The sequence below is a fragment of the Camelus bactrianus genome, chromosome 2, assembly GCF_048773025.1.
Source record: "Camelus bactrianus isolate YW-2024 breed Bactrian camel chromosome 2, ASM4877302v1, whole genome shotgun sequence".
NCBI lineage: Eukaryota > Metazoa > Chordata > Mammalia > Artiodactyla > Camelidae > Camelus > Camelus bactrianus.
Window position 1 is genome coordinate 38,820,746 of NC_133540.1, and position 72,089 is coordinate 38,892,834.

The 72,089-nt window shown below is 36.2% G+C and overlaps 1 protein-coding gene across 3 annotated transcripts; it reads left to right on the forward strand.

The window, feature by feature from the left end:
• Positions 1–33,053: 33,053 nt before the first annotated feature.
• PCDH18 (protocadherin 18) lies at positions 33,054–45,601 on the forward strand. Of its 3 annotated transcripts, none has more exons than XM_074378617.1 (4): positions 33,054–36,012; positions 36,796–36,884; positions 36,971–37,134; positions 41,372–41,871. In XM_074378617.1, the coding sequence occupies exons 1-4, from the start codon at positions 33,526–33,528 to the stop codon at positions 41,389–41,391; spliced, it is 2,760 nt and encodes a 919-aa protein (XP_074234718.1). In that variant the 5' UTR covers positions 33,054–33,525; the 3' UTR covers positions 41,392–41,871. The 3 variants fall into 3 exon arrangements, with proteins under 3 accessions (XP_074234718.1, XP_074234708.1, XP_045373966.2); XM_074378607.1 differs by lacking the exon at positions 41,372–41,871 and adding an exon at positions 43,647–45,601 and having other exon boundaries at positions 33,066–36,012; XM_045518010.2 differs by lacking the exon at positions 41,372–41,871 and adding an exon at positions 43,647–45,601 and having other exon boundaries at positions 33,067–36,012; positions 36,799–36,884.
• Positions 45,602–72,089: the final 26,488 nt, after the last annotated feature.

Consider the following 72,089-nt stretch of genomic DNA (forward strand, 5'->3'; position numbering starts at 1 on the left):
CAGGAACACAGTGCCCATGGCCTGTTCTCCCACCTTCTCTATGGAGCCTGTTAAACAGAAAGGCAGCACAGAGAGTCAGAGCATTCAGATGGCTGTTGGGTTGATAATGGCCTTCCTGCAATGTTCGCTGTAGACCCAATGCAAGTTGAAATACTGACACAGCCATCATCCAGTTCACCACTCCTACCTCTCTTACTCCCCTGCACTCCAAGAACCTTCAACCTCAAACACTTATTAGAAGTCCACTGTGCTTCAGGAATGTGGTAGGCGCTACAAACACACTGGTGAATAGGACAGAGCTTACCCTACCCTGAGGAATCCTCTAGCAGTCTACTTTGGGATGAAAAGCATATGCAGCTTATTACAAAATAAAGTGACTTTTAATATGATAATGATATATACAAGTAGATACAAGAATATACATGAAAATGCATTTTGTGCTGGAATTTCTGGGAAGCTTTTCTGGGAAAAAAATGATGTGTAATCAGATTGCTAAGTAATGAGTAAGAATTAGAAAAGTGAACAGGTAACACAAGAAAGAATCAAAAACATGGCTGAAATGCAAATCTGGCATAACCGTTCTGTAACTGTGCAAGGTGAATTTCAATGCTTCTATATTTATTCTGCACAACACTCTCATTAGTAAGAACTCTTAAATCCTGTTTATAGGTTAAAAAAAAAACTAAGGCTCAGAGATATAAGCAGATTATTTATGGTCACACAGCTAAATGGGATGTCCATCTGATGGAAACATTTCTCCCCCATTGGACTGTAATTTCAGGAAAGATAGAACCACCATACACAGTGTGCACCCAACTTTTGATTGTTAAATTAGTCAATGTGTGAATGATTCCAGTGTCATCCACTTATTTCTAAAGTATGTTTTTATTTAACTAGGCAGAGAAAACAGTTTGTATAAAAGCCTGGAGGCTAGGTAAAGCATGACTGATGCTTTTAGAGACCTGGAAGTGCATTAGCTTAACCCAAACTTTTATTTCTTATTTGAAAATTCCCAAACGTAATACAATACTTTTTTTTAATTTTATCGACATTGCATAGTAAGACAGCAGCCTGTTACGTATTATTAGGTGTCTACCTGCAAATGTGATTTAAAAAGCAAAAAGTTAGATTTGAGTTTCAGGGGAGACATTTACTTCATGTGTGATCATGGAGAAATAAAAATATGAAAGTTTTCCCATGTGTAAAATGCCATAAAATGATACCTTTCCACCAGCTTACTGTAAGGTTTGAATTGAACTGCCTATGTATGGCATCCATCACAGTACCTGTGATACTGAGCACTCAGTAAATGTTAGTATCCTGTCTCTTGTCCGATTTTTTAATTGAATGTATTGCTTTTCATGAGTTGCTACTATTTAGTTATATCAATCTGAAAATCAGGTTTTTCCAACCTGTACAATTGTTAAAGCCTAAATTTTTGGTGGTAGAAAATACATTATAAAAAGTTTTTTTATAATATGCAAAATTTAACATTAACGTTGATACCTAGTCATTTATTTATTTGTGATTTATTTAAAGGGAAGTTCCAAATTTTAGCTAATGTTTCTTTAGGAAACAAAGACCACAAATTACAAATTAGACAGCCTCCATGTACCATTTACTTCAATGCCTAATTGGTATAGGACACTGTACAAGGTGCCCTGCAGCATGAAACTATGAGTGAGACTATAGTCTGGCAGGGACACGTGATGACTAGGGTAGTCCTGGAAAGAAATGATAAGGGAAGAATGGGAAATATATTTTGGAATATATAATAACATTATTTAAAACTGACTCATTGTTACTGGTTTGAGAGAGTAAGGAATTAAATATGACTGAGGTTTTATACCTGAGACTGTGAGGAATGGTGAGATCATTAGCAGAGAAGGGGAACCAGGAAGATGAAAGATTTTAGGGAGGATACTGAGCTGAGTCTTATTTACAGTGGACTATCTGCATGGAACAAGTGATGTAGACTATACAAAAAACCCATCTGCAGTTTGGTCTAGTAATGAGAATTTCCATGCTGCTTGAAAACTGGTTAAGTAGCAAATGGAATTCCCATGGGAAAAAACAGATGATTGATTAATAGATACATAGCTAGATAGACGGTAGGTAAGTAGAATTTTAAAAGCCAAAGATGGAACCTAAATTGCAGGAATATTTGTACTTTGAAGGAAGAAGCCTAAAGAGAAGCCAGCAAAGGGAAAAGAAAGGATTACTAAAGATAAAAGAAAGAAAGAGGAGGGGAGAGAGGAAAGAAGAGAGGAAGGGAGGGAAGAAGGAAGGAAGGGAGGGAGGAAGGAGGGAGAAGAGAAAAGAAGGGTCAAAAAGGACTGTAATTAGCGTTAATTCAAGATGGTAGAGAATTCTAAGAAGTTAAAAACTAAACAGGGACCACTGGATTTAGCAAGTATATTTTTGTTCATTACATAGTACTCAATTTTTACTGCTTACCACATACTGTTTAAATTATTAAACATAATCAATGTGAGGGAGATTCAGAGATGTTTGCAAATAGCTAAGAGTAAATAATCCTCTTTATTAGAGATCTTTTGGCCTTTTTTTTTTTTTTTTTCTTATTTCCTGACTAGAGAGAGATTATTAGAGAAGATCCTGCTTACTCTCATTGATCTCACTTTTGGAAACTTTAGGAAAAACTTCAGGGAAAAGGGTATTTCTCATACATAGAATTATAAGTTTTTTTGATAGTGTGAATTCACTGATATATTTATTATAGATTGAATCCTATTTTTATTACTATATTTTTTCAATTTACTGTCTTAAGATATGGTAGAAAGAGTAGTAAGACAGCACAAAATCAGAAGGAACTTAGCTAAAATTATAATATTAGTCATTGTTAAAACAATATCCACTTGAATTTTTTAATATACCTCATAATTAAACCTGGATCCAAGGTAAGCTTTTTTTCCTGTTGTTGTTGTAAAGAATTAAGCTTTATGTAAACGTGGTCAATGATTATAACTTATCTCATTCTACTCTATTGCTTTGGTTGCTTAGCAAGATTTTTCTTTCCATAAAATTAACTTTCCAAATTTTCCAGAAGTCTCTGAAATATGCTTTTTTTCAGGAAATTATTGTTTTTAATATGTTGCTCCTGTATTATTACTACCTGAGGAATAATTCAGATAAGCAGTTTAGAAGAGTAGATTTTTTTTAGGTATTTTTCAAAATTACACTTTATTTTAACTACAATCCTTTGTTTTATATGGAAACTTCTACTGTTAGGAATTGTGATAATTCTACCTATTCATGTCATTAAATTACTAGAATCCTTAGAAAATTGTTCCAGCCAGTATTGGCAAACTAAGAATTGATGCTTTATATAATCTAGAACACATACATAGGTGATTGATGTATTTAAAATGGAGAAATGCACCTTTACTACTAGGGACATTTGTTTATTCTATGGACATGTCAGAGAAAATATGCAAGTATTCACACGTCCAGAGAAACACCACACCCTATATAAGTTAAAAACAGCAATAGCTACAATGGTTTAATGATGAACCAAATGTATTGCTGATCTTTCATCTCTCATTTAGCATCACTGAGTAAGTAATGGAGCATAACTAGTTGAGGTCCCTATACTTTCTTGTCTCGTGGCTAAATTCAATCTAAGTTGAATAGATTTCCTAGAGGCTGAACCAGTTATGCTACCAAGCAGGTCCAAAAGGAAAACCAAATAGACCTGGGTCTACCCTTCTAGGACTAGTGTAAATGCAGATCTGCTTATTCTGATGTCTTTGAATGGCCAGCACATTTCCTTCAGTAAGTCAGTGAAAGGACAATATGTCACATTGTGATCATTATGTGCTCTTTTTTTCTGAACTTTAATTTTGGGGAGTCATCTCTCTTCTTCCACTCTGTGTGTTTCTCCTGAGATTATAACACAAGGATAAACCTAATTCCTCTACTACAGAGGTGGGTTTACATTTTGGGGTGGGGCAAAAATAATTTGAGAAGACTTATACATATACTGTGAGAGAAAGGGCTCCTCTCTTTACCTTGAGATCAGTAACTATGAGCTTAGAGTGGTTAATGATCACACTGATACCAGTTACAGAGATACCATCTGAAAATGAAGCCAACAGAGAATAAAAAGCAGAGACTGGGAGAGAGAGAGAGAAGGTAGCCAACAGTGTTTTCAGCTCAGGTTCTACCATGAGTATCACCCCTTGGCTTTCTCAGAAACAAGAGCTGAGAAATTACATTTTAGTCTAAGGTATTTGAAGTTGAGTATATACGACCTGGAGTTGAAAAACTCCTGCCTTATTTCAAGCATATTAGTTTTTTTTTCCTTAGAAACATGCTGGATAAGAAGAAAAGGGAACATGACATCAAGCCATTGTTCTAAAAATCCTCTGGAAGTCCAGAATGAGTATCATTTAGTATGTATTCATTTATTCACTAATGTTTTATTGAGTGTCTACTTTGTGCCAGGCATTGTTCTAGGACATGCAAGTACAGTTACGCCCTAGATAAGGATTCTAAAACCACTAGTGTGGAGTGGTACACATTAAACACATAAATAAATAATTTCAAGTAGTAATGAATGCTACAAAGGAAGAAAAAAACAACAGCTATGGGATATTAATGGATGGATATTCAGGGGATGTTTCTTTAAGCAGAATCTTGAAAGATGAGGCTACCTGACACACAATGTCTTGCTCCAAACACTTAAAGAAGGTCAGTACATAGAGAGGCAGTAAATGACGGGCTGAGCAATAGGTAAGGATGCCAGGGGCTAGGGTCTTGTTGGCTAGCATGATGAATTTGTATTTATTTCCATTTTAAAAGAAAATGGTTGGATCATTTAAAATAATATGGTATTATGATATATTTTTTAAATTCCTACCATCTGTTCTATGGAAGAATATATCAAGAGAGAAAGGGTAGAGTAAGAAGACCAATAAGAAAACTATGTTGTAGCCTGGGAAACACAGACATTACACAGACTAAGGTAGCAATGGATATCATAAGTGATTGGCTCAATTATGTATTTTGGAAAATGGTACAATGAAACTGACCAGTGACTGCGGATGCTGGGAGGAGTGGTCCATAGCAAGAGAAAGAGCAAGGATGAAACTCAGGTGCTAAAATCAGAGGGGAGAAGCTTATATCCCCTGACTGCACCTGTATTCTCAGGAGCAGAGATTCTTCTGGATTACAAAAAGAAATAGCCAGAGTGGTTTCAAGTTTTGCTTTATTCAGAAGTGTCTGAGTTCAATTCCTCACTCTATCATTTCTTAGACTTGTGACTCTATTCATTCATTCATTTAACACTTATTAAACATACGTTGATATCCATTGACATGCTAAGCGTTGGAGAGGTAAAGTTAAACAAGAGTTAACCTCTGCTTTTAAATCCTAGTGGAGAGGAAGACATTTGCCAAGTAAACGAATATACAGATAAAATAATTAGAAATTACAGATAAGTGCTATACAGGATATAAAGAAGGAGCAGAGGGAATTGCCTTCAGATAAAACGGTGACCACAAAAGTCCTCTCAGGTGAGGTAATAATACTGTGATGAGATCCCACTGTTGGGAGGAAGCCAGTCAAGCGGAGATTGAGGGAAAGATGGTCAAGGAGTAGGACAGCTTGCGTTTCTTCATCTGCTAAAGGGGGATGATGATAATCTTTGTGCGCATTTTTGAAAGTTAATAGAAAGCATAGGCAGGACTAAGTATATTTCTAGAGGCAGAGAAAACAGTAAATAAAGGTTATAAAACTCTCCTAATTAGTAGAATTGTTAAAGTAGGAAGTTAGTATTTCATTAGTGTTGTGAGCATTGGTTTGATTTCAGACAGTGCTCCACAGCTTCCATATACAAGCTTTATACTTTCAGGCAAATTGTCTATTAAGATCACAGAATCTCAGAATGGGATCAGTCCTGGGAAACCAGTTTCCTGGGCAGGGAAGACAAGGGCAGAGAAAACCTGGAGGACCGAAAGAAAACCATCATACAAGGCCATTGTATCAGCTTTACAGATGAAGGGACTGTGGTTAGAGAATCACCAAGTACTAGAGGCAGAGTCTGAATCCAAAGACCACGACAGATAATGTAACTGCCTCTTGTTGCCTGTGTATCTTAACACGTTGAATTTTCCTTACAGTAAAATTTAAAGCTGAGAACAATGTAGATGATCCTGTATCCATTTAGGAAGCTTAGAAAGTTTTTTCATGCTTTGAGACAGAAGTTAACAACCTGGGTGGGATAGGGGCATGGAGGGGTCCCCCAGGGGATATTCGGCAATATGTCAAGACAGATTTAGTTATCGCAATGAAGGTGAGGAAGGGAAGGGTTGCCTTTAGCATCTAGTGCATGGAGGCCAGGGATACTGCTAAACATTGTACAACACTCAGGACAGCCTCCTACAACAAAGAACTGTCCTGCTCAATATGTCACTAGTGCTGAGGTTAAGAACTCCAGGGTTAAAATAATTAAGAGGTACATATTCTGTTAATGATGGAAGAGGTGGTGCATAAAACAACAATATTATAAGGATATGCTAAGGGGTGAGATAAAAAGATTCAGGAATATACAGAAAATAGTTTCCTAAACCACAATAGATTAGAGTTTTTACTTTCTCTAGAAACTGTAATCTATAAGAATGGCATAAAGGATGTCCTCTATAAATAACTGCTTTTTGATGTCACTCACCTTTGGAAATATGATACTGCTTTTTAGAAGCTGTAATATGGAGGGAGGAAACAAGTTTTAAAACCCAGGTATTTTGCAAACTCACAGTTCTTATATATAATTTTTGAAGTATGTGATGACAAGCAGGTGAAAGATCAATGAGCTCTCTTTCAGGAATGAGGGATAAAAAATTCAGAAAGCCCATATTAAATCTTATTGATATACATGCTTCTGATTAGGAATTTGAAAAATTTAATAATTCAAAATCTTATTTCCATTCTGCAGTGGCTTGTGCTTCTTGTTGTTGTTGTTGTTGTTGTTGTTGTTGTTGTTGTTGTTGTTTTTGCCATCCAGTAACTGAAAATTCTTCTCCACCCTTACATTTTGGCAGGACATCTTTTGGTGGCATCCATCTATTTCAAACATCATGGACTAGCAGGAGGACAATGGGATTGGGAGCAAGAGTCGACTGACTCCACTAAATCTGTGAGTCATAACAATCCACTCAGGTGTCTGACAGAAAGGGGGAAGAGCCTCGATTAAAATGGACATCTGCTAAACTGATGAACAGAGGCACCGTTAAGAGCATGAGCTCTGGAGCCAGAATGTCTAGATGCAAATCTAAGTACAACCTTTTACTATCTGCTTGTCTTTGAGCAAGTTACTTAAGAAGAATTCTACCTCATTCTCTTGAACATTAAAATGGGCATTAATAAAGTCTTGGTGAGGAACCAGTCATATGATATGTGTAAAGTTACTAGAAGAAGTTTTAATATATTTCCATAAGTGTTATCTTTACGTGGAAGTGGGAAATCAGCTAATGAGAAACTAGTGTATTTCAATTTGTTGCACTGTGAGACTACATATCCCAAATATATCTCCTCATATGAATGAATCCAAATTGTAGCTACTAGGTATGTTATTTTAAGAATAGCTAAAGAGTCTGCTGTGATTTAATAACATATTTATTAACAATGTAAATAGAAGTCTTTTTATGAAAAAGAAGCAAAAAGAATACCATTAAATGGTACCCTTGTTCTGGGATTTGTATAAAAGTTACCTCCAGGTAATGTAGTGTCAACTGATACAGGGCCCTTAAAATACAGGGCCCTTAAAAAGAATGATGCAACAGGTGAAAAACAACAAGGGCAAACTCTAACACAGGCTCCTGCTTTGGAGAATTTCCTTATGTTCACTATGGGGAGTCCTTCTTCCTTTGAATAGATGGTATGGATTTGCCTAAGTAACAACAATGTTCCAGGAGATGGTTTTTGGAAAGGGATAGGACCTTCCTCACTTACAGGTGGGACAGGTTATGCTTTGCACTGGGGAGAAGAAAGCTGTGGGAGAGCTAGTCCTGGGACTAAAGCCAAGAATCGCCCGGGATGGAGAAACTCAGGCTCTCTCATCTGTTTTTGAGTTGGGATGCTACTCCTAGGTGAGCAGGGGAACTGAATATTTAATAATTCAAATACTGGTAATTAGCTCTCTCTTACTCTCTCCGCCTTTGGAGAGGAAAATGGAAAGTCTGTGAACACCTCACACTGGATCAAGTATCTCCTTTTAATAACATAGGAAAGAGGAGAGAATTCATTATCTTCCTTTTGAAAGAAGTAATATTCCTTGGACCCATTATGGAGCATCGGGTTCTTTGGTCTTAGTTTTGCTGTAATGAGAGAATAAAGCCTTATCTAAAACTGGAAGAAAAGTGGGTAGCAGCAGGAGCAATAAGAGATTAGCAGAGAAGACACACAATTAAACACAGAGGGGGAAGACTGGGTCAGCAAATACTGGAATTGTGTATAGTCAGTTTGCTGGAGTAAAAGCACAGAATCACACAACCAGACCATGGGATACAGTACAATAAGGCTGTGTGTTTCATTTTAGTGACTACCCGGTGCTCGGACTCATATCAAGAATTAGTGTAAAGGATTCTGACAATAGCACAGTAATGAAACTAGCACCAGTATAATGGAAGTTATTTTTCTTTTGGTTTCCTCTGAAATGGAAGGAAAATAGGAAGGAGCAGTGACTCTGTGATGAATATAGAACATCACAAAATCACTTCCCATCTGCTAGCTAAATAGACAAATAACCATGGATCTTTTAAATGATAAAAACAAGAAAATGTCATACATATATCAAGAAAAATCTTTGACATCTCCTACCAGAAACCTAAGAGGAGGTATTTGTCTAATTTTTAATGTGCTGGAGGGTTTCTTTCCTAATAGTGAAATTAATGCTAAGTTAACATTTTTTAAAAGAAAAATATTATTGATCAGTGGGGAATTTTAAGGGTTTTTTTTCTAATTGTGGTACTCTCTAAGAGAAATGCTTTTTGATTGACAAAAGGGTCTTTAGTTCATGGTTATACTGACAATTGTGAACAATACTACTATCTATTTTTTTAATGAAGTACATTAAAATTTTTACATTGTCCCTTTTCTTACGCACAGTATTTTGAAGTCAGATTTATTGAGTCACTTAACATGACTTTCATCCTTTCAAGTGTACAGTTTTATTAGTTTAAACAAACATATACATTTGTGTTTCATTAACATTTTAACACTGGTTTCTAGAGTCTTTGGGGAGAAAATTATCAATAAAAGACAGTATCTTAAATTTTAAAACTGACTCTGAAGCTTCCTTGAAAATTACTTAAGGGAATTTCAAGACTGAATCTTTGAAAGATTGTTTGTGTGTGTGTATGCATATGTATATAAACACATATTTTATATATACATATATAAACACATACATACATGCAGCTCTCTCATAGAACTGGAGGCAGAAAAAATACATGTATGCACACTAATATTAAAAAATACATAGTGGCACCACAAGCATAATGCTTTGAAAATGATCACTAACTATTATTATATTTTGACTTTAAAGTTCTACACATGTTTTAAGCATGTGTATATTATCAAACATTTTTATGTCAGTAATTTAGTGACTTAACTGAATATACATTTCCCTCTCTAAGAAAACTGTATCTTGTTTTAACTAAAAATTGGTTAATTATTTTCCCAATATAGTTTTAAGTTGATGTAGTAAACATTCAGTGCATGTATGTATACCTTAAAATAAAATATGTCTATAGCTTAATGGTTTTAAGAAAAGGACACATATTCTTTATTAAGATCCATACATGATAAAATCGATAAATTTTTCAAATGTTTTAGGTTTGTTGCAGAAGAAAATAATGCTAATGATATGATGTCAGAATACTGTTATATATTAAGGCAAACTAATAACCTCCAGGGTGCTCAACTTCCATGAAATTCATTTCATATCTCATCTATTATGGAAGATCTGTGAAAAATAGTTTATGATTCCCCTTCTGAGATGTTTGGCAATGCAGGGCTGGCTCATGAAAGCAAAGAGATTAGGTATTGTCATTTTCAAAGGGTAAAATCTGGGAAAGCTGTTTTCTAATTCAAGAAATGTCTGTATGATAAAAATCTGTCCATGCAAATAACATGGGGGGAACAAAACCCAGTCATTTTCCTTGGCTTTCAAAATAGATTATACTCTTTTCAATTTATGCTGTCCACTTCTCAGGGGGCTATACCTGCATACACACAATCAGGCATATTTGCTCAGAGACGTGATGTTTACTTCTTGAAGGCATCTACCCCTGGATTTGTGTAGCCTTCTTCAGAGAAGGGCTTTAATCCTTCCAAATTTAAAAAGTATCATCAGGATTTTAAGTCTGTGTTGTATCTAGAATTCTAGTTGGGTAGTGATGAAATTCACACGGAACAAAGAAATGGCTTGCACTTTATCATCTGACTTCTGTGTTTTCCTTTAAATCCCATTCCCTACATTCAGAACTTATAGATGGTTAAAGGCCCTCTGTGAAACCCTGAAACAGTCTGTTGCTGAAGTGCATGTGTGCAGGAGAACCAAAAGCTTTCACTGGATCAGCAAAGGAGTTTGTAACCAATGTAATACAAATGCCTTTGAACAGCGCCTTTAGAAGTGTTTAAGACTTTCCCTATTTTCTTTTTGGTCTAAATGGTCATTTTTATCCCCCCAAAAAGGCACCTTTCCTGGAACTTGCCCTCCATCTTAATATTCCTGGGCTTCTGAGCATTTTCTTTTGCTCCGTCTCCACCTGTACAAATTTTACACAATGCTTGGGGTCCAGTTTACAGATGGTCTCATCCATTAGTCTGTGACATCCCTGAGAATTAAACCCCTGTTCTCCTACAGCTTCATGTCCCAGCAAGGCCCTATTCAACACTTGTGTTTACTGCTCTCTTAAGTACATCACATCTCACCTACTGTAGTCAATGTCTATGAAGCCTTGTTTATTTTGTGTCTCCAAAAAACTAGTGCAAGCCTCATACAGAGTAAGGCACACGATTGACAGAAATCAAACCGAGTTCCTCGTTTATTTCAAACCATCCACTTTCCATGCATTCCCTGATGAAGAGAGGAAAGGAGTAAAATTAGGAGCATCTAATCGGAGCAATCCTTGTTTACCAAGCTCTCAAGTTGTTTCTGTCTTCATTCAGAAATTCCTTTTCTTTTTTTCCCCCTGTCCTCCTTTAGACAACAGTATGGGAAAGCATAGTTCATCGAATTCCATTACTTTTTCCTATCTTCTAATGTCATTTATGGAAGAACATAATAACAATTCATGGAAATGTAACATTTAGCAACTTTTTTTTTTCATTCCTTGAATTCAGAATGTAAATACAAGACTGAACATGCCATAGTTTGGTTTTGTTGATTTTCTTTCAGAATCTCAGCAGATGTGAAAATGCAAAGAAAATAGTACAGAAGTTCTCACCCGTTAGTCACTTTCATGGCCATAGTGACACAAAAGGTCTTCTTTCCAATTGTGTATTTCTTTATGTGTTATCTCTCAGCTTTTCTTTCTCTATAGATTTGAAGAGTATTCTACAAAAGCTACGGACTCCTACTGAGTCAGTAATCGTCCTCTTCTCCCCACAGTGCACGTCTCCCAGACCAGCTCTTTCTCCACCTCATCACTTTATATGCAGGCGTCCTCCTCTGCCAAGAGCTCTTTCACTTCTTCCGTGCTTTCCGACTGCCCGAAGGTGTTTTCTCTTCCACTTTCTTTGTTGTAGTCCCCTCCCATCTCACAGGGAAATGGCCTCAGATATTTCATAGGATGATCCCTGAACTTCCTTTCCATAACCACTACTAGCTTCTCTCTTAAAACTGTTGATTCTTTTATAGATTCCTGGAGTCTAGAACCCTAATTTTTCTGTGACTCATGTACATCTGATCAGGAGATAATCTTGATATTCTCTTGGAATCACTGAATTGTTCTTTCAGGTTTACTTCATCTGATTATATGGTAAGTTGTTATCTTATTGTCTCACTTTCTAGTTTCTATCTATAAATACTTCAATCCCTCCCCATCATTCACTGAAATCTTTGGTACATTCTGCCTTTGATTCTATCTTAACCAAACTCCTTTCATTACTATACCCAATTTTATGTCTCTGTGGAGCTACTCCCAATACTAACTTCAAAGTTTCTTGACTTTCATTAACATCTACTCTACCTTAGTAGCCAGTCCCTTCTAACTCAAAGGTAGTATGATTCTTGGAACCAGACAACTACCACAAAACATCAATAAGATTTTGGCCATTTCACTGAGGCTTCACATTCATTAAATGGGATGTAGATACCTGCTCTGCCCTACTCTTTATGAGAGGATCAAAACACATAACATATGTGAAAATGCCTTGTACACCATAGAATCTTCATAAATGTGAAGTGATATGACTTTGAAACTGGTATTCATAAACCAGTCTGGTATTCATGATTATGGAAGTATATGATATGATTTTAGACAATCCATGAAGGAATTTCCATTTTTATTTCAATAATTATGTGATCTGTTTGTTGAACGTACAACCTACACAGATATATTACGTCAAAACAGAGACCTAATCTGAAAATAATGGTGCACCAGTGTTGCCTGGCACTGCCGCGGACAATTTGATAGACTCGAGAATTCTGAAAATCAAAATTTTGAACAACAAAATCACCTTGACAATCCCTCACTCGCGTGAGAAAGCAAACACGGCCTTTCTCTGGAAAACTAGCAATATTTCAAAAGCCGTACTTAATTGTCACTTGGCTGGTTATCAAATCCAAATCCAACATGGTTAGGAGTGAGAAAAATGCCGAGTAAGAGTAGTAAAGGGGGTGGTTATCCTAAAAATATACAGAAATTTGCTTTCTTATGTTTTTAAAAATATGGTGAAAATCCTTTCATTTACTTCTTACTTCATTATTCTTTCATTCATTTACTTAAAATATTTTCAGCATTTATCATGAGCTGGGCATGATATTAGTTGCTAGAGACAAAATATGCATAACCATTTGTAATCACTGCCCCCTTGAAGGTTAGACACTAATAGAAGAGAAATCAGTCAAATAGTCACAAAAGTGAATGGAAAATCACAAGAGCTAATTAGGAAAACTTATAATAGGGCAATTTGACCTGATCACAGAGGTCAGAAAAGACTTCTTTGAAAAAGCAATGCTCAATTAAGCTGTAAAGAATATATAATCATTAACTAGACATAAAGAAGAGGAAATAATATCCCAGTAGAAGTCATGATAAATGCAAAGGCCTTGTGATGAGGAATCACGAAAAGTACGTGGAAATTAATGACTTTTTCCTGCAAAAGAGAGTGAGGAGTGGCATAATGAGAGAAGAAGCTAGAGAGGTAACTAAGTTACAAACCAAGGTCTTATAACTATGCAAGTCCATGACAAAGGAATGCTGATGTAATCAGATTTTTAAAATTTTAAAGTAATGTATTGTTTTCATTAGGTTTACATATCTTTTTAATAAATGGAAATTTGGTTTTCCATTTGGTTTCTTCTATCACTATTTATAATAATAATATAAATTTTTCATTTTTCAAATGTTTAAGTGAAAATATTGAGTCAGTTTGAAGAAAATACAGTTTTTTAAGTAATAACACAGGTGGTACTCCGATATGGTAAAAACTATATAGGTGTTACATAAATGACTAAAGTTTCTGAAACACTGCTTTAGTCTAATATACACGTTTTTTTAAGGAAAGATTTGAGATTTGCAGAGATTGCTTAAAATAAAGTTTGGAATTTGTATTGTAATCAATCAAATTTGTTGAGGGAAAATTAAATAATAACAGTAATGCTGATACCATTTTAAAATATCTTGAGATCATTTGTAAGTAGAACTTCTACAGTTCCAGAAATCTTATCTGATGACATGTAAGCTGTGGGACCAGACACTGACCCCTCAGTGTTCTTAGAGATTCTTTGCTGTATAACATGCACTTTCCTATGAAAATATTTGAATGAGTACTAATCTGAGGGTCCTGGCTTATGACAAACCCGAACGGCAAGTCTGATCATTATGCACGCTACTTCTGGTGTTGGGGGAGGTGTTCACAGACTTCTAGACTCTTCTTTACAGCATTAGTGCTTTGGGATAGAATTTTTCAGGCTTGTTAAAGATAACCTAAGTAAAACAAGGAGCAATATTAAGAAGATTCTCCTCAAAATTTAACCTCTCTTCCATGCATTCTCAGTCGCCTTCTACATTGCATTCTCTAGTAATTTATTTTTAAAATATCAATGGAAATAATTCATCCTAGTTTACCTGCAGTATCACTTGCTCAGTACGGAGGAAGTGCCAGGAAACAGTGCTTATGTCTACAAATTCATTATCTCTTACTACTCAGAGCAAGACTATGAAGTTGGGATTTTATTATCCCTATTTTAAGATGAGATAATTGAGAATCAGTGAGTATCAGTAATTTGGCCGAGTCGGCTAGACTGGTAATTGCTAGATCCAGAACTGAGAATCAAATCCAGGAAAATCTAACCCCTTAGTTTGTGCTCTTTATCACTGTGAGATGTCTGTCTCTCTCTCTTTCTCTCATACACACACACACACACACACACACACACACACACAATTTCCAAAGAATCATTTACACATATGCATATATCAACATGTATAAACATACTTATTTAGGCACTTATAAAAATATAAATGTCTGGAAAAATATAAATGGATGTCTTATAAGCTCATGAACTTGGGTGATTAAATGAAAAACAGAGAAGGAGCTGAACTGACAATAAATGTGCTTCAGCTAACATTTACCATTTCACTCTCTTGTATTTCAGTTACTCTGGGATCTATTTCCTAAGTATTAATTACACAATATTAAATGTTTGTATTTCTACCTACCAAAACATGAATATGAGAATCAACAGCCTGGAGATTACTTGTTAGTATATAAATCAATAAGAGATTATAAATTCCTAGTACTTTTAGACTCGTATGTCAGATTCAGGAAGGACAGTTGCCAGAAAGCCACACTGCTTGGAACTATTTCTGAATTACTGGCACTGGATACTGTCATATCGATTTATTGATTAAAACAACAACAATAATCTACCGGCTTAAGTGACATCTGAAATAAGACAGTGATTTTTGATGCTATTAATTGTGCAAGTAGGTATTTTTAAATTTAAAGTTATTACCATACATTTAGTTATTTTTGTATAAATTATCTTTTAGGGGGCTTCTTACAAAAACTATAAGGGTTGAAGTGAAAGTTTTTACTGAATTGATTTTTTTTTCATGGGGGTTCTTTAATCAAACATAACCACAATACCATGGTCACATGTTAAAAAATAATTCTTTAATACTATAAAACTTTCCCAATTGTTCTATTTTTCAAATTTACTTTGTTTCTTTAAAATCTGAACAAAAAGAAGGGACATATTTTATGATTAACTAAAATATCTTTTAATGTAGAATTTACCATTTCATCTCTTTAATTTTTCTGAAATTGTTGAAGATCTAGGTTATTTTTACATAGAGTTTCAGGGTTTGCTGAATGCATCCCAGTAGTGTCTCTAGCATGAGTTTCTTTCCCTGTATTTCCTGTAATTTATTAATCTAGAGAATTCATCAGATTTTTTTAAGTGATTTTGAAAAGTCTGCTTTCTAAGTGGTGGTGTATGTTTCCATCAGGAGGCACCTAATGTTTCTGGTTGTCCTTTTGTGATATTATTAGTCATTGATAATCATTGCCTAGATCCTCTATTTCATTACAGATTGAAAAATGGTTATATTCTGATTTTAACATCCCTCTTCTTTTATCTGATAGAAGAGTTCCTAAAAGAAGGAACGTCCCTGTATCAACTCTGGTTAACTAGAAGTAGAGATTATTTAGAAAAGGCAGAATAAATCACAGTTCTTTCCCTCTATTTACAATATATTTAGTTCTTTAGCATTTTTAAGAGGTGACCAATAAAAAGGTTTTAAACTATCATTATGAACTCATGGATTTAAACAATTTTGATGCATTTTAATATACTGCAGTTATTATCCTTAATGCTGCAAAAATGATTCCATATTGGCTGACAGTTTCAAGTTTGCTCCTGAGTCTTAAAGACATTAACCATCTAGGCTTTGCCAGTATTTTTCCTTTCTGTTATGACAAAATGATCCGGGCCCGTCTTACACATTTCCTGTCTCAGACCTGTAAGCAACTATTTCTCCAAAGAACCATAGGTCCTTTCAATGAAAAATGGTACTGAGAGACCACACTTTGGGCACAAAAGCAAATCATTCTTATTGGTCATTGATTCTAGGTCTTCTCATTTGCAAGATATAGGAAATATACCTATGAATGAGTATATATTTTAAAAAAATAACATGTATGTTCATTTCATGTTATTTTTAAAATGTACTTGTTTCATAATTATTTTCATTATTTCGAAGTTCAATATGTAAGTAGGATATATGCAAAGAAATTTACTTTCTCAGAAACACCCTACTCCCTCCCTCCTCCATTGATAAGTTTTTGATGTTTCGCAATATAAACAAGTACTTTCATACACATTTGGATAGATAACCAAACTTTTTAGGTAACCTGCAACATGGTCTACATAATTTTCTCCATGTCCTGCTGGTCTCTCCATAGAATGGGTACCCAGCCAGCTACATAGTCTTACACAGTATGAATTATTTTCATATTTTATGTAAATGATAGGTACACTATTAATAGGTATTTGAGTTATTTCCAGTTTAAATCTTTTTTTATTTTTATCTGTTTTATGATTATAAATAGTGCTGTAGTAAATAGCTTTGTCCAAATAATTTATTTTGTAGTACTGCCATCAGTGATTTGATGTTATAATAATCATTTTAAGGTAGGTAATTATTTTAAAAGGAAAGATGAATATTGATCAGAAAATGAAGTGCTAAGAAAATAATTTTAATTGACTGACCAATTGACTGATTGATCAATCTAGCCAAATAACTGTAATACATACTGGTGAAAGAAATTAGGACAGAAAGAGGGTAATGTCTCATCACATTCCATTTGGCTGAAGGTCAAATCTCAGATTAGTGGCAAAGCCCATGATAACCAGACCACCGTGGGCATGGAGTCCATCAGAAATCTTCCCCAGTCAGACTCTTCCCTCTAATTCTCTGATATTATACCTCTGCTTTCATTGTGTTCATCTATTTTTAAATTTTTTTAAACACTTGCTCCTTGCCCTTTTTAGTCAATTTTCCTCCATAATACACCATTTAAGAGAAAAATTAATGTTTAATCATTTCAGTACTTCAGCTATAGAGTGGGGCATCAATTTCACATTACTCAAGTAACTTGGCACATGTTTAAGGTACTAAATCGTTTTCCAGGCACTCCCCCATAGTGATGGGAAAAAAGAAAGTTCTTAACTCTTTAAAACTCTACCATCTGCCATCCCTGTTCACCTGGCCTAGCCTAGACACCCCATTTCCCTTACAAGCACACCCTAATCCAGTTCCCTCTGAAAACTACTGCACTTAAGTTCATATTTGATAGGACCACATGGCTTCCCAATTTGCCTCATAGAGTTCTTATTGGTTCCCCCTCACAACACTGTAAATTATTTAAAGCGTAACATATATATTGGAACACATCTATCACCATTTCTCTTCAGGATTGCCGCTGAATTGACAGCTCATTTTTCAGAGAGTGAAGGTGATTTTTAAGCCAGAATCAAGGATCTGATTTTCCTGGGTGGAATGGCTGCATAGAGATATGTGACATTAATATGAATGGATGAGTCCTGGCTTCTCACTGGTCAAGAGGAAACTCATTATTTCTAAAGAATCACACCAAAGGCAGGCTGGTTTTCAATTTAATGTCTTTTTTTTTTTTTTTAATGGAGCAGCAAATAGCTATTGTTTAATGCTGGTTTTTTTTTCCTCCTTCCAACATATAATCATTTATACATAATGTGTACTTGCACATGATCCATTAGAAGAGAAAGGACTGTAAGAAAGAAAGTCTGACAGAAGTGCTTTTACTCACCATGTCCTCATCTCCCTCCATCACTCACCTGCTCACTCTCCCTTCCTGTTCTCCACAGATGCTCCTGCCTGTCCACCTCCTATTTCCTCCCTGTGACCCGTGTTCTTTATGCTCCTCTTCCATGCCTGTACTCAAATCTGAAAAAAAAAGATATACATAACATCAATTTTAGTATCAAATCAGAAGTCAGTTTGCTTGTTTCAATATTTCATGCATAATGTGGACATAATCTTCTTCACAAATTGCTTGGTTTTAGAAAGAGTTGAGTGAACTGATTCTAAACCTTGACTGCATATTATAATCACCTGAGGAATTTTTCAAACTACCTAGGAAGACAGATCAATTAAGTCAGAATCTCTAGAGGTCAGACCCAGCCAACGGTAGTTTGTAAAGCTCTTCAAGTGATTCCAGTGTCCAACCAAGAGGAAACAAAGAAATGCTTTTCTCTAAGGCTCATACCTTCACAGTTGAGAATCACTACTTAGTAAGTAAGCCTTTGGCTAAAAAGGGAGATTGTTATGACCCTGAGCAGAAAAAGTTTTGCAAATCAACGTTATCAGTCTGTAAAACAATCATTCATCAAAAACCTCATTAACTAATCTATATTTATAATTGAAAATAGCCAAGGTAAAATACTCTTTTGAAAAATATAATATAAATGTCTCTATATTGTGATTTTTTTTGAAAAAGAGTTAAGTGCCTAATATTTAAACTACCTGTTCAAGATACAGAATAAAACGCTAGAAATAATATTCAGCTTACCCAAGGAATCTGACTAGTGTAGCATTCATAATAGTTATCCTCCAAATCTGTTTAGATGCTTATATTCCATTTTATAGAGTTTTACTTCTACCCACATACAAACTTCCTTAATGGAAATTGCCCATATGCCATACAATTCATGGTTGACTTATTTTACATTTGCTTAACAGCCTTATCCCATGATTTAAGGGGACATTTGTAAGGGCAAAACAGTCAAAAATATCTTAATAACACGATGGGTTTCAAAGGGCACTCAAAGGCAAAATGTGAATATGACATTTTAACATTGATTAGTAACATGAGTATAATGCAGATATTCCATCTAAAACTAAATTCAGTGCATCAATTTTGTTAGTGACATACATAGATTTTTTTTTTCCCTACGTGAATGGTAAGATTTTATTTTTTATAAGGAAAGTGATTTTTTTCACATATGCAGAATACGATAACATTTGTTCATAACTGTATGTGTGCTAGAGGTCGCAAATTCGGGTTACTTTCAATTCCCATAATGAAAATATTAAAATTAATACATTTTTTTAATTTCTAAGAGGTAGACCAGCTGCTTCATTATGCATTGTAGCTGCTCAGGGATTTAACTCATGTGTCTGGGAGCATATGCTTTTTAAAAAACATTTTAGTAAACATTTGGATGTTGTCATATTTATAACTCTGGAGAGAATATGCACTCTACTATTTTAATTATATTTTAGCATGTGGCTGAGTCTTACTTCCTTTAATAGTCATTAATCAACGTAAGTAAATAATGAAAGTATATATGTATACACACATATCTATATGTATACATATACACCCACTTTAGAATCCTTAGAGAAAGTATAGCAAATATGTTTGCTATAATGATTATACTTGATTCTTATTTCCTTTAGCATAATAATGATTTAAGCAACTACTGAAGTTGACTTAATTGACACATCCTGGCTTATAGGTTTGTATTATTTCAGTTACAATAAAAAATGATAACTGAAACATCACTAACATGATTCACAAAGGTAAGATGCAATTTGTTGCTTTTGAAGATCTAATTCTATTAAAACATATATGCTGGTGTTCTGTTATTTTTAACAATATTCCATACTGTAGACTTGTGCAAGACTTTAAACAGAATTTAAGTACTAGTTGACATGTGCTCAGTTTCCACAAAGTTCACGTTTTCTACAATGAGGTAATAAGCAGAAATATTGCTAAAATCTTATTTATGTTATAGACATAGGCAAGCATGACAAGCAAGGGTGGGTTAAACATGTGCTAGAACAGGGCATGAGGGGAGAGAATCTGTAAACAAAACCTCTTACATGGAGCAGAACAAATGCTAGGCGACTCATCCAGAGAGGTGAATGAAGATCCAAAGTAGCGGGCAGAACACCAGAGGGTCTGGCAGTAAACCACAAACTATCAATCCGTGAGCACTTGGCAGCACAACATGAATCATCAGTACTCTCATGGGTAGGTGGTTCAAACAGTGAGATTCCAGGGGAGATTCCCAAAGGAATGTCAGTATCACAGAATTTCACCAACTGATAAAAGGGCAACAGTCAAAAATGTTTGGAGCAGGATTGAGTAACTTGGACTTGGAATGGCAGGAGGATAAAACTAGTAAAACCAAGGAGGGTCTGAAGGTCAACTATTACAGTTAGGACAGTAGGTGAGAATGATACATCAGGTATGAGGAAAAAGTCTAATCAGAGCCAGGTATCAGGTGTGGGGCAGACTCAATGAAGCATCAGTTACTGGTGAGCACCAACGTTCACATACCCTTCTTGACTCAGGACAAGATTGTTTCCTGATATTCTGGAGCATAGCTCTGGGGGTGCAAGGGGTAGGGTTCAAGTGGACTGGGATGAGAAAGAGGAAAGATACAAAGGTTGGAAACCAAACAGCATTTCACATGGGTACCAGAATTCAAGAAATAAGTAACATAAATGTCATTCCCATGGATGCAACTTTTAAAACAATCTGCAACCACACTTCTGCAAATTAAAGAGCAGTCAGGATTTGGCTCTACAGCCTTACTGTGAGAACCTATATGGGCATGCATATACCAGAGATGTTTATATTAGACCTCTAGCATATGGAAATAACTTCAAGCATTTTATTCTAGGCTGTCAAGAAATTCTAGGTGCATAAAGTTTCTTAATGGAGTGTTATCACTTATATCAAGATAAGCTATATTGAACTCAGATACATTTATTTTGTCTAAGCAGCCTGGGGGCAACGCATTTGCTGTAATTCCACCACATATTACCCATCTCCCAAACATGAATTATTATAAACAGTAAGTATTTAAATATCTAAAGTTTTTTTTCTCCATTCACATGATGGTGAGTTTGAATTATATCACATCCCAAAGATTTATTTTATTTTCTTTCTCCAGGGTTTTATTTGTAAAAATGTGCATTTTGGAGGGCAGTATAGAATGGCATATAAAATTAGGTAATTTAAATTTATAATATAAATTTATAATCTTAAGCAAAACATCTGTTCTTAATTCCAAATTAAAAAAATATATATATATGAATAAAATTATATGTTTTGACTTATGGAATTCAAAGGAAAAGCAATATAATCAGGATCAATGAGACTTTCCCATTTGTAAAAAAATATAAAGCCCAATAATTGCAAAATTTTTCAATAGTGATATCACAAATATTGTAATTTTTCCTCAACTATAGTCACAGCAGTAGTTTTACTTATTGCAGAAAACTAGTTTTGTAAGCTTTCTCTTTCACAACCTAATTTTTTCATAAAAGTACAAATAAAACTTCATAGCTTTCACCACCATAACACAGCTTTCCCAGCTTTTAACAGCCTAATCATTCTTTTGTTGTTTCAAACAAAGAAGCTTTATTCCATTTGAGCCAGATTGTTTTAAATGCTTCTTTTTCAAAATTAAGTTTTATCCTTAAGAGAAGGTGTAGTTTTTATATCATTTATTTAGTAAGAAGGAAGGAGGTTTTTTCTTTTAACCTCTTTGTAGTCTACATGTCAATACATGACAGACTGATGCTATTTAATCTAGAAAAAAAGTCATATATTATCACCTCAATCTGGCCCAAGATAAACTTGTTAATAACTGCCGTTTATGAATATTTATCATGAGACAAGTGGTTAAAGAGACAGGACAGATTTAATCATCAGGTAACATTTCTGATAACTATGCAACTTAACACTGATTAATCAGACTGACTGAGGCTTTAGAAACACAAGCTTGCCTGAATTTGTCTTATCTTTCATGAATCTCTTCTGCCTTGCACTTCAAAATGCTCTATTTTAGTCTCTACTGAAAATTGCTCAAAAACCTTTTTTGGAGACAGAGATTTAGTCTTGACCAAAGCATCTACAGGGTACAAAATTGGAGCTGGAATCAATGAAGACAGTTGAAAAAAACAACTGCTAACTGATCATAGTGCCTTAACGGAAAATACTAGGAGACCAGACACAGGCCCTTGAAATATGATACTGTCTTGAAAGATGGGGTCAGCTATTATGAAGTAAAGTACAAGTCCACATTCCAGAACCTCAGTTTCTTTCAGGTCCTGGTTTGGTCCTTAGCCATTTTTGTGCTCCTTCTCTCTCATTCCTAGTGCTTTCCAGTGTGTGATCTATTTTCCTGAGAAAACTTTCCACTGGGTTGAAAGCCTGAGAACTCGTAAGTTCAGATGAATGATAATGAGCATTGTCAAAGAGGCAGTAAAATTGAGTCCCTGGTCCTGGCCGCTGAGAGCCGCAGGAGTTAATTGTGTGAATGGTAATGAGACCAGGGCGGCAGCAGATGCTCGCGTGCCTTTACAATCCAAATCCCACCAACCCGTTCCTCCCACAGAAACTTTGAGGGACATCTTGGCACCCTGGAGATAGAGAGAGACCCAGCCATAGCCACATGCCACCTGCTAGACCTATTGTTAAAAAAAAAAAGGTGCCCATTAAAATAACAAAGTTGTTTGCTATCTTTTGCAGTGACTTTATGGCACTGGTTTTTACCAGAGTAGAGGAATGGAAGGAAAAGGAACATCTGATTCTTTATAGGGAAACATTTGCACCCGAAGCAGTTAACGACTTACATGTTCAGTATATAGTATGTGATGCAGATTCTTCTGATAAACCACACCTGCCTTTTCCTCTCGTCACTCCCCCCCAACTCCTGTTTATCCTGCAGCAGATTTACAAGGCCTCATGGCTTTTAATGACATGAAGAAAAATGGCCATGTTTGTCCCTACAGAAAAATCAAAAGAGTAAAAGGGTAGGATGTAGAATTGTTATTGATAATTTTCATTTCTAAATAAAAGTAAAAACCCTTTTGAATCATCTTAGCCAAAATACTCTGTGAATGATCTGTCTTTATCAAGTTAGAGTTCCTGCTTACTGATGAGGCAGTGTTTTTATTTTTTTAAGATATCTAAGACTATGGAGTCCAGAATGGTCATTCTTAGAAAAATGAGTGATAAGAATGGAGGCAAGCGAAATTGGAAGAGACCCTCAGATATTGGGTGTTGAGGTTTCTGTGACAGTGTTTTCCACTGGGCAGTTTAGGGCTCTCTGTGAGGACAGTAAAATGGTATGAAACTGAAAGAAATTATATTGTATATTACTTTCAATTTTGAGGATGTAGATACCTACTCTTTAGAAATCTTGGTATCATATTCCTTGTTGGAAAAAGTGGACCTATTTCTAATACTGGAAAATAGGGTTAGTTTCAATGGCGACTGCAGGTGTGGTAGATTTGTCGCCTTTATCCTGCCCTAGAAGAGAGGCTCAGTGTCTCTGTCTGGGTTAAACAAAAGCTGCTTCAGTTCTCACTTTTGGTTCTGCTGGTTGACCCTGATTATTATAAAAGCAATTAGTTAGGCTAGAATTTCTGAATTCATTGTAGACAACCTCTGATGATCTTGCATCAGCAATACAGATTAGAGTTAGAAATATTTACATGCTTTGTAAGTTGGTATCACTATTATCAGTGCAGATTTTGGACTACATAAGCCCTCTGGTGCTAGATTATTCTGTTTGTAAAGACCCAAGACTCTATAGTAAATAAAAAAACTCTGTTCTTTTCATAATAATAAAATCTGCGCTTCTGACTTACTGAGAAGTCAGATATGGAAGCATGTGGGAGCAATATGTAAATGCCAAGCAAGCTGTTTATTCTGGGATCTGCTCCTGCATAATAATCATAATCCAATGCTAGCAGAAACCTTTTGAATTTCAAACACTGTATAGTTCTAGCAAAACAGAAAGAACCACAGCAAATTTTGTAGTTGCTGAATATTTCTGAAAAATCTCAAATATGTTTACTTTGGGGGGGGGCAAATCAGGGATTTCTATAAGTTTAACACAATCCAGCAAAATTATTTTAAAATGATTTCATCATGCTTTGGTAAACTGCCCTGGATAAAAATGGGGGGTGGGTGTTGAGATTTGCTTTTTCATATTCCTATTACTGGAAGAACACATTAAAGCAAATTCAGAGTCATTTTGTCTAAGAAAATTTGTACTGGGAGCTGTGGAGAAAGTGAATTTTATTTTATTATTTCATTAAATTAATGTTAGAAATTCAGACATTCTGTGCAGACTTAATGATGTGTGGACTACATATGTTTCTTAAAATTTAAAGAAAGTTTTTTAGTGTTTTTATTTATTTAGACAGTTACATTCAATACTTTTGGCTGAGAAAGATAAAGCACATTTGCTTGCCTTAAATGATGTTCTTTCTTTGCCAGGAATGTTAGTGTCTTTCATTCAGCCTCACAACAGAAAGCAGAGTCTCTAGAAAAGTTTGTCAAAATAAATAATATGCTCTTGAGTACTCAATGTAAGCAGGATATCCAGGTGCACTTTTATGTCTTCCTCCTAAATTTAGGATTCTGTCCTCTATATAAGAAAACATTTGTGGAGAGTGACTTACCACTGGGAAGGCTGGTGATGGTATGAACAATGATGCAACATCAAAGAGCCCTTGAGTGGGAAGTGGGTTCCTTTGATCTCAAGTCAGTCTCTCTTGTACCACATTATGCTACTCCCTTGTGTCAGTCCCCTCATTGGCTTTTGCTCAAAAACTGGAATGTTTCTGATTATAACATAAATAAGAATCTAAATGTCTACTCTCCTTTTTGCAGATTCCCAGACTTTCTATTTGCATCTTTTAATCTACAATTGATTGAGTTGTGTTTCCTTGTAGATGAGCCTGGGCTCAGAAAAACCACAATGCCTGGGACAGAGTCAGAATATTATCTCTACCTTTCTTGACCTCCTCCCTTTTTCCCAGATCTGCCTAAGAATCATTTCAGTTAACCTGTAGCACTGATAATTTTCAAAGATAACATCCAAAAGACAAAACAGTGATTTTTTTGTCGTTGTTGTTTTGTTACACGAATTGCAGCATTTTTTCCTGAGATAATTCACTTTGATGTGTACTGATATCCTTCCTCACAGCTTCACTGTTTTCAAAGATGGAAGAATTTCTTTTTCATTTACTATCTAAGACACAAGTAGTTATTACTATATCAGAAGTAGATTTTGGAGGCAAATACAGATACACAAACTCAATATTGACTATTTATTTAGCTGTGTGAAAGTGTGCTTAAACTTTGTGAGGCTTAGTTTCTTTATTATAAAATGGTTCTAGGATTAATGTGGCCGACAATACTTGCTCTCCACTCAATAACCACTTTCTCCTCCACTGTTAACTGAATCCCAATATCTTAACACTTTGTATGAACTAGAGGAGCTTTCCCTGGAACCCAGGGCTAAAACTTCATCAGTCTCGACCAATTATGACAACTAACCTCTCCTTGCTAGAGTGTAAAGAATCATCGTGTGACACAAATCCGACCAATGAGCTTATTTAAGGGGATATCAAGAGAAGGCTCCTAGAATATATTTTTTTCTTGATGAAAAAACTCTATAAAGGGAGTAACACCTTGTTGTAACTCTCCATTTAGCTGGGGTGGGAGACACTTCTTAGATTTGTAACAGATCTTGGGAAGGTGAATAAGCCCCTGTTAAGAAGGATAAGATAGCACATTCAAGATGAAGGAGTAGAAGGATGGAAGAAACATGGGTCATGGTGGCATCACGGAGCTGCTTAATTATTCAGTGTCAAAAATGTCCTATCTCTGTGTATCTTGTGTTTTGTTTAAATAAACTCCTTCACGTTGACACTCTGGCTCGGTTCTATTACTTGTATCTCACTTATTTCTAGCAATTATAAACATGTCATTATTAAGATTACAGTACAAATTAAATGAGGAAATACATATATATAAAGAACTTGGCACATAGTGGTGGTCAATAACTATTACCTTTATTTTTATTGTGTTTCAAGACCTTGACATTTAATGGCTATGGGAGATATTACTATTTTAGATAGTATTTTTTTATGAGTAACTCATTCTAAGTGTGAACTCTTAAATTTGCGCTCTTAATTACATTTTGGAACAGATATTTTCTAAAATGTTCTACTGCTTTTAGGCAGGCATTTTAAAAAATGCTGTACTGTTAAAATGAGAATCTTCTTTGGAAATTAAATTCCTGTGGATAAAGACTACTGACTATCATTAGCTAATTTATTACAACAATTAACTTATCCAATTTCAAAATAAATACTAAATGATAATAAAGAGGCATCATGTTTTCACAAATGGTAGCCTGCTATGTGCCTTATAGGAAACAGGCATTATTTTCAATAAACGCTGAGCAACTCTCTACAGTTTTGTTCCAGTTGAAACATTTTCTGTATAAGTGACATACATTAAGACATTTATTATGTAAAAAATATGTACAAACTATTTCTTTTGTAGGTTGGTAAAGGAATGACAAGAACATTTCCAGAGACCAGCTATATAGCTAGGTATCTACTCCATGTTATAAATCTATTAATCACTGATTTTCTTTATTTTATGAAATTTCAATTATTCTTGATGAAAAGTGCTATTTAACAGAATACCTTGAACCTTTTCTTTTCCTTGTGAAATTAAGCATCCGTCAATTTGAAACATTACTCTTGTGCACTACAAAGCCTCAACTGCCCCTCTTAAAAATGGTTCAACTGGTGGGTGGTAACTGTGAAGTGAATAATTTCCCACAAATTCTACGTAAAAAAGCAATTGGACATTGAAGTTGCAATTAACCTAGCTGTATTTAATAACAGTAAGTTTTTTTGTATACTTTTTATGGTAATAGTCAATAGATACTTATTTAAGCTTAACCTACCTCCTTTCAAAAAGTTTTAAGCTAATCTAATATATTCTAAAATAGCATTGATTTGATTTTTCATTATTTAAGTGGATGCTAATACAGCTAAGTCATTAGTCCTCATTTACACTTTTAGAAATGATTCTTAAGTGTAGACACCAGTCTCTGTACAGGGGGATGCTTTTAGTTGAGGGAAAAATGGTTGGATAAATCAGAATTCACCCAGAAGGATTATATATAAAACAGATTTTAATATGAACACAAAAGCTTTAAGCATTGGCAATAATTTTTTTGTCACACTTCAATTTCTTTTCTTTATCTTGAGCGAGAAATAGTTAAGGATATATAAACAGTGCACTCAAGATGTGCTTTCCCACAGCACTCAGTGATGAAGGACTATTGGCATGAAGAAAACAGAAAGCAAACATGTCATGTATGTATACCGGACAGATGGAAAACACCCACTCAGAGATTCCTAAGCACATTCATATGTACAAATACACATCTATGTAATGACACTGGAAATATTTTTGCCTTTAGGAACAGCTCTTCAAAAAGAATTAGATCTCTTTTTCTGAGAAGTATTTCCTTCCCTAATGATAAGTATACTGCTTAAATAGATAAGGACAGGGAGATAACTGGTATAAAACATTGGATCCAGGGGGAAACTCTTTTCTTTCTATGAATTTAACTAAATAGAGAAGTTTTCTTATATCACTTCTACTTATAATCTTGAGTAAATGGAATCTCAGCTCTGGCCCTTTCTATGGTAATCTTTACCATATGCCAATTGTCTAAACTCCCTGGAGGAGCAAAATCTCACAGCACATAGGGTCTGAGTACCATTATGCTAGGGTTTCGACCACTTCAGACAATAGCTTACTCTTTGCAGCATTGTGTCTCAAACTTTAATGTGCATAGAAATCAACCAAGGATCTTATTAAAATGCAGAATCTGTTTGAGTAGGTCTGAGGTGCTGTCTGAGATTCTGCATTTCTAACAAGCTTCCAGATAATGCCCAGCCTGCTCTCTATGGACCATACACAGTGCAGAAATGCTTTAAATTAAGAACTGAGATTCAACTCACTTAAGGGTTAGCTCTCCCCCTGCGTCCCTCAAATCTTAGCAGCAACTTCGGGAACACAATTTGCAGGCTTAGTTTCTGCCTCAGGATACGGCCCTGTTGGGAAGGAAATTTAAGAGACTGTGTAACAGTTCAGATAATTAACCCTAAAATCAACTTTGCTGCCATTGAGTTTAATGTTGCGATCATGTCTCAGATTTTGTCTAGGCTCCCTGTATGTGCCCATTTTCAGAATACTGGATCTTAGGTGCCTGTCTTTTTCTCTCCGTTGTAATATCTAATTTCACAACCTGTCTGGTTCAGAAGGCCTGAAGTCCTAAAATGAACAGCAGTTTACCTACATGCCTTGCATCTGGACTCAGCTGATTGCCTGTTGCCAGACCTTAAGTCACCTGCTGGAACTTGGCATTCTACCTTTGGCAGGACATCCCAAATGCTGATTGCCCACTCAGACAAAATTGGCCTAGCACCTGTCACTGTATTTCATGGACTCCAGCTCTTCCTGGCCTCCCACTGATGCTGCCTCCTGGCACCTGCACAGCTATGCCTCCATGTGTGTGGCCCTCCCATGGGCATTTATCCCATTGTTTTGATCAGAATTCTACTAAACTCTATTTCTAGCCCACAAGTCTCATGATAATTTAGGATCCATTCTCATTTCCCAACCCTTGATCGTATGTTGATAGCTTTGTTCCAATAAAGAGTTCATACTGTTCAGTGATTTTACATTGTATATTCTTGATTAGTCAATGGAAGACAGGGACAACAACATGAAGAGATGTAAAATGACGGATAAAAGGTCTAATAGTACTTTTTAAATGAAAATCTTACTTGACAAGTTTTATCTTTCCTTGTCTTTGACAAGCTATCATATCAAATTACATCCTTTTGTCTTCTCAGTATGGTATGACATGATATTAAAAAGAAATCACTGTTTCACAAAGGATTTGAGAGCCGGCAATATCAGATGCGTAGCCTACCAAATATATAATTAAGCACTTGATAGACTTCTTTTAACTGTATCATTAGACATGTTTCTACTGTTTAGAGTCTGGAGGTATACGTAGGTATATTTGATTGACCCTGTAGAATTTTCTTCAGTGAACCAATAAGTTTTCAAGACCATCATAGATCAGTACTATTAGTTTTGTCAATTATGTTTCACAAGTGACCTTCATAAATAAAAAATGGGGAGACCTTCATCTTTTCAGTATAAAATTATATAAGCATCTAAACCAAAAGCTTGAAAAGCAACAAGGACCGTGGCTATAATTCACTTCATTTTTTTTTTCTTCAATGGATGTTAGGAAGAAAACAGACACACAGAGGCTAAGAAAAGGAAACTAACCTTTGTTGTATGTTTACTCCAGGCCAGCCTCTGTGGAAAGCAACTTTTTAATTCTTATAAGAATTCTTTACAGTAAATTATTACCATTCCCAGAAGATTAAACAAACTCAGAGGAAATGAATAATTTGTTCATGATTACATAGCTACCAATTGGTGGTACCTGTATTCATATATATGTTGGGCTCATATAAAAATTCAAGGTTTTTATCTTAAAGAGTTCCAGTGTATTGAGATTTCTTAACTTCGCCAACTTTTGTCTAGTAAAGCATTTTCTATTCTTTAATTTCACCAGATACACAGTAATTATTTAAGCTTCTTATAGCCATATTGTGTCAAGAAGACCATGAGTTCCTCCCAAGGCATTTCACAACAAATGCTATGAGAAAGGTTATCATGTTATGTCAATCTACAAGAAGATTGTGAGATCCTATATTAATACAAATTAATAACTAAGAATTTTTAAAATTCACAACTGCTTGTAAGAAATTTTAATGACTTTAATTTTGTATTCCAGTACCAAAAAAGTCACTATCCTTCATGTAGTGGAGAGATGTATGAGCTTTACAATTGAGTCTTACATTTCCTTTCCTCTTCAGCAGGAAAGAAAAATGCATTAAAGATTTATATTATAAAGCTTTGTTTTAAAACAAAAGTAATCACCATAAATGGCATGAAGAAAGTGTTATTAGAGGTGACAGGATATATTGCATATGCCAGCTGGTATCTTTATTCTAGTCTCTAGAAAAAAGCAATTTTCAGCCAACTTAGGTAGAAGTGGTAAAAGGAGATTTGTGAATAAAATATGCACAAGACAATGGAAGCAGAGACATCCTCCTGCAGGAGCCGAGTGCCCATTATCACTCAGAATGCCATGGTCATCCTCCAGAGGTGGAGCCACCTCCTTTCTTGTCAACAAATGCTGCCATTGCAAAGGTGGAAGGACTTCAAGGAACATTCAATCACTGCTTCTTCACTGAGATATCTAAGAAGTTGTTCTAGAAATCTACTACTTCTTCATGACTTTGTAAAATTCCAGACGAAAGTTCAATCCAGTCACCATTAGATGACATCTAACTAAGTTTATCAGTTTTTCTCCCCTGATTCAAATCTTTTCAGAAATAGCAACTTATAAGGAAGATACTTTTTTTGGGTATTTTCTTTTCAACACTACCAAATAAGGACATTCTGAATTGCTGGAACCAATCAAAAGTTCAAAGGAAAGATTTAGTTTCTATTCTGTACTTTTTGAAAACTAGTTTGAAAAACAGAGTAGTATATACTGAGGAGAAATCAAAAGCAAAATACTATCAAGTAGGTCTATATAATTCCTCAGGGAGAGACTGGCCAGCTGAAATTGAAGCAATATTTGGTAAAGATGATGGAGCAAGTGAAAAAAGCTCTTCTCTATGAAAAGATTCCAAGTTCTTCAGAGACTTACTCATGGAAACACATTTATGAGTATATATTAATTTACAACCTGCTTTAACTATTTCAGTAAGTTACTCTGAAGCTCTTTTTCACAAAATCAGTTCTGTTCAAGCTCACTGTCAGAAATAAAAGCAAGATTTTAGAAATATTTCTACTTTTTAAGCATTAGGGGAAAATGTCCTCTACATTAAGGTAATCAAATCCATTGCTCTTGGGGTTTTGGGGGGGTAGACTTATCAAATCCATAAAGAAAACTCTCCTAGAACTAACAGAATTAGATTACTTTTGAATTCTCACCCCAACTTTGAATAGTCACTAATTCCTTTCTTTGCTCTTTTGGTGTTTGCAAAGGGGTTCACTAAAGCCTGAACTGATATAATTATTGGCTTAGATTGTTCAAGATCTAGACCAGATGGCTATGGGTTTCTAAAGTCCCAGTTGCTTGTGGTAGTTTTCCTAGTTTGCCTATAGGGTTTGGGGATCAGCAATCTGAAAGGGCTACAAACTTGTAAAACAGTATTATTCAAGGGGGCAGAATGTTCACCAGCGTGACCCAGTACTAACTACATTCATTATAGACATTTCTATTCTGCACAATTTGCCACACAGTACTGGTTTCTGGGTGGGGGGTGGGGGGAGACGGGGAAGACAATGGCTTATAAAATGATTTGAATGCCTAAAAAGAAGGAGAGTTCACGCTGAGACTCCTCTGCTTTCTTTTTCAGAAAGAACCTTCTTAGTGAATTTAGCTGAGCTCTGCTGAGAGTAAGCAAAGTGGAAAAATCAGAAAATTGCTTTCTTAAAAAATATGTTTCTGGGGGGCAAAACAGAGAGTGGGAGAAAATAAATGGAAAAAAGTGACAGTGAGATTATGTGAAACAGCAAATATGCAAGTGGATGAAGACAGCTAAGGAATAATGCAAGAGGTATGAAAAAAAACAGCAAGACTAGAGCCATGATGATAAACTTAAAAGGAATTGCAGAGCAGAAAGAACATCATAAATAATCATATTTTCAAATAAGAATACCATATCAGTTTCTGTGACCTGGATAGAGCACAAGCCTCCCATGATACTTCCTTAGCATTTTGATGCACACAAAATGCAATTTTCAGCTCAGGCATTTTATTCTTCAATGTAAACAAGCTTTGGGCTTTTAAAATACATATCCTAAAAACATTCTCATAAATAATACATATATTATAAAAATTTGACTTGTAAACGACTGAGTCCATGCCCCCAAGCCCCTTGCCCCACCCAGTATTCATTGTGAAGACTCACCATGTATAGATTCTACCCTTTGGTATAAAATGACATGCTAAAGCATGAAATGTCTTTTACCAAAGGTAAATAGGATTTTTGAACTACAGGACAAAGAAGTATCACAGCCAGTTTTGCCCAAACTCTAGGAAAGAAGTGTTATAACGTAGAACCGTACTGTTAATTAGTTTCAAATCCTAAGGTGTTCCTTTACATCTTGCTAATTAAGAGAAATCAAGAGTGCAAAATAGCCCTTTACTTATCTTCAAAGAATGAAGATGAAAGAAAAACAGAAAATGAAACCTCTTTACTTGTTCTGTTCTTTAAAACAGAGCCCTAAGAATCTGCTTGTGCTCACACAAGGAGAAAGACCCAAGTCTTTCCAGAGGGGGAGGGGAAGGGGGCGGGCTGAGAAGCATAATTAGAAGCAAGTTTTCAAATTTTATTAAATTCCTCCACCAGCAAAATACACTTAGAGGCATGTTAAGTTAAACCAGTACCCAAAGACTATGAAAAGCAAGATTACATGTTTGTGTAAGAAGAACGAGCAATTAAGAAAACCAGGACAATTTAAAATGCCATATAAATAAAAGCGACCAGAAGTTGATTTAAAGTTTTTCTTCTGTAATTTGTCTTCCCTTTGTCGTGGCACGCTCAGAGAAAGTGAACGCAGTAGAAGGAGAAGAGGAGGGGGAGAGGGGTGGAGGAAGGGAGGAGCAGTGAAGGAGCCTCTCCCATCCTCCACCCCAGCCCCCAATGGCCCTGCTCGCTCCGCTCGCTCCCGCACCCCCAGCCCCCGCCCTCCTCCTCCCCGATTCTCTCTCCATCTCCCTCCCTCTCCCACCCGCCACTCCCGCCCGCCCTGCCCTCGCTTTGGGGACTCCATCAGCTTTTGATTTGGAAGGACGCTGATTGGCTGGAAGCGATTCAACACACGCCGGGCAAGAGAGCTTTGTCTGAGTTGAAGTGAAGTTGTACAGATTTTCGACTGGAGTCAGCAATCACGGGTGTTTAGTCTGCAGCCGAGCAGAGAAAGGGAGAAAGAATCGCTCGGGAAAGATCCACCGCAGACTCTGCCGGCACCCTGCAATAGACGGATTCCGACTACACAAGGGGGAAAACGCGGAGGTGACACCTTTTTGCCTGCCAACAGGACAAACAGCCAAACAAATGCAAGGATTGGATGGACTCCATGCCGGTAATATCTGGAAGTCGTGACACGGTGTGTATGAAACAAAAGTTTGCGAGCTGTTAATTGCTGTGCTGTGTTATTAAGAGACGCTTTCAAGTTTCCAGTACCAAATGTAGCTTAGCTTTAAGTTGCCAAAGGAAGTTGAGGGAATTGCTTTGCTGTTTTACCTCGCTCTGTGAGAGGAATCTCATAAACTGACTGATGCACCAAATGAATGCTAAAATGCACTTTAGATTTGTGTTTGCACTCCTGGTGGTATCTTTCAACTCCGATGTACTAGGCAAGAATTTAAAATACAGGATTTATGAGGAGCAGAGGGTTGGATCGGTAATTGCAAGACTATCAGAGGATGTGGCTGATGTTTTAGTGAAGCTGCCTAATCCTTCTACTGTTCGTTTTCGAGCCATGCAAAGGGGAAATTCTCCTCTCCTCGTAGTAAATGAGGATAATGGGGAAATCAGCATAGGGGCAAAGATTGACCGTGAACAACTATGCCAGAAAAACTTGAACTGTTCTATAGAGTTTGATGTGATCACTCTACCGACTGAGCATCTGCAGCTTTTCCATATTGAAGTTGAAGTGCTGGATATTAATGACAATTCTCCCCAGTTTTCAAGATCTCTCATACCTATTGAGATCTCGGAGAGTGCAGCAGTCGGGACTCGTATTCCCCTGGACAGTGCCTTTGATCCAGATGTTGGGGAAAATTCCCTCCACACGTACTCTCTCTCAGCCAATGATTTTTTTAATATCGAGGTTCGGACCAGGACTGATGGAGCCAAGTATGCAGAGCTCATAGTGGTCAGAGAGCTGGATCGGGAGCTGAAGTCAAGCTACGAGCTTCAGCTCACCGCCTCGGACATGGGGGTGCCTCAGAGGTCTGGCTCATCCATCCTAAAAATCAGCATTTCTGACTCTAATGACAACAGCCCTGCTTTTGAGCAGCAGTCTTATATAATACAACTCTTAGAAAACTCCCCCGTTGGCACTTTGCTTCTAGACCTGAATGCCACTGATCCAGATGAGGGCGCTAATGGGAAAATTGTCTATTCCTTCAGCAGTCATGTGTCTCCCAAAATTATAGAGACTTTTAAGATTGATTCAGAAAGAGGACATTTGACTCTTTTCAAGCAAGTGGATTATGAAATCACCAAATCCTATGAGATTGATGTTCAGGCTCAAGATTTGGGTCCGAATTCAATCCCAGCTCATTGCAAAATTATAATTAAGGTTGTGGATGTTAATGACAATAAACCTGAAATTAACATAAACCTCATGTCTCCTGGAAAAGAAGAAATATCTTATATTTTTGAAGGGGATCCTGTTGACACATTTGTTGCCTTGGTCAGGGTTCAGGACAAGGATTCTGGGCTGAATGGAGAAATAGTTTGTAAGCTTCACGGACATGGTCACTTTAAACTTCAGAAGACTTATGAAAACAATTATTTAATCTTGACGAACGCCACGCTGGATAGAGAAAAGAGATCTGAATACAGTTTGACTGTAATCGCCGAGGACAAGGGGACACCCAGTCTCTCCACAGTAAAACATTTTACTGTTCAAATCAATGATATAAATGACAATCCACCCCACTTCCAGAGGAGTCGATATGAATTTGCAATCTCGGAGAATAACTCGCCAGGGGCATATATCACCACTGTTACAGCCACAGATCCTGATCTTGGAGAAAATGGGCAAGTTACATATACCATTTTGGAGAGTTTTATCCTCGGAAGTTCCATAACTACATATGTAACCATCGACCCATCTAATGGAGCCATCTATGCTCTCAGAATCTTTGATCATGAGGAAGTGAGTCAGATCACTTTTGTGGTTGAAGCAAGAGATGGTGGAAGTCCAAAGCAACTTGTAAGCAATACCACAGTTGTGCTCACCATCATCGATGAAAATGACAATGTCCCCGTGGTTATAGGGCCTGCACTGCGCAATAACACCGCAGAAATCTCCATCCCCAGAGGGGCTGAAAGCGGCTTTCACATCACAAGAGTAAGGGCAATTGACAGAGACTCTGGTGTGAATGCTGAACTCAGCTGCTCCATAGTAGCAGGTAATGAGGAGAATATCTTTGTCATTGATCCACGATCATGTGACATCCATACCAACGTAAGCATGGAATCTGTTCCCTACACAGAATGGGAGCTCTCAGTTGTCATCCAGGACAAAGGCAATCCTCAGCTGCATACCAAAGTCCTTCTGAAGTGTATCATCTTTGAATATGCAGAGTCAGTGACAAGTACAGCAATGACCTCAGTAAGCCAGACATCCTTGGATGTCTCCATGATTATAATTATTTCCTTAGGAGCAATTTGTGCAGTGTTGTTGGTTATTATGGTGCTGTTTGCAACTAGGTGTAACCGAGAAAAGAAAGACACGAGATCCTACAACTGCAGGGTGGCAGAATCAACTTACCAGCACCACCCAAAAAGACCCTCCAGACAGATTCATAAAGGGGACATCACGTTGGTGCCTACTGTAAATGGCACCCTGCCTATCAGATCTCATCACAGGTCGTCTCCGTCTTCATCTCCTACCTTAGAAAGAGGGCAAATGGGCAGCCGGCAGAGTCACAACAGTCACCAGTCCCTCAACAGTTTGGTGACAATCTCCTCGAACCACGTGCCAGAGAATTTCTCGTTAGAACTCACCCACGCCACCCCTGCTGTTGAGGTAAGATCATACCCTGCACCTAATCACTGACAAAGTCAGCTGTTAGTGATCAGAAGTTCTGTATGTGTTAGTTCTTAAACGCTTCCACTGATAAGTAACAATACTAACAATATGCATGTTAAATAGAATGCAACTTACATCATGTAGGTGTAACAAGTATATACATCTTAACATAGTGTTTTAGTTTCTTATAAAGAATTTCCTTGCATGTACTATATATAATATTGAAAAATAAGTGTGACGCTAGCAAAGGTCTACCTAATTAGAATCCCCTTACTTCCCAGATTGATACTTCAAGCCAGAAATAAAAGGACTTGCTTGATTCTCATAGTTATGTTCTGCAAGAAAAATTAAAAAAACTGAGGTCTCCATAATCCCATCTCAGTGCATGTGTATTTGTTCAACTTTTGAATTTTTTGTGCCTTTGACTACATGTGTTAGAGTGTTGTATTCTACAGCATCCTCCAGGTATTTTGGTAACTGGTCACTTTAATCTGAACTATAAAACAGAGGAAATCAATCAGTTATTTACAAAGGAATCTTCCTTCTAAAAGAAAAAGCTAGCTGTATGAGATCATCCAGATCTCTCTGGGATCTATTTCAGCTCTGTTTGGGTGGCTGGCTGCATGGTCTGTCATAGTCCAGTATATGTAAATCTTTGAAACAGAGATACTATGTTCAGTTAATTAGGATGAAATAGTGAGTGACTGTTTTTCTTTGCATAAAGCTTGTGTGTACTGGGAGGTTGTTTCCAGGAATCAGTACTGTCTATTTGGTTTCCAGCAGGTCTCCCAGCTTCTTTCAATGCTTCACCAGGGACAGTATCAGCCAAGGCCAAGTTTTCGAGGAAACAAATATTCCAGGAGCTATAGGTATGAATGACCCTTGTGCTATTAGATCTCAAATAACATACAACCTGAAGAGTAAAAACTATACTTTGCCTGATTTCTCTTTCTAGATATGCCCTTCAAGACATGGACAAATTTAGCTTGAAAGACAGTGGCCGTGGTGACAGTGAAGCAGGGGACAGTGATTATGATTTGGGGCGAGATTCTCCAATAGATAGGCTGCTGGGCGAAGGCTTCAGTGACCTGTTTCTTACAGATGGAAGAATTCCAGCAGGTAAGAGGGTAGTGATGGATAAATCTTTATTTTGAGATCAACTACACCAGTGAAAAGAGCAGTTTCTCCTATGCTTTTATGTCTTCTTTCTCCTTTGCACAAAAGTATCTGTAATATGCACACTCTTAGTGATGGACAAAAACTGAAACAATTTTAAATGATTTCATTAAAATTCATAGTAAACAGCTGGTAGAGAAAGGGAGTAAGCATGAGAGCTTAAGAGGACAAGGAAGATGTGTGGAAAGGAGGATAGGAAACCACACCACTTCCCTCCTCTCTCTACCCCATCCCCTACTGCTGTACGACACTCTTGAGCAACTCTATAAAATTACTAGGTGGCCGTTTTTATTCAGACAGCCTGTTTTGGTGCCTAGTGGTGAACTGGACTATAATTTGGAGGACACATTTCCTGCGATGGTAACCAACTCACATAATCAGAGATTAAAATACACTAGGGAATGGTACACTTTAACCACTAAAAATAGGAGAAAGAATGCATCTCTGTAGGTGGTTAAGCATGGAATATTTTTTGCCACCTTTCATTTTATGTCTCCACTGTAATGAAGGGGAACAGGAGTCCAAGAGGGGAACTTACAAGGACACAGCTAGATGGAGGAAGTCCTATTAAGTTATGAGCCACATTTTCCTTAGAGTCCCTTCTCTCTAATCCTGCAGCAAAAATTCTCTGATCCAGCTGGGTAAATACCGACTGCATCACTCCTAGCAACCCAGTTACTAAAGACTGTAATAGTAAATCAAGCCTTAGGAACATATAAATGCTCCTTTGGCTACTTAGGTTTCCAGATTCCACTGAATATTGATCAGATGACTGCCACTTGATAAACGAGTAAATGAAATGATAAATGAAAGGCAGAGCAAAATTATATTACTTATCTGAGTTCCACTGAACATCTGTTTTCTAAATACAGACAAGTAAGAGCGTTTAGGAAATAGACACGAGGGAGATTCAGAAAGCCACAGAAATTCAGTCGAAATCAGTAAATAGAAACTCTAGCTCTCATAGACTGAGTCATAGTGGTGGCAGGAGTATTAGGATTAGTTCCAGCAGTCGCAGGAGTAGTTAGTTACCAACGATGCCCCAGGGCTTACTCTGAGCCCAGGAGGAGCTCTGTATCTGCACTGCCCCTCCCAACACTTTGACATAGGAATTAGTGGTGGTGGTAATAACAATAGTGTTCTTATTTTTTATTTTTAGATTTGAAAACTGAAACTTATAAAGATTTTTAAAAAATGTCCAAAATCAAGCAATTTGTATGTGGTAGAGGTGGGCTTTGAACCAATCCCTCTACTCCTAGACACTAATCTATCTAGAGTAAAGTAACCAGTTTTTATTTTTTTAAATATGTTGAGTGACGTATTTGTTCTTACATTCTAAAGACTAACTACTGTCTGTGAAACTATTAAGTGCTGCTTACTTGATTATGCTATTGCTGTAATAGACACTGCATTTCTGGCAGGATGAATGTACGTGAAGAACCTCTAGTGTAATTAAGGGCATAATTGGTGTAGAGAGCCAGTACTTACACAGTCACCCACGGTGTCTTTTTTTTTTTTTAATTCATAGACTCCCTAGACCAATTGAAAGAGAAATCCTTGAAAACCTAGTAGAATATATATGGCCTCAGATAACTTGCTCAAAGAGAACCAGTTTTATTCGTAGCCATGAAATGAAAAAGGTGGCTGAATTTCTATGATCCTATAATATTGCTAGAACTTTTAATTTTGAATATTGATCCCTAATTTTGAATAATACAATTTCCCAAATTACATTATTTCATAAAACAGAAAAGTAACATCATGGGTATATCAATATTTCATTATATATGTTATTTTTTAAATTGTAGAAAGTTGATTCATTGAAATTTTAATTTATCAGCATAGTTAAAAGGAGAATAACTGCCCCTACTGAGATAACTTTGCAGTTTCTGGGCCTAAATAATGCCTAAAGTCCTTTTTAATTCTGAAATTCTGTAACTTAATAGCTAATCATGGGCTAATTTTTTTTTTAAAGGTCAAGATTCCTCTTTCACGCTATCCTATATTTTCAAAGTTACCACCACTAGATATGTTCGTGGTAGGAGAGTTATCTGATGCTTGAATTAAAATAATTAAATTAAAATACATGTTAAAGAATAAAGACATTGGAGAAACAATAGGTAGCTAATGATGAAGTCTAGATAATAGTAGGTCTTGTTTAGTGAGTGACTTTAGACTCCTCCCAAGTTACATTTGTGTTCAAAGTTACAGGCTCAACCTTTAATTATCATTAATAACACCACCTAATATATAGACAATCCTTTACAAAACAGTTCTTTAGTTACACAATCATACTTAATCTGAGTATTCGGTGGGAGAGCTGTTTCGCTAGGGCATGGTATTGTATTACAATACACTGTATTCCAGTATATACACGCCTGCCGTACCAGCCACCTACCTCTACGTGGGGTTTGGTGGAAATTATTCTGGAGGCACAGAGCACCAGGAAATCACCAATGATCTGTAAAATATCTTAAGCTTTATTTAGGTTTGGCTAGTATAGATAGAAATGTGCATAACTCATTATCTACACATAGATAACCATCCCTTAATTATGACCCTTACTCTGATGATACATCACCATATTCTGGTTTATTCTTCATCCTGGCAGCCTCTACTGGCACATTAGGGGGTAAAACTTGTGCTTTGTGAACTTATATTCCCAGAAAATACTCCAAGTAGAAAAAAAAATGTAAATCCACATCTGAAAGCCATTAACAGATACCAGCACCGTTTTCTAAAGCATGTATATTTTTAGAACTTCAGTGTCTCATTCCAACTGTTTTTTCTGCATTAGTCTGTGATCAAATATAAATTATGTTATGTAGCTCTGCCGGCCAGCAGGGTCATTTCTGGTCATTCATTCTATTAATTCCCACAGAAGGATCCTGCATTCTAAGCAGTAAAGTCACTGTGCATTTTTGTCTGTTGGCTCATGTTTGTCAACATACTTTCTTCCTTACTAATTCAGCTTTGAACTACAACACTACATAGATGGCCGCCAAATCTCCCTTTCCCTGAAGTATTCGCTATGCCAGGACGTTCATGTGGTACTCCTTCTTGATTAAGCTCATTCTATTTTTTCTCATTCTGTCATCAGTGATCACTTAATTCAAACAGTCCTCTTTAAGTCCATGTCCTTTCCATTCTCACGGCTGGTGTCCTCTTTCTGGCCCTTTGTCCATGGCTGGTGTACTGTACCAGCCCACAAACCAATACTCACTCTCCAATCACTTCTCCCTTTGTCAAATCTTTCTTTCATTTAGCTTGAGCTTTTTCAGAATATTTTCCCTTATGTTTTGGGGGTTCAAAAGCAAGAATTGACTTTTGTTGCCCAGCAACACTTGATTCAACTATTTATCTTGGCATTCCAAGGTCAGAGACATCCACTCTTTGCTTAACTGTCAATTTTCCTTTTGAATTTTTTGCAATAGGCAGAGCCTCCTCTCTACCTAATACACCAGTCCTTTGCTCATGCCCTCTTTCTACCTGAAAAAATCACTTTGTCTGAATCCTATTCATCTCTCAAAGTTGGTTTAAGTTGCTCTTTAATTACTTCAGCCTCCATGTCTACTCTATTTTTTTAATTTTATTTTTATTGAAGTATAGTTGCTATACAGCATTACATAATATCACAGGTGTACAATAGAGTGATTTACAATTTTTTTACAATTATACTCCATTTATAGTTATTATAAAATTTTGGCTATATTCCCCATGTTATACAGCACATCCTTATAGCTTATTTTATATCTAATAGTTTGCTTCTTACTCCCCTACCCCTATCATGCCCCTCCCCGCTTCCCTCTCCCCACTGGTAACCACTAGTTTGTTCTCTTAATCTCTAAGTCTGCTTTTTTTTGTTATATTCATTCTTTTGCTGTATTTTTTTAGATTCCACATATGAGTGATACCATAGAGTATTTGCCTTTTTTCTTCTTTTGACATGCCCTCAGCTTCATATAGTTTGGCATGTTAACTGGGCATTTATGACCTCCTTTGTTATGCATGACCCAGAATTATACCTGAAACCATCTGAGGGTAGGGAGCTATCATAGCACTTTACATATGGCAGGCTCTTAATAAATAATTGATTGATGACTCAGTGATTAATGGCTTGACAGAAGTTAAGCATACATCTTTGTTCTTACATCTGATGCTTGCTTCCTGCCCTACCTAGAACATCTAGCAGAGGGCTGAAATTGACAGTCATGCAGTGGGAAGGAAGAGCTGTCTACTTCCCCAAGGCTTTTCCTCCTCAGCAGAAATTCAGCCACCTGACAGAGCTTTCAAAGAGTGACAAGAAGGCTCCCCACTGCACCACTTGCCAACAAGTCCTGATTCATTGGACATGGTATGGAATATCTGTGGCACTAACTTACATGTATGCTGAGAGCACTTTCCAACAGTTGAGTCTCAGGGGAAAAGCTGAAAATATTAATGAAATTGAGAAATTCTTCTGTTCCAGCACACTTCCACTTGTATTATTTTGGCCATCCTTCTCTCCATGTGTCTTTATTCATCAATTTTCCATATTTTTTGAATTTTATAATTGTATGTTAATTTATCATTTTATAATTAAAGCCTTGTTTATTTGTTATGAAGTTATAAAATAGCATTCCTTTTCTAAAACTTCCTCTGACCACATTTATTTTTGAATATAAACTGTCATATTAATCACCCAGATGGTATTGTTGTTTTCATTATACTCAGTTCTCCAGAAAGTTGATTATACTCAGGATTCTTAGAAGCCTATGTGATTTTTCCCTTTCTCCTGTGTCATTAAACATTAAAACAAAACGAAGCCAATCAAACAATTAAGTCCTTCCCACAGAGTTAAAAGCCAGAAAACAAATGAAGAGGTATAAACAGGTCTGTTCCCCTTCCTTCTAACAGGATGTGAGTAAGACAGTGTAGACAGGCTTCCTTTCCATTTTCAGAGACCCAGGGAATTAGGAAAAAAATTCATTACCACTTTGATAGTTATTTCACTGCTGATAAACCTCATTGCTATTAAGATGTTCCAGTTACTTTCACCACCTTTTGCTTTGGTTTTGTCCACATTTAAATGATGAACAACAATGGTTGGTAAATATTTCCAACTAGTAATAACACATGAAGCCAGCACATCTAAAATATTTTTTTTCTTGCTTGTTTAAATTTAACCTTTCTTCAGAGAAAAATTACATAAGGATTCTCAATATTGCTCTTTCCCTTACTCCATAGGGATTTCCTTGGGATTGGCATTCACACTGTCCAACATTCTCCCTAATTTATATTTCTAGTGTTCCTAGCAATCAGACATCTTCTCTCACAGTTGTTCTCATTTCTGTTTCTCAATGTCCCCTTCTCTATTAAGAGTTGAGGTCCAGGATTCATGAGGTATAGGAACAGAATTATCTTGAAGTCTCAAAGGATGGAATTCGCTCTGAATATATAGGTATGGCTGATATCAATCCAGTTTTCATTCAGATCTGAGATAATTACCTTGCATTTTCTGTATTGTGTCATTTGCTCTCAAACAAAATCATGATGTTGAAGAGACCTAACTGTCACTGAAAGAAATGGATGCTTTGTGGAGTATATTTTACATCTTCACATTTCTTGGTTGTTATGTAGTTTAGTTATTATATTTGCCAAATTTAGAGATCCCACCCCTTCATTTTTCTGCTTTTCTCATATCATTGATGGTGTTCTGAGTGTAGCCACTCACATTCCAACAGGTCATCATAACATCTGGAAGAACTAACCAATGGATTTTTCATATTCTTCATCCTTTGATGACTTTTCCAACTCTCTGAATCTCAAACCTGTAAAAGACTTCTTAACAGTGTAACTGCACATGCCTGGTAGTTGAGGGTAATTTGCACTGCTATTTTAAGCAGCAAGTCAATAAATAAACCAGAATATTTTAAGAGAGATTGATAAGTATAATTACTTGATAGTTTATTATATTCTCAATGCCTCCAGTAAAAGTAAAGTAGGTCAGACAGATCTCAATATCTAGCAGGTATTCAAAGGTATTATTACTCAAGGCTTATCTGGTGGCATTCTAAAGTTATAGATTTCACCTTACATCTCTGGGACTGTTTAGAGTTTATGTTTGGCAAATATTTCATCACCCACACCTTTGCTCTTTTGCAGTCTTTCTCATGTGTAAGTTTTCAATCTATTTTCTCATTACTTGAGTAGCAGATGATATTCCTGAGAAGTGCATGAGTCATAACCCTCCTTGTCATATTTGATAGACAAGAATAAAACATATACCAGGTCCATAAAACCAGCAGTCAAATCAAAGCCGTAATTGTAGTCCATCTCGTGTGTAAAATAATCCGTTAGTATCACAGTCATAGTTTAAAATGGTCTTATTCTATTTAAATCAAATTGTAATTTTCCTATTATCTTGAGTCACGCTACACCTAATGACCAATCCTCATTGCGTTCCTTGAGTGCAGCTATGAGGCTGTGCACGGAAGAATGCAGGGTCCTGGGACACTCCGACCAGTGCTGGATGCCACCGCTGCCCTCGCCTTCCTCGGATTACAGGAGTAACATGTTCATACCGGGGGAAGAATTCCCATCCCAGCCCCAGCAGCAAAATCCGCATCAGAGCCTTGAAGATGACGCCCAGCCTGCAGATTCTGGTGAGAAGAAGAAGAGTTTTTCCACTTTTGGGAAGGACTCCCCAAGCGATGAAGACTCTGGGGACACCAGCACCTCCTCTCTGCTCTCGGAAATGAGCAGTGTGTTCCAGCGCCTCTTGCCCGCCTCCCTGGACACGTACTCTGAGTGCAGCGAGGCGGATCGGTCCAACTCTCTGGAACGCAGGAAGGGGCCTCTGCCCACCAAGGCTGTGGGTTACCCGCAGGGGGTGGCGGCCTGGGCGGCCAGCACGCATTTCCAGAATCCCACCACCAACTCAGGGCCCCCGCTGGGGACTCACTCCAGTGTGCAGCCCTCTGCAAAATGGCTGCCGGCCATGGAGGAGATCCCTGAAAACTACGAAGAAGATGATTTCGACAACGTGCTCAACCACCTCAATGACGGCAAACACGAACTCATGGATGCCAGTGAGCTAGTGGCTGAGATTAACAAACTGCTTCAGGATGTCCGCCAGAGCTAGGAGACTACAGCAAGGCATGTTTGTTTCTATGTATGTGGAAACGGGGACAGCGGAAGCCCTGAAAAGAACTGGCGTTGCCAAATAGTTGCATTTATCATAAATGTGTCTGTGTATATTGAATATTAAATACTGTATTTTCGTATGTACACAATGCAAGTGTGATTATTTTAATCTGTATTTTAAAAATACATTTGTACCTTATATTTATGTGTAATTTAACAGACAAATTTTATTTTTTTACTCCCATGACAAACATGTCTTTCCTAATCATGTAGAAACTAGCCACTGTTCAAATCTGATATAATATTCAACCACAAAGTATAAAGGCACTGCTTAGATTAGTTATGTTGGGGAAGAAATTGTTATGCTGTAGGAACAACCCCACTAAAGCATTATTCAAGTCTTAGTTCCATTAAGTGACCCAGCTTTCTTTTTCTACCTTTTTTTAAAAAATTAAGTATTGATAAAAAAATCTAACTATTTTATTATTGTTGTTTTTGTTATTTTTACTGCTCTCTGCTAGTTCTGATAGTTCAACTATTAACGGTAAAATTGAAACATGAGGTGAAATTTTATTTCAGGACTGGGAAGTATCTTTCAAAGACGATGTAAAAAATAGAACTAGAATCAGTTTCCTAAATCCCAGGCTCCTACTATTCCAGAGCATCACAGTGGTCTGTTCTTGAGAACATTTTTCCTAAAGTATTATCATCTATTTATAAACAATGAATTTTATACCATCCTTGTAATATGAGACCTGCCCCAAGGAAATGGAATCTGTCCTTTAAATGGGTAACAGTGTGTATTTTAACAGCATAAAGTATTAACAGACAAAGAGTTAGGTCAGTGTCCCTCCTAGGGTAGTAAATATAATTGATTTACCCTAAAACTGTTCTATTTGAATCATCCTCTCTCCTCTCACAAAACTTGAATGTTTTTATTTTTTGCAACCTTTTTTTTCTATAACTATTCACTTTTAGCTTTTGTCTCTAGTGCATGATCTCATATTTTTGCTTTTGTTTTTAGTATAAGAACATTTATAAAATTGCATTTTTGTTACTGCAATTCTGTTTTATTTGTTGTGTGACAAACGGCAAATTCTTTATTTATTGTGCTGTTATCTCTCTGTGTGGAATGCCTTGGTAAGAGAGATCGTTATGACTGTTCTCATTTATGACCAAGCTTCTATTAATGTTATTTCTGTGAATACACTATCTTGATTGTACTCTCCAGAAAATTTTGCTGTCAGTGAAAATAAAAGGAAAATTAAAGTAAAGCTAAAAACTGTCCATAAATCAGAGTCCTGTTCCTACCTATACCTTCAAAAACTTGGCATGAAGCATACCCTTTGTGAGGGGTAATCCACTGTTGGCATTTGAATGATAGAGAAGGAGAAAACCACAATGAAAAAGGAATGAATCTGAGACCTGAAATGGGAATGAAAGTAGTCTAACATATTCCCAGTAAATGAAAGAACTTATATGCATTTGAAGTGTAAAGAAAAAAGAATAATCAAATGGTAACTGCTTGAACATTTTTTCCAATTTAAAAAAAAATGATTTCTCAGAACATTTTGCATTAAGTTGTGTCAGAGGAAGAAAAGTGTACCCTTAGAATGTTTCCAAGAGGTGAAAATGTGATCTCCCTTGGTTTACTAGTAGGGAACGGAAGTACTGGGAAAGTTAAATAACCTTAAAATGGCTGAAACTTAGATAGTTTAATTCTCAAATGAGTACCACATCAAATAGATGTGTTATGTCTTTTCAAAAGGCACATTTCCCTTTGTAGAAGTGATTGCAATTACAAATGAAATTTCAATTTATTTTTTCCATAGATTACACACATGAAGGCTAACCACATTTAAATACATTTTGCTTTTCAACTTCACTTCCTTTCCGTACATATTATCATTAAGAAAAAGATTTGCATAACTTCATTCTGTCTTCATTTAAAGTGCCAACAGTAATTTAGGAAGCAAAGCTAGGAATCAATGTTGGAATGATGTGAAGTAAATAAAATGCAATATTGTATTAAACACAAGACCTGTGTTATCTTGTCCATGTAGTAAGCATTCTGAGTCTCAAACTCCTTGCTTCTCCAGCCTCCCCTACCTCTTCGTACTTTCCATGCCTACAGGTTAAGGGGCTACTAGTGTGATACCTTCACTTTTCCCTCCTGTTTCTTTCACAGGTAATAGTACCCCAGTGAAAGCTGGACAGTCCAGTGCCATCAGAACAACTGACCTCTCATCAAATCTGTATTTCCTCTTCTTTGATACCCTGCCCCTCCTCAGTTTGAAACAACCAAAAACCACTTAAATCAAGGAGATTCCTTTCTCCATGCATTATTTCTTAACTCCTTGGCCCCACTGGCGTCTTTTTAATGTTCTTAAATGGTAACCATCCATGAAGGGACTCATCTTCCAAAAATGTAATTGACACTGAATCTGTTGGTTAACAAGTCTTCCTTTTAAATGCTTGTTTATAGGATGATGAGAATTGGCTTTTTTCAAATTCTTCTATGTTATTAACATGGTTATTCATTTAACATTTCTATCTTTCTTGGTATTTAGCAGATGGGACTTATCACTTTGTTCATCATTTAAATTGTTACTTCTCCTGTCACACATATATCACATTTACCATCTACCGGTAGATAACTACTAAGGAAAAAGTTACCTTCTTATTGGAGTCACTGAAGAAGTGTCATTTGTGAAAACTGGCTTAGTTTCTCTGCTTCATCCTTTTGATACTGACTAATGTCAGAAAATATTCAAGACCGAGTTTGAATTACTGACACATTAAAAATCCAAAAAATAGTGAATCTATTTAAAATTTAGTTGTATGGGTGAAAAATGGATTGCCTGATTAAGCAAAATTGCAACCCTACATGAATTCACAGAATGGTTCCAAACCAATTCAGATAATTTGCTAAACTACTGAAAAGTTTTTATGTCTCCATTTCAATTCAATGTATCTTGATAACATATCATCGCAATATCAAAGATTAAGGACACACTGAACACTGACTAGGCACTAAATATTGTTATACAAAATTTAAGTCAAACCATATGAAAATTTTAAAGATTTGTGTTGTTTTAAAAAAGAAAAAAACAGTGTAGGAATTTTAAAAAAGCCAGCATACTGACTTCCTTAATTGCAGGTTAAATTCATCAAACAAAGCTATCTTATATTTATAAGCTGCCTTATATATTATGAAAGTATAAGATGCCATACTGATTGTAATCATTTTTTTAATACATTAGGATGCCTCTAATTGTGAATGATAGAAACGATTCTATGTGGTTACATAGCATTTTAATTAATAAATTAGCCTATTTGGGCCACTGAAGATTCATCTCACTCAGTTTAGTTTCTAAAACAAACTAAAAATGTCACTTTTTTTTTTAAATAACTGAAGGATATCTACAGTTCCACATTGCAATTGGAAAAAAAAAAAACAAAAAAAAAAAACAAACCTTTATTGCCCAAATTGTGGTTTCATTCTTCATCTGTGTAACTGGAATCATAGTCAAGTTTATACATTTTATATACCAGAAATAACAGGACCTTTAACATAATCTAAACCAAAACATAATTGAACAGGTAGGTACTGTATAATCGATCTGAAAATACTATATACTTCTCATTAATTTGTATTTTTATGATAAGATAGCTTATACAACTTGTGGAGCTGTTAAAAGGTTTTTATGGGGAGATGGCATTGCAAAAATTGCTACCAAAATTTACATACTTCCTGACTTTTAAAATTGCAGTAACACATCCTACCCTGGCACTTTAAAGTAATAGTTTTCTATTTCCTTTTATGACTTCTGCAAGTTGCTCCTAATTCTTGTTTGCTTTTTCAGATTTTATCTCCTCAATTTATTTATTTTATGGTACTCCTCCTTGATAACTTATCCTACTGTCCACATTTTATAGCAATCTTCTCCAAATTTTTGCATGTATATAGTTCTTTATATAATCACCAAGATTTTATCAATTTTTTTCATGTCTTTTCTTTGTTATTAATATAATAGGGATCATATTTTTGAGATATGAAGCTAATACCTTTTCATTCTCAATAAACTTTGCTCCTCTGACTCACTATTTTAATAGAAGGATAAATTTATACAATTAGAAGTAAAGAGGTCATTCTGAATCACTATGCTGTACACCAGAAACTAACACAACATTGTAAATCAACTATACTTCAATTAAAAAAAAAAAAAGGATAAAGGGGTCATTTCATTTGTTCTATGTTTTAAGTTAAATGTTTTAAGTGCTTACAGAGACACTAGCATAGAAAACGTTTATTGAGGAAAGAAATTGTTTTTTCTAAACATAAAACACTTCTCTGTATGTATTAAGGGTCAGGCTGGGATAGGTGAGCATGGAGTGCTCCTATAAGCCAAAGTTAAGTGCTAGAAAATGAATATTAACTAGGAAAGGTCCATCACCACAGGAAAGAAAGGTAACTTCAGCAATTGTTAAGAGCATAAAGCCCTCAAGGTGAATACACTGAGAAGGGTAAAATATCAGATGTTAGTGTCTTTATCCCCACCTTCAATGATCTTAAGAGGAACTTGTAGAACAAAGCAATACCTTTGGGGAAGGTGTTTCTCCTTTCCCTGACCCTCGCTGCACAGGAGAGCGGACAGGGAAGGAATAAGGGCAGGTGTGTGCCTCTAGGGTAGCATCTCTCCTCCTCACTGCCTTTGGACAGCCTGGAGGAGATTCAGATTTTCTTCCTCACCCAAAATGGGGGAGAAGCTGATATTATAAACTGTACTGCCTTTCAAACTGCTTTTATCTAAATGAAGGAAACCTTTCTAAAAAACCCCAGGTGCATTTCTTGTTTTATTAGCAGGTACATTCTGTAGTTTAAAATCACTAACCACAAAATATTCTAGACAGAAGAAGTACAGACATTTCCTTTGGAAGAAGACCTTTGTGTTAGAGTTTTAGGTTCCAAATAATCTATACAACTTTCAGTAAATCTTATTACATGAGATGCACAATCCAAAAATGGAATTAAGAATGGTTCATAAATTCTCACCAGAAAAATATTTCACCTGTCTCTGCCTTGTGATTTGTATCTCTTCTGCAAACTTATGTCCAGAGGCTGTCAGTATGGATTTTGTAAACCTCCTCTGGAGATGTTCTGTAATTGCCAAAGGTGTAGGCTAGCAAATACAGGACAAGGCCACATGGCAATGAGCAAAGTATCGTTGTAGGAAAAGTCTGCAAAGGACCGATCACTGCAACTGACTTAATCCTTCACTATTTTTTTTCTCCCCACTTTCCTCTTGGATGGCATTTGAGCAGAAGGGGCAGGATGTAAATCACTCCTTAATTTGACAAATATTTACTGTGCACTTACTATCAGATACTGATCCAGATGTTTGAGAAACACTGATGAACAAAACAGACAAAAGGCTTGAAGACCACTACACACTGATTGGAATGGTCAAAATCTGAAATACTGACCACAACTGCTGGCAAGGATACAGGGCAGCAGAAACTCTCATGCATTGCTGATGAAAATGCAAAATGACACAGCCACTTTGGAAGACAGTTTGGAGTTTCTTACAGACTTGAACGTACTATTCCTATATGATCCAGCAATTGAGCTCCTTGGTATTTACCCAAAGGAGTTCAAAACTTATGGCCACACAGAAACCTACACACAGATGTTTATGGATGTTTTTCCTAATTGCCAAAACTTAGGAGAAACCAAGATGCCCTTCAGTATGTGAATGAAAACTGTGATACAATCAGACAATGGAATACTATTCCGTGCCAAAAAGAAATGAACTGTCAAAGTTTTGAAAATACACGGAGGAAACTTAAATGTATGTTACTAAGTGAAAGAAGCCACTGAAAAGGCCACATACACTATACTCCAACTGTATGACATTATAACAAAGGCAAATCTATGAAGACAGTAGAAAGATCAGTGGTTGCCAGAGGTCTAGAAGGGGAATGAATAGATGGAGCACAGAGAACTTTTAGGACAGTAAAAATAATCTGTATATTACTCTAATGGTGGATATATGTCATAATACATTTTTCCAAATCCATAGAACATACAACATCAAGAATAAACCCTAATGTAAGTCTTGGACTTTGGGTGATTATGACGTGTCAATGTAGGCTCATCATGGTAACAGATGTACCATTCTGGTGACGGATGGTATGAATGGGTCAGGTTCTGCATGTGTGGGTTCAGGGGATATGTGGAAAATCTCCTCAATTTTTCTGTTAATCTAAAGTTGCTCTGAAAAAATAAATAAATAAAGCTTTAAAGAGAGAAGTGAAGAGCAAAGAGCTAGCAGAGAGAAAGCCCCAGACCATAACTGCCATGACAGAACAGATCAACATAACACCAGCACAGGCAGACAGTTCACATCAGGTGTAATGAACAACAGGATAGAGAAATGACCAGAGGCCCTGCTTTGTTAACCAATACACCCCTAGTGCCTCAAACAGCATCTGGCCTATTACAGAGGCTCAGTAAATATCTGTTGAATGTGTGGATGACTGTATGCTTTTCCTTAAACCCATATATGCTAGCCAGGTAGAAAGACTGAAAAAACACTGCATTATTACCATTAAAAAAAAAAAAAACAGTTATGACCTAAACATGCTTAAGTTTTAAGCCTCAAGAAAATCATGGTAGCATTAAATACAGTAAAACTCAGTGTTTTCTGTGAGCAGCATGAGTTGGAAATCAAGAAAAACTGAGACCAAATATGAGTGTATAATTAGATATTTGGTAATATTTTGCTCTTTCCCTTGGGCATTTTTTTTTCTAGATTGGGTGCTACAGTCCAAATCTCAAAGCAGATGCTCCCAGAACCACCCTCTTTCTGGTATCACATGGCCAGTGAACAATTTGGTCTCCACACCTGTACTACAATGTTAATAATAGTCATAGCACCATTCACCTCAACTGAAACAAATAATGAAACTTTTAAATTAGAAGAGGAAAGCACTAGGGAATTTGTAACAGGAGCGTCTGTTTTCTCATGTTATTTTTTCCTACAGAAAAGCTCATCCGTTCTGGTGTAGATATGGAGAATTTAATAATAAGTTTCTTTGCCATTTGAGACTTTAGCAGATGTCTTGAAAGGAAAAAAATAATTTTATTTAGAGAAAAGAAACTACAGTTTATATCATATCAGTTAGGAAGGCTAACAGTTGCAAAAAATAAACTCAAAATGAATAAGTTCTCAAATGTAGCAAAAGTTTCTTCCTTCTCATATAACACTCAGTCTTAAGTGAAGGTCATTTGAAGACCAGACTCATGAAGACTCTACCATCATTAACCGGTCATTTCCATGGTTACCCTGGGAGGGAGCTCCTTTCCAGACAGACCCGAGGGAAACGGTCATGGAGGAGTACAATTAGGAGGTCATTGGGAACCGAGTCTGAAAGTGTCCTAAGTCACTTGCAGTGAGAGCTCACTGGCTGAAAGCCGTCACGTGGCCACACAGGGAGGCCATGAGAGGCTGCCTGCTGTATTTTGGTCAGCAGAACAGTCTCCACACAATATTTAGGAGTGCCTGCACTCTTAGAATGTCATGAAAAGTCATTTATATAATATCTACAAAAGTTTCAGTTTACTACTCTAATTCTCATACTAAAATCTCAGTACCTTGATAGGAAAACTTATTTTTATTTTGATTCATTTTTCTGGCTCCAGAGACTGGCATAATTTTTGACCTGTCAAAGGTACTCAATCTATAAATAATTAAAATTAAGGAAAAAACAGAATAACATCCAAATCCTACACAGTAATCTTTTGTGGCTGGCAAGGGAGTGTGATGGGAAAAGATTGGTAACAATAGTTATTATCAGAATCAACCCACTTTTCCAAAATGAATATGACTACTCTTCCCAAATTCTGACAGATATCAAAAAAGTGCTTCCTGGTTGTGAGGGTATGGAGAGGAGAGGGTGAAGACTTCTTGCAAAGCAGATCCAGGGAACTCTCTATGGTAAAAATCAAAAACAAAAAACCAAACAAACAAACAAACAACCAAAACAACAACAACAAAAATAGCTGTTCTTTATTTTGATTGGGGTGGGCCATTGCATTTGTCAAAACTCACCAAAATGTATATTTAGTATCTGTGCATTTTGTTGCTTATAAATTATATTTCAATAAACTAGAAAAAAATCACAATTAAATAATGGCTGAGAAGCAAAAATCAGAGAATTTGGTGATCTCTCACTGAGTCAAATCAAATCTTCCCTAATTTGATAGCAAGTTGGTTCAGAGAAAGTCTTGAGCAGGATATTATATAGCATGTTGCATTGGCAGTGACTCAGTTCTGTGACCTAGATGCTTGTCTTCCCATTTCAACCTCAGGTTTCTTACGGAAGAGAACAGCTAATTAGATCTAATCATCTTAACCTTACACCATCAGCAGTGACCAGAGAAGCAGTGCTGAAGAAACCATTATGGACCCTGAAGAACAAACTTCATTTAAGGACCCTTCTATATTTAGGAAAAATCTTATGACTTTGTTTAGTTTTAACAGAAATCCAAATTGTGACACAGGAGAAAAATCCACCTGCATTAACAGGGTGGCAATATCTGAGAAAGTAAGTATATCCCCCCAAAATATATTGCAAATTTGTGTGTGTGTGTGTGTGTTTGTGTTGGGCTGCACACCACAGGCCTACAAACGCTGTGCTTGCCCAGCTTCAAGAACAAAAAGAGAGCCTGAATTCAGTGACAGAGACATGGATGGTTTAATGGATACGGGATCTTACATGTATGAAGCAAGGTCCTGGAGTGATACTCCATCATGTACAGAAGACGATGGGCAGGATATAGTGGCAGTCTTCGCTCCTAGGAGTCGGGTTACTAGTTATGGGGGAACTGACATCAGGTTGGCTCACTGGTTACCAGGGAAACCAGCCAAAGAGCAAGCCCCTCACTGACCCCTCTGACAAGCTATCACAGTGGAGATGTTCCGATCTAAAGGTTAGAACAATTACCAGCTGGGGCAGAAACACGTATGTAACAATAATGTGACTGGGGTGCAGATGAAGCAGGTATGGTCCAGCAGGGTATGGACAGAGAGCAAGAGAACAGTCATCTTGAGTGGCCTGACCATACACTCCACCCCTACAAATCCTGTATGACCCTTACTATCTTGGTTTGCCCCCTCTTCAGTGATATCCCTGGAGACACATAGAGGGGCACTGCAATCAGATACCACAAATACAATACAGACACCAGCAGCTAAAGGATTTCAAGAGTAAGATACTTAGTATGCTAAGAATAGTCATTTGCCAGGATGTGGGCAAATTTTGGAGCCAGTGCTTACCTGGTCAATGGAGAGGGAGTCAATGGTGGCAGCATCCTATCCAGTTATAAGGAAGGTAAGGCCACCGATGGTTTTCACAAACCCAGAGGCACTCCCATTGGGAGAGGAAGGCCTATCTTTAATGGAAATATTCTGTTGACCTAGCCAGGAGTTGGCAATATGACAGGTCTGCCACCCCATGTTATGTTGAGTGCAATTAGGGGTGGACCCATTAGGTCTTTCCAAACAAAAAACAGTTAATACCACTAGTTAGACTTGTGTGTCCAAAAGCCAGCCTATTCCATTCCACACAGCATAGCCCAGGAGTGTTCATGGGGAGTCAGTTGTACAGTAATGTTTACCAGCAGGGATCTTCTGATAGATTGGCATGTGGAAAGGAAGATGGTGAGGGTCTTTTTTCCCTGCTATCTGTCATCCCCACAGAGTCATATTAGTTGGGTCAACTTTTCCTGGAAGTCTGGAGAAGGGCAACAAAGGCATCTCACTGTAGACCCAGCAATCAGACTCATTTTGCAGTAAGGCCATGGTTGCTCCCCAGTCCTTGAATAGATTCCCTCTGCTAAGGCTAGGGATGAGATGTGAGACATCTAACAGGCACAACACAGGGGAGATCCTGACCATTAAGCAAAATACAAGCAGTACCCACATTCTGAGATAATCCTACACCTGCCTGTGGTTTTTGTCCTGGTCTGCAATACAGTTCAGAAAACTCGAATTATCAGTAATACAAGAACGTGTCCAAAATCACATCTACAATGGCTTCCTAGTTTTACCTTGGATGTCTGAACCACAGCTGCTCCATTTTGACTTTCAAATGCAATACCTCTCACAATGGCCAAAGCAGATGTACAATGCATGTTATGCCACAAAACAGGCAACTCTGGTCAGGAAAGTTTAAGTAAGCCATGTATAAGCCAAAATGACTTCCTCATACCTCCATATGTGAAGATTTTAGTCATTCCCCTTTTGAAGGCCTATCTTTCAACAGACCAAAGCATATGTCCCTTGAAGCCAGGGTGAATGCTGCCCTGGGGCCAGGTTATGTCTCTTGGTGCTAGGCCTCCTTTATAGTTGCCTAGTTATCCACGTTGGGGGAAAACTGATCAGGCATCCTGAAGCTCAGAGGTATGTAAACAGGGGAACACTTTATAGGCTATACATTTTACCACTTATATTGCATTGTTACACAAACATTATACATGTGCTTTCAGCGAAGAGTTAAAGCAAGCAGTGGTACATCATGAGTGGTTATACTCTTTGACAGCTTCACTAGATCATTTTCATGATGAACATCAGGACAGAAGTATGGCTAACACAATAACTTTCATAAATACAGACCTCAATTAGCAGAACTAGAATTTAATATCCCCTGAAACATATTATTTTCTCTGTAAAATTACTGTCATCTCCACCAAACCCAGCCAAATCGACTAATTTATTTGCAATTGATCACCCAGGCTCCTCCACACTGGCTGTGGTGGAGCTCCTCAGAAGGAGTCTCAGGGCCAGGAAAGCCACGCCAAAGGCCAGCTGTCAGGCTCCACTTGGTGCATTTCTCTTTCTAGAGGTCTCCAAAACATCAAGATTCCTGCACCTGCCAGGAGACAGTCTTTCCCATTCACCTGATAAGGCTGTATGGAACCAAAGAGTCTCCAATTTCTGGACAGATGAGGCAGAGAGAAAAGAGAAATGTTTCAGTTCTACCCACAGGTGTAGTTTACCAAATTACTGTAAGTCATAGTGAACTTGAGGGGAAGGGCTTCCCTATACCTACAAAACACAGATCAAAACTAGTAATATTTCAGACAAAAACCATACAAATTATAATGATATCCACCAGTTCACTCAGTAACCAATCCTTTTAACTTTTTATGAAGCCATAGGTTTTCCCTTAGGATTCTTTCATTTCTTACTCGGTTCAGCAGAATGATCTGAAATTTATCAGACCTACACTTGTCAAAAGATCCTTCCTGTGAATCTTTTGGAGGACGAAGCACTTTTGCAAAAGCATCAGAATACAACAGTAACTGTCTAAAGTGACAAAAGACTTAAAAGTCACAGCTAAACACCAGAGTACAATGTAATCAATAAAGAACATTGGTTAGAATAACTAGAATTATGACTGACTATAATCTTTACCCTTAAAAACCTTAATCTCTGGCAAACACCAAGAAGCAAGTAATTGCAAACTGTTTGTCATAGCAGCATTTCCTGATCAGAAAACTTACACTTTAGTCTTCCTCTCCCAAGAAGAAGAAGGTAGGTAAACTTAGGCCTGCCCAACAATTAATGTTCCAATATTTTATCCTACTTGAAATGACCCAGGTGTCAATGAATTCTCTTCATTTAACTTAGCTTAGTTTCAAGTTACCAAAATCTGGAGAGACTATTTTAGGTAGACATTCCCAAAACACAATTATCCCTAGAGAGTTTAAAAAGGCGTCTTTTTTTTTTTTCTTCACTCTTAGAGATCACGTATAATTAAAGTTTCTGGGACCCCAGGTAGATTATTTACATCTCAAAGGCTAAGGAAGAGAAAGACCAATTCCTTCTAGAAAAGCTCATTTCCTCTAACAGCATATGCAAAAACCAGTTTTAGAATATCAAAAGAGGACATCTTCAGGGATTTTTTTTTCTTCAGTTTTTAAACAGCCAATTCAATTTAAACAAGTAACAGTAACAGACAATAAGGCATAGCATTCACTCACAGTCACATGGTTCACTTCCAGAGAAACATGGATCAGATTCACGGCAACCTTCACCTCAGCTGTAGCTCAGCCTCTGTAGCCTTTCTTAATTAAGAAAGCAACAGCCAGCCCACAGCTGTGGCCACTTGTTTTTCCCATTGTAATGGCGGCCATTATCTCCGCAGCACTCTTAGGTGTGTCCATGAGTTCTCTATACTTGCTTAGCAGCCTCCATCTTCAAGAATAGCCACCACAGGACCCACATGCCAGTGGACAGCCACCCCAGGATTACCCTGGCAACTTTTAGGCCCCAAATTTTAGTGGACGCTCCCCACAACTTTGTATTCCCTTGTCCTTATTCCCAGTATCTCAGCACTCATGGGAGTTTCCTCGGTCTCCTGGCTTCTCCTCCAGTTGCTGGGCTGCACCCCACAGTCCTGCAAGTTCTGTACTTGCCTGTCCTAGAGACCGAAGAAAAATCCCAGGGTCAGCGACAGGGATGTCAATGGTTTAATGGATAAGAGGGAGCTTATATGTCTGATGCAAGGTCCTGGAGTGACTTCTGGAACACCATGAGCAGCAGCCAGCCAGCAGGACCTGACCACAGCCTTCGCTCCCAGTGGGAGGGGGAGATTAGCAGTATTAAGGGGAATTGACATCAGGTGCGCTATAGGTTACCAGGGAAACCAGCAGAAAGGCACGCCCCTCACTGCCCCTCTGATAAGCTATCATGGTGAAGATGTTCTGATCTAAAGGTTAGAACAATCACTAGCTGGGGCCAGAAGCAAGTATGTAGGAAGGTCAGTTATGTGAGTGAGGTGTTGGTGAAGCAGACACTGGTCCAGTGGTAGAGCAGGGGATGGACAGAGAGCAAGAAAACAGCCATCCTGGTGGCCTGATCATACAGCATGTATATGTGTGTGTGTGTACAGTGTAACATACACACTGTTATAGTGCAACAGACAGAATTCTCACTAAATTTTCTGAAAGTACTTTTGGAATATTTCATGTCAGCTATCATATAAGATAAGTATGAGACTTACCCAGAACTATCACATGAAGATTTTGAGGAGCAACAAGATTGTTGCTCCAAAATTATAGTAATAAAACAGCGAGAGAAGTGGTCAGAGTGACAATATCCATATTCAAAAGTACTTATTAATCGCTCTTAGTTTTGATGATGACCTGTCAGTTTAGAGCTTACACTGTGCCTTAGGCATCCAACCTGCCCACAGCATACTAGGCGTTGCACATGAAGTTAACAGAGATGCTACTCCCCACTGGGAAGTGTTTGCAGAAACCTTCCTCTTATGCTGAGTGAGTCATTGTTGAAGGTTTGTGATTCACAGCATTAGCTTTTTTTATGAAAACAAACAAGCAAATAAATAAATAGCTAAACAAAGGTATAGTCTCTTCCTCCATACCCCTCATTTTTATTATAATGTATCCAGTTTGATAAAAGCAAAGACAGGCCAGACATTATACTAATGTCCAAGATGAAGGAACACATAAAGCAAATGATTTATAGACTATCTGGTTTTCCACAGAAAGACTCTCTCAACTCCATAATTTATTTTACTGTGAAGGGAAGCTTTCTTCTCATGTAGCATGAAAAATCTCTGTTGATATTTAACTCTCTGAGTTTCCATGAAAATATCCAAATTCAAAAATACTCACTAATTACTCACAGTTTTTATGGTGGTTTAGAATGTCACTCAGAATAATCCACTTTATGATAGAATAACTTTTCTTAAAGAAATTTGATTTTTATTCTCAATGGTTTTCAATTTTCTTTTTTTCTGTTAACCTGCCTTCAGAAAGTTAACCACTCTCCAGGATCTCATATCCTGAATATCACCCTCTTCTATGAGAAAAAAAATTTGATTTAATCATATCTCTACTTGACTCCACACTTTTCTCATTTTATTTAGTTCTAGTGTAGGCAAAAAGGTACTGCTGATAAATGTTCTCCTTCAATTTGTATAATATGTTTTTTCCACCTCAACTGTGTTTTTTTAATCCTTAGACTGAAAACATAAAAATGAGTTATATGATGTTGAGCAATTGATTAGTTTCAAATTAACAAATAAAACCATGTAAAAATATCAACCTTGTAATGCATGACAGTACATAAATTGTCTTTCTATTTGGTATCATGCTGTTTTAATTATTACAAGTGTAAAATGATAAAGCTATAGAGAATGATAATTCTCTCCCTTTCTTTCTCTTTTTGTCTATTTTTAGGACATATCTATTTTATTCCTATTTTAACACTGGCACCAATTTGTCTAGTTTCCAAAAATATACTGTTGGTATTTTTACTAGGATCACATTAAATTTAGATTAATTTGAGGGAGAACTGACATTCCTATGATGTTCCAATTTTTTTTTCCAAGAATGTGTCTTTCCTTGCACTGAAGTCTTCCTCTGTGTTTCTCTGTGGCATGTAAGGTTTTCTTCATAGATTTTACATGCTACCTGTTAAGCTTTGTATTTTATCTTTTGGTGTTTTATTTTTCTACCTAGTTATCATCCCTATAAGAAGCCCATTTATTCCACATGTATCAGTTCTGCACCCAGCCCTGTAACTGCTTTGTCTTATTATTTATAATAGTCTTCCAATTGATCCTTCTAGGTTTTGCAAGGAAAATAAAAATTATTATTCTCAAGTAATGACAATTTAAAATTCTATGTTTCAATTTTTGTTTCTAAATTTATTCCTCAATGTATCCCCAATATCATTGGCTAATGCCTCTGGAAAATTTTTAATCAAAATGTTGACAGCAAATTTTGTTGCTTCATTATTGATTTCTGAGAAAATGTTATTAATGTTTTCTCAATTAGAATATACAAGCTATTTTTGCATATGTATAAACAGGTCATATAGACACTATTATGATTTTAAAAATCAAGAATAGGTGTTAAATTTTATTAAGAGAATTTCTTTATAGGAAGATATGTATGACTGTCTCTTTTGACTTGCTAAATGTGTTGATTTATAGTTATAGCTATCCTGCTATATAACCACACTAACATTCCAGGAATAAACTGCACTTGCTTTATTATTTGTTAAATAAACAACTGAATTTTGCTAGTTATTTTTAAAATATTTTTATTTTAATATATTTGAATTTCCTGTGGTTTTCTTTTGTGTGTATATCTTTAATGGAATTTTGTTATCAATGTGATGCACCCTAATTCTAAAAGAGATAGGAAATTTTCTTTTTCTTTTTCTTTTTTCATATGCTTTGAACAACTGAAGTTTAACTGCAGTTATCTATTACTTAAAGTTTGGGAAGAATTCCTTTGAGAAAGCATCTGGGCAATAGCTATCAGACAACCTTATCTTTTGAATGGTAAATCATGAGTGTAGTTTTCCAGACCCACTTTCTGGGGTCAGTTTTGGTGATTTATATTTTACAAGGAAAGCATTTATTTCATCCATGTTCTCAAACTAAATTGCAAAGATTTGAAAAGATTAGTTGTTTGGAATTCTACTAATTTCTATAGTATTTGTGGTTATTTCACTATTGTCATTGATAAAATTAAGTAACTGTTCTTTTTATTCATGTTATCAATTTTATTTGCAACAAACAGGGCAATAGGTTTTATTTACTGATATTTAACTCTTCATGCTTAATTAATTTTTGCTTTTATTTTTATGACTCACTCTTTTCTTCCATTTGTTTCTCTTGTTCCAAACATCGAAAAATTGAAAGCACAGTTTTTAATATATATTACGTTTCCTCTGTGCACTATTTTAGCTGTGTTTTTCATAGATTTAAAAATATTTTTTTAACTGACATAATTTTCTGAATCATTTACAATTTTAGTTTGATTTCCTATTTTATATAAGAGATGCATAATAGAAAATTTTCATTTCCTGGCAGAAAAATCATTCTTATTAGTTTTTACTTTATTGCATTGAGGTCATATTATTTTTAATCTGGAATTTATTAAGCTGTTCTTTAGGGCCCAATATAAGGTCAATTTGTGACTATTACTTAGGAATTTGAAAAAATATGTATTCTCTCATCCTTTGGAAATACACACACATATTTACATGTTCATTTAATATAGAATATATTATAATGTTCATATTATTGAGAAGTGCCTAAAAATTTACTATTACTATGGGATTCTATTTCTGTTTTTTCTGTAGATTTAGCTCCATTAATGTTGAAACTTTTTCTTTTTTTTTGGTGCATAGATAATTACCTAGTTAGTATGTCTTTACCCATTTATTAATTTCTAATCAGTATAAATATTTTTGTGTTAAGAATGTTTTCTTATTATACCATATTGTGCTCTGAGGTCCAGTCTGAGAATTTTATTATTTTAATAAATAAGTGTAGTCCATTTGCATTTAGTGGTATGAATTTTTTTTTTCCCTTGGCTCTTGAAATTCTATGTTTACGTTAACCTATTATTTCTTTTTGTAATTTTTGATATTAGTTTTATTTTTCTTTTATTCCTGTTTTTTATACATTTATGATACTAACTTTGTATAAGAAATTTAATCCTCTTTCTTTGACAATGTCTATTAACTTCCTGCTATGAGTAATGGCATAATTCAGTGTTTGTACTTCCTTTTCTCTCCCTTTACTTCCTTCTTCCCCTATGTTGTTTAGCTTTATACATTAAAGTATACACTTATAACTTTATACCATTATATGGCTTATTTAACTTGTATTTATAAAAGATTAGATAATCATCTCATTCACCGTAATTCCATTGTTTTCCTCATAGTATAATTTTAGTTATGCCATTTCTATGTTTTCAGAGCATATAATGTTTTCATCCTATTATCATATTCTCCATATTTGTTTTTATCCTAGTTGTTCAGGTAAATTAATGTCCACTGTCACTTATTTTCCCATAGTTGCCTGGATACTTATGTAAATTGACACAGAATATGTACATTGTCCATTCCTACTTTGAAGGCTTTGTAAACATGCTCTCCTGTTTCCAGAGTTAAATGATGTGACAAGGAATAGGGAAATCAGAATAATTCTGTTCCTTTACATATGACTTGACTTTTTATGCTTAGATTCCTAAAATTTTTTTTCTTTTATTTATTTAAGGTGCAGTAAAATTTACCAGGCTGTATTTCAGTATTCATGTATTGACTGTTCTGTGTTAGTTTTTCTTGCTATAGGTGACTTTTTAATCCCCTACAGATCCCCATCTTTTATTTTTAGAAAGTTTACATTATTTTATTTTATTTTGTAAAGTTTTATTTTATCTTAGAATAGTTTTACTGTTTTCTTTTCTAGTAATCAATTCATTTTCCTTTTGGGACACCAATTTTGCAAAATGGAATACCACTGCCTGTGTTTTTTTATCATTCATTGTTCTCTATTTTTAAAAACTCTTTGTCTTCATTTTATTATTCATCCACTAGTATTTGCCCAATTTTATCCCCCATGCCAATGACTGTTTTCAGCAATATATAATTCATTAATTGCTGAATCCAATGAGGATTCATTTTTTGGTGGTTTTGAATATGTGTGGATCTATGTTTGTGTTTTTCTAGGCTTTTTTCCTGTGCTTTGCATTTTCCCATTTTATTTCCTTCTGAATTCTCATCATATTATCATTAAGAAAAAGACTTGCATATCTTTAGTCTGTCTTCATTTAAAGTACCAACAGTAATTTAGGCTTTCATCCAAAGCAGTTCCTCTAAGGTCTCACTTTTCAATCAAGTTTCCAAACTGTTTTATTGTTTGACTGGTAAACTGTTCACAGAGTGGGCTATTATTTGGTGAATGTGCTTTGCTTCTTTTTCTGAATTTTAAGAGCAAGGGGCTGCCATAAAAAATTACTACAAACTTGTGGCTTAAAGCAACAGAAATAAATTATTTTATAGTAATGTAGGCCAGAAATCTGGAACCAAGATGTCAGCAGCATCATGCTTCCTCTGAAAGCTCTTGAGAAGAGCACTTCCTTGCCTCTTTCAGGTTCTGGTGACCCCTGGCCTTTCTTGGCTGGTGGCAACCTAAGTCCAGTCTAAACCTTTATCTTCACATGAGCCTCTCTTCCTTGTCTTCACCCCCTTTTTTTAAAAAAAGGATAGCTGTCACTGGATTTAGTGCCCACTCTAATCTCATCTTGAGATCCTTAATTTATTACATTTGCAAAAACACTTTTTCCAGATAAGGTCACATTCATAGGCTCTGAGTGAACATACTGTTTTTAGGGTCACTATTCAGTCAACTACAGGATCTTAGCAAATTTCTATTTGCCTTTCTAACTTTGGGAAAAATGGTACTTTCTTCATAATTTATGGTTTGAGGTTACAAATGTCTCTCTTTCATCAAAACATTAACTTAATTTTTGTTTCTTATTACTTTTCCCCCAAGTTTTATTGAGATATAATTGACATGTAGCATTTTATAAGTTTGAGGTGTACAATGTATTTTGATATATTTATATATTGTAAAATGATCACTACTGTAGCATTAACTAATACCTCCCTCCCATCATATCATTACCATTTTTTTGTGTGTGTGGTGAGAACATTTAAGATCTACTCATTCTTTACACTAACAATAAATCAACAGGAAAAGAAAGTAAAGAGGCAATCCATTTTAAAATAGCACCCAAGGTAATAAAATACCTATGAATAAATCTAACCAACGAGGTGAAAGACTTATACGTGGAGAACTACAAAACACTGAACAAAATTTAAAAAGATGTAAAAAAATGGAAAGTTATCCCATACTCTTCCATGATTGGAAGAATCAATATTGTTAAAATGGCCATACTGCCCAAGGCAATCTACAGATTCAATGTGATCTTTATCAAATTGCCCAGAACATATTTCACAGAACTAGAACAAATCATATTAAAATTTATATGGAATCACAAAAGACCCAAAATTGCCAAAGCACTACTGAAGAAAAAGAACAAAGCTGGAGGAATAATCCCCCCAGACTTCAGATAATAATACAGAGCTACAGTAGTCGAAATACCACGGTATTAGTACAAAAACAGACATAGGGATCAATGAAATAGAACAGAGAGCCCAGAAATGAACCCACAAACTTTTAGTCAATTAATCTTTGACAAAGGAGGCAAGAACATGTAATGAACATACAATAAAGACACTTTCTTCAGCAAATGGTGTTGGGAAAACTAGACAGCTACATGTAAATCAATGAAGTTAGAATACTCCCTCACACTATACACAAAAATAAACTCAAAATGGCTTAAAGACTTAAACATAAGACACAATAAACCTCCTAGAAGAAACCATAAGCAAAACATTATCTCACATACATCTCAGCAATATTCTTTGAGAGCAGTCTACCCAAGCAATAGAAATAAAAGTAAAAATAAACAAATGGGACCTAATTAAACTTACAAGCTTTCGCACAGCAAAGGAAACCATAAGGAAAACAAAACGACAACCTACAGAATGGGAGAAAATATATGCAAAACATGAAACTGACAAAGGCTTGATTTCCAGAATATATAAACAGCTTATATGACTTAGTAAGAAAAAAACAAACAACCCAATCCAAAAACAGGCAGAAGACCCAAAAAAGCAATTCTCCAATGAAGACATATGAATGACCAATAGGCACATGAAAAATTGCTCAATATCACTAATTATCAGAGAAATGCAAATCAAAACTACAATGAGGTATCACCTCACACCAGTCAGAATGGTCATCATTCAAAAGTCCACAAATGATAAATGCTCGAGAGAGTGTGGAGAAAAGGAAAGTCTCCTACACTGTTGGTAGGAATGCAGTTTGGTATAGCCATTGTGGAAAACAGTATGGAGATTCCTCAAAAGACTAAAACTAGACTTACCATATGACCCAGCAATCCTACTCCTGGACATATATCCAGAGGGAACCCTAATTCAAAAAGACACCGGTACTCCAATGTTCATAGCAGTGTTGTTTGCAATAGTCCACACATGGAAACAACCTAAATGTCCATCAACAGACGAATGCATAAAGAGGCTGTGGTTTATTTATACAATGGAATACTACTTAGCCATAAAAAATATAAAATAATGCCATTTGTGGCAACACGGATGGCCCTGGAGAATGTCATTCTAAGTGAAGTAAGCCAGAGAGAGAGAAAAAATACCATGTGACATCACTCACATATGTGGAATCTAAAAAAAAAAAAAAAAGACAAATAAACTTATATATAAAACATAAATAGACTCACAGACATAGAATACAGACTTTCAGTTGCCAGAGGGGAGGGGAGTGGGAAGGGAAAAACTGGGACTTTGAGATTTTCAGATACTGACTGGTATATATAAAATAGATGAACAAGTTTATACTATATAGCACAGGAAAATATTTTCAATATCTTGTAATAGCTTATGGTGAGAAAGAATATGAAAATGAATATATGTATATTCACTATGACAGAAGAATTGTCCTGTACACCAGAAATTGACACAACATTGTAAACTGACTATACCTCAATAAAATAAAAATAGAAATAAATAAAATTTAAAAAAAGATCTCTCTTAGAAACAGGTAGGCATACACTACAGTATAATTAGTTATAATCAACATTATGTACTTTAGATCCCCAACTAAATAATTATTGATAGGTAAGGACTTACTAAAGCCATCTCCTTTACTGTTTTCTGGCTGTTGAATAGTTCCTTTGTTTCTTTTTTCCTCTCTTGCTGTCTTCCTTTGTGATTTGATCATTTCCCATGGTGATAGTCTTCAATTTCCTTCTCTTTATCTTTTGTGTATCTATGTAGATTTTCTGTGTGTTTATTACTAGGTTTACATAAAACATCTTATAGAAATACAGTCTATGTTAAACTGATCACTTAACTTCACTTGCATACAAAAGTTCTCCCCTCTTACTCCTTCTCTCCTACATTTTATGCTTTTCCAATCATAATTTACATGTTTTATACTGTTTATGCATTGAAATTTATTGTTAATACACTGCCATATTACAGCATTAGAGTACTGCTGTACACCAGAAATTGACACAACATTGTAAACTGACTATACTTCAACGCAAACATACAGTAAAAAAAAAAAGAAGCAAATCAGTTAGTCCAGCCACACTTAAGAGGAGGGGAATTAGATTCTACTTCTTGAAAGAAGGAGCATCAAATAATTTGTGGACCTATTTAAAACCACTGCAGCCATCTAATCACAACATTCTAAGGTCTCATGGTTTCTCCAAGTACATCTTTTCCATAAGTAAATTTTCTTCGTGTCTTCTCTTCTACGCACCAATGGAGTGTTAGCGCACCTCAGAGATTTGCTCCAGGTGCTCTCTGACTATCTGTCCATCCCACAGAATCTATCCTGGTGCTATGATATGTAGATATCTAAATTATGAAGAACACAAGTTATCTCTGTAGTTTAGATTTATATACCTAATATGAGAAACCCAGGGAAACAGTAGTCTCATAATGTTTCTTATCCAGGAGTACCAGGTTGGGACAGATAGGAAGAGTTGGGGGAATATAACAGATTTTTGATTTAACAGATGGGTCCACATTTGTTTCCTTTTATTTGTTTGTAATAACAATATTTATTCTAATTAGAAATCTCAAAGCATTATAAGAGAAAACTAGGTTTTACTTTTTAATTTTTATTGTCTGTTTTTCAAAATGAGACATGGTCTAGGACACTTTGGAAAGCACTGACTTAAAGAATGCTGTTCGCCAAGGCTCATTAATTGCTTTTTGAGAACACTACACATTATGTAAGCAGCAATACTTTGAAGGAAATAGTAACTAAACATTATGCATATTCCTATTTTTTGCTTAAAGAAAATGAGTAGAGCTTAATGAATTTAGCCTTTAGAATGGGACAGAAAATGTCTGAAGACAAATTGTCTAACAGTAGAGAAAAGGGTAGTTAGCAATTATTGTTAAAACCTTTGCCTCCCTACTCTAATATTTTAATGCTAAGGCATCTGGAAAATTTAATCTTTTCCCCTCAGGCAGTATTTTGTTTTGATATTTTGGATTCCTGAAACTTTCTGAAAAGATCACTATCCATTTATCGCTTTTTAATGAATTTTCAAAGAACCTAAGTTTTAAATTTATACTCCAAACCAGCCCTGGGTCACCAGTTCTTGCAGTTTTGTAACTTCTAAGCTGCCGTTTTCATCATTCAAACCACAGGCTCCATGTTACATATTTCTTTGTTTTCTAAGTGGGTTTATTTTCTTCTGACACAAATACCAAGGCAAAAATGTTGAGTCTGCGCACTGATGGTTATTTTTAACTTCTTCCAGTTAAAAAGATAGTCAAGATATCTGCCAAAGCAGCTCTGGCAAAAAACAAAAAACAAACAAAAAAACTATTTTAGCCAGTTTAGTAATATACATTTAATGCACTTTTTTCCATTTGCAAGATCCACCATGGGAATCTCAGCATTTTTATTTTCTTCCAGATGTAGAATAAAAATGGCAAGAGGTTATTTCAGGGCAGATTTTTGGAGAATAATTTGAATTAGCATGAAGTTAACATTTTCTAAATGGCTATTTCAGAAACTAGATCATTAACCTTTAGAAAAGACAAAAAAAGAAATATATTGGAACACTGTTCTAGTATTACTGGCTTCCAACAGAACTTGGGAGTAAGTAGCATAACTCCTGGACCAACTAAAAACAGAATTATTCATTAGAAACATACAAAACTTCAAAATAAAACACTCCTACCTATAAGATAACCCCACTCAATAAAATATATTAAAAAGCATTATCTAGAGTTATGAAATAAAATGAGATGAAAAATTAAAGATACAGATCTTCCTTGACTTACGATGGAGTTATGTCCCAATAAACCTATTGTAAATTGAAAATATTGTAAGCCAAAATGCATTTAATACATCTAACCAACCAAACATCACAGCTTAGCCTTGCCTACCTTAATGCACTCATGACATTTACATCAGCCTACAGTTGAGCAAATGCACCTAACACAAAGTCTATTTCATAATAAAGTGTTGAATAACTCATGTAATGGTTTGAAAACTGTACTGAAAGTGAAAAACAAAATGGTTGTCCAGGTAGAGAATGGTTGTATGTGTCTGGAGTGTTTACCCCCTGGTCACGTGGCTGATCAGAGCTGTGGCTGTGACTGCCAGCAGCACAACAGAGTATTGTACCACACATCACTAGCCAGGGAAAGATCAAAATTCAAAATTCAAAGTATGGTTTTTACTGAATGCCTATCACTTTTGCACCATTGTAGTCGAAAAATTGACTTTTTAAATTGAACCATTGCAAGTTGAGGATCATATATATATATTTTTCAAGTTAAATTAGAGCATTTCTTTTGGAAGAAATTGTGGAGTCTTATAAAAGAGACAGAATGTAGAGGAAAAGTAGAAGATTTAGGTGATTAACAATTTTATACAAACATGATAAAAACATCTAAAATTAAAATATTCTTCCATAAAAAGAATTATATGGAAGAAATATAGATCATATGGAAACACCTAAACATGAACTAAATAACCTGCTTTTACACTGAACTCAGACTCATGTGTATCAGTGAGAATGCTGCATCACTGCAATATCAGCAAATAACTAACATGGGCTGAAACAGCAAGGGGCGGTGATGGGGTAGGAGATACACAGGACATCCTTTGGAATCTGGGGTGTTGACTCAGAGTTAAAGATGAACTTATCCAAGAGGGAACTGGCTTCTTGCAGAATATTTGGGAACTAAAATCTACTCCACTGAAACCAGCTGTAGACTTCAGTGCTAGGACAATCCATTCTAGCAAAGTGCTGAGGTGATGGATGGAGTCTGGAAGCCACTGGAACAGCATATCACACAGCTGCAAGCTCAAGTCTTGGACTTCATTCTCAATCAAGCTGGTGGAAGTGCATGTGCTTCCTCTAATATGAAGCTATATAAGCTCCCAGCCCAGAGAACTAGATCTCTCTTCCAGAATCCAAATTCTTGTCCCACTATGTGCAGCTTCAGAGTATGATGAGCAACAGGGAAATGATGTAATGAATGCTCCTGTCTCTTAATTTTCCCCAATAATACTTTTTCAGGTCTCATGTGCCTATTCATTGGTCAACTGGCCTTCTTTGCCTAATAGTCATTTTGGGTAAGTAAGGTGGCATGTTTGTGCTGCTAAGTTCCTCAGAATTATACCCATTATGCATGCTTCACAAATGAAATAAGAATGTGTCAACATATAAGCTATTACTAAGGTGTTGCAATGCTTTCTGCTTATTGTCATATTTTCATTACTAGATTACAAACTCTTAGAACAAAGAACTCTTTTATTCATTGGATGATTTTTTTCATTTCATTTTCATTTTTGCATTATTTCACCACATAAAATATTGTGTGGACAGGCTCCAGGATGGCTCCCAATTTCCCCTGCTTTCTGTTGTTCATGCTTCTGTAAGATCCTCTCTTAGTGTGGGTGGGATCTGTGATTTGTTGCTAACCCATAGAATATGATAAAGACCATGGAATATTTTCATGATTATATTGCCTAAGATTGTGCCTTCTATCTTGTTAGCAGATCTTTTCTATTGACTCTTGCTGGCTTTGATGAAGTAAGCTGGCAAATAGACAAGCCCAAGAGACAAGGAACTGAGGGAGGCTCTAAGTGACAATAAGGAAAGAACTGAGGTACTTAACTGGGTAGGACACAATGGACTGAATCCTGGCAAAAAAACAGAAACAGAAACAAAAACAAAAACAAAAACAAAAAAAACACTTAAGCTTAGAAATAAGCCCCTCCTCATTTGAGCCTCAGATGAGATCCCAGCCCAGAATGGCATTTGGATTGCAGCTTGTGGGAGTAGCTAAAGCAAAGGATCCAGGCAAGCCGTACCTGGATCGCTGACCCACAAAAACTGTAGCAATTTATTATGCAGCTTTAGATAACTCATACAACTATATATATATATTTAGTCACACTAAGCTCATGCTTTGTTTTATGAAATGGCTGATTTTTATTGATACCAACTTTTTAATTTAATGGATACAAATCAATGGTCAAATAAGAATAATTTTTATTCAGAAAGGTCAGACATGAAAGACTGTTTAATTTATTTAACCACAAAGAGCAAAGAACACAAGTTCAGCCCTTTGTTAGAAAATCAAACGAATTTTCTAATATTACCACTGAGATGGGTTCTTCTTACCATACTGCAGAAACAGTTAGAAATCAATAAAGACAGCTATATGCCCCTTCTAAATATTCTATATTCAATCAATACTTCTCAATTTAAACTTGTCTTGACATTTACAAAACTTCTCCCCGTTAAAATAAGCCAATAAATGTATAAAACACACACTTGGAGGTCCCTATCTCTACCCCGGGGGGTAAACTCAAACGAGGGAGTCAATGATTTTGCCTGCATATGGATTATGGAGAGGTAAATAATTTCCAGCTGGTGGAAAGTGGTCAAAGAGTAGCAGAAAAAGAAGTGACGCTGATTATAATCAGGAGAATTATCCATGCCTAGTCCAAACTGGAAAAAGAACAAGCAATATCTGTATCTAGTATATACAAAAATGAATGCCCTCCCCTCCTTTCCCCATCCTTTCATCTATCTATATTATTCTTGATTCTACTTGAAATTTATTATACTATTATAATGTAGTATTAGTAAATAACTGTATCTTATTATATCATGATATCATATCACTAAATAACTCTAAGTAAATAATAAAGGATTAAAACAATCTATGCAGTAATAAATATATTTTGGGTCAGAAATTATGCTTTTATTTTGGAGCTACAAAATATTTTACTTTCTGGAAGTCTAAATCAGTATTTACCTTCTTGGTTCTTAACTTTCACTCTGAGAGTTTTTATATTTTGAATACTTGATCTTTTTTATCCTCAGTGAATTAAGGAGACAGGATCCATGCTCATCCCAGATCTCTTAAGATAACTTTTATCATTTCAGTGTATCTTTCCCTGACTACCTTGTGCTGATCTCTTACCAAAACTTCCCTTGCATTGCTGGAATTTCACTGCTCAGATTTAGAAAGAACAGAGTACCTGGCAGTTTACACTTAGATGCTGATCACCCAGAGTACCTGGCAGTTTACACTTAGGTGCTGATCACCCAGCTTGTGGATTGGGTGCCCCTGAGGAAACACACCTGTCACCCAAGTGGTAATCAACATGTTAAGATGACCGACTGATCCGCGAGCGTGAAAGCCCAGTTCTGCTGCATCTAATGTAACTCTTAGATGCAGTGCACCCGCAGAGCCACCCTGCGGGATCCAGCTGAGCCTGGGACCTTGCCTGCAGGTTTCACTTGGCTTATTCTGTTTCCCTTTCCTGCTCTGTCCTCTCCTTTTGTGGTTTTTCCTAGGACTGGTTCTTTAACAAATTACAATTTGCACAAAAACCATTCAGGGTTTGCTCCCAGGGAACCTGAGCTAGGACACAAAGGATGACTAGAATATTCTCCCGTGTCAGAGTCTGTCCCGTGTCTCTGGATTAGAAATGTAAAGCTGCAGGGTCAGTGGAGGAAGTCCATTCCCACCAGATTAGAACGTAAGCTCTACAGTAGCAGAGACTTCGACTGTCTCCTTTATTACTCCTTCACAAGGGGCCACCACAAGACTGGTACATAGAAAATGCTAAATGGGTATTTACTGAGTGCTTTAATGGCTATACAGAATGGAAACTTGACTAGTCAAAAAAGTAAACTAATAAGAGACAAACTAATATGTAATACAGAAAAAAGGGATGGATGACATATTTCTTTATGTTAATTATCTAGTTGCTCTGTAACAAATTACCCCCAAATACAGCAGCTTTATAAAACAAGAATCCTTTATTACTTCTCATGGTTCTGTGGCTCAGGAACTAGAACACAGTAGGGATGGTTTGTCTGCGGCTACAGTAAGAAAACTCAAAGACTCAGGGCTGCTATTATCTAAAATCTTACTCCTTCACAGGTCTGACAGTTGATGTGGGCTATCAGCTGAGGACCTGGCAGGGGCTGCCAGTGTGAACAATCACACATGGCCTCTACATGTGGCTGGTGCTTCCTCAAAGTGTAGCATATGCATCACAAGAGCAAGTATTGAGAGAGATGGTGAAAGAGAGAGAAAGACTGCTGATGGACACTATATTGCCTTTAAGACGTAGCCTCAAAAATCCCATAGCATCGGTTCTGCCTTGTTGGTTGAGACAGTTACAAGTTTCACTTAGGCTCTGGGAAGGTAACAGACACCACCTCCTAACAGGACATGTTAAAGTTGTGAGGATATGGAATGAGATACATGTTGGTGAAGCCATCTTTGGAGCAAAAAAATCTGCCGCATTGCCTTTAACTTCATTTTAAATTTGTTTCATGTTTTATTTTAGCACATATAAAGAGAAAGAAAATAGGCCCATAAGTCAGGAGGGAGATTGACTTCTCTCTCTAGAATTCCTAATTTACTCAGTAAATTTTATTAACTCTGCTTTTGTAAAATTTTATTTCTCCATCTGTGATAAATTGACTCTCCTCGCCCTTGAATCTAATATTTTTCAATATCATTCATAGTTGAAATATACTGGTTAATTCTCAAGGTTAAAATTATTGTGGTCTCAAACTTTTTATGGGTTTTGGAAATATGAGTAAGAAATTTTCTTAAAGAGGGATAAGATTTTTTTTCCAGATAATCTTCAAATTATATGAAAGGCTGCAAAATACAGACGTCAACCAAAGAGCAAGGGTCCTGAACTCAGCTTGCTTGGATTCAAACCCCAACTCCTTCACCTGTGTAAATTCGACTGACCAC

What these genes read in the sequence shown, in the direction of transcription:
- PCDH18 (XM_074378607.1), top strand. Translation starts at nt 33,526, where the DNA reads ATGCACCAAATGAATGCTAAAATGCACTTTAGATTTGTGTTTGCACTC. An exon ending in AAATATTCCAGGAGCTATAG is followed by an intron (nt 36,885 to 36,970) that starts GTATGAATGACC and finishes TTCTCTTTCTAG; the next exon opens with ATATGCCCTTCAAGACATGG. An exon ending in AGATGGAAGAATTCCAGCAG is followed by an intron (nt 37,135 to 43,646) that starts GTAAGAGGGTAG and finishes CCTTGAGTGCAG; the next exon opens with CTATGAGGCTGTGCACGGAA.